The sequence below is a fragment of the Capra hircus genome, unplaced genomic scaffold (genome assembly GCF_001704415.2).
Source record: "Capra hircus breed San Clemente unplaced genomic scaffold, ASM170441v1, whole genome shotgun sequence".
Classification (NCBI taxonomy): domain Eukaryota; kingdom Metazoa; phylum Chordata; class Mammalia; order Artiodactyla; family Bovidae; genus Capra; species Capra hircus.
The window spans coordinates 101,134-173,222 of record NW_017189618.1 but is presented as its reverse complement, the minus strand read 5'-3'; positions in this window follow the sequence as shown (position 1 = coordinate 173,222).

The window sequence follows — 72,089 nt, the reverse complement described above, 5'->3', positions numbered from 1 at the left end:
GAGATATCATAGAGTTAGTCCAGAGAAAATCAATCAATTTAGATGACGGATAGTGATTAGAAAACGAACCAGGATATGAGGAAAGATAAATTTGCCAGTTTTCACTAAATTGTAAACATCAAGATATTCGAGTAGTTGTTAATTGAATAACAATCCGGTATGTTTCATATTCTGACAATTGTAAAATACGATGGTGACCTTTTTGTATAAGGAAGGCTAATTAATCTATATATGTAGTTGATTTTTTTGGAAAAGCTGTTAGGTAAGAAAACCCATTTTATTAATTTTTTTGAGCAATTACACCAGATGGGGAATAAGAGGTATGAAATATTATAAACGAAATGGGTTGAGTTGCATGTAAGTAAGCCGAAAAACCATCATTTCGTCATTGCTCAACAAATTGAAGTTTTTGTAAAGCCAATGGGGTTAAAGTTTGGGGGCAATCCAGAACTGTATCTCCTTCTAAAGTAGAAAACAAATGCCATAATTGATAAGTAGGAATCCCAAGTACCGGGCGTAGCCAATTGATATCTTCCAATAACTTTTGAAAATTATTTAAGGTTTTAAGGTGGTCTCTTCTGATTTGAAATTTTTGGGGCCTTATTTTATGTTGTTCCAATACAGTCCCTAAATATGAAATAGGAAAGTCTTTTAGATTTTTTTGGGGGGTTATTTGTAAATTGTATAGTCTTAAAGCCTCCTGTACTTTTAGAAAGAATTTATCACGTTTAGCAATACTAGGAGCTGCTAATAGGAGATCATCCATATAATGATATAGAATATAATTGGGGTATTTTTGACAGAGGGATTGTAAAGAGCAAGCTATGAATTTTTGATGTAAAGTAGGACTATTTGTCATTCCCTGTGGTAAGACTGTCCATTGATAATACTTAACAGGCTGATCATGATTAAGAACAGGAACTGTAAAATAAAGTTTATCTCTATCTTGCAATTGTAGGGGAATGGCAAAAACAAAACAAAACAGTCTTTGAGATCTAACACCATTAAGGACCAATTTTGAGGAATAAGAGCAGGACAGGGGAGTTCCAATTGTAGTGCTCCCATAGGTTTAATACATTTATTAACTTCTCGTAAATCGGTTAACATTCTCCATTTTTTAGATTTCTTTTTTATAACAAAAACTGGCGAATTCCAGGGGGAGGTAGAGGGCTCTATATGACCAAGTTGGAGTTGCTTTTGTACTAATTGTTTTAATGGTTCGAGCTCCATTTGTGGTAATGGCCACTGCTCAACCCATTTTGGCGTATTAATCAACCATTTTAATGGGAGTGCTTGAGGAATTTGAGCAGTGGCTACTAGTTTTCCAGTGGAATGGTTACAAAAGCCCCCTAAGGAGAGAGAAGATATCTTTCCCAAACATTAATACGTATGTTTACAACATAAAAGGTAACAGACTGATCTTCCATTATGGAACTGGCATTGCAAGGGATGGGTACTCTTCTAGACATCTGCAATGGAGCCCAGTCCTGTCAAAATTAGAGGGCTTTTTTTTTTTTTTTGTCAATCTTGGGGCCAATGTTGAGAAGAAATAACTGAAACATCTGCCCTTGTGTCTCTAGTTCCTCAAAGTTTTTTCTTGTATAATCAAGGAGAGAACAGGGCGAGAAACTTTGATAAGCACTTTCCAAAATATATGTCACCCAGTACTTCCAAATCTTTCTGTTCGTTCATTAGGAATTGTAAAAAAGGGATGATAAGGTAGGCAAAGTATTTGAGCAAAACGTTCCCCAGCTAACAATGAAACTGTGGTAGAAGTAGAAATCATAATTAAAATTTTCCCAACATAATCAGAGTCTATTACCCCAGGAATTATGGTTAGACCTCTTAAAGCCACACAGCTATGCCCTAATATTAAGCCAAAGGTGCCTTTAGGCAGTGGTCTTAATACATTTGTTTTTAATTTGTAAATGCCTCCTCCTGGTGACAAAAGAACATTCTTAGCTAGTGGCAAATCAGCAGCAGCACTCCCTGAAGTAGCAGACCGCAGTCTGAAGTCATCATTTGAGGTCCTTTAATGAGGCACTGACTGGTAACTTTCGCTGGGAGGAAACAGGGTGGGGGTACGCGGGATGGCAGGAGGACAGGGAGGAAAAGTCCCCGGTATTGTTCCTGGGTCCCAAGGACTTAGGCCCGCAGGATAGTTTCCCAGTATCAGGTTGCCCATTTTACCTGTTTTAGATTTGCACTCATTAGAACAATGAAGCCCAGCCCTGCATCGATGGCAAGGTCCAGGAGGAGTCTTATTCCTCCTAGCAATAGATCTGTCTTTAGGAATTGAACCTTGATCAGCTTTTAATTTCTGACATTTTCTTTTCATATGACCAGGTTTTCCACAATGAAAGCAGTTACCTCCCTTTTGTGGTCTCATAGCTTTGGCCAAGGCTGTAGCAAAGACATTAGCATGATGCTCTGTTCCTCCTACTCCCAAGTATGCTCTGATATATTCAGCTATAGATGCACCCTGTCCCTTTAATTGTCCCAGTCTATGCTTGCATTCAGGATTTGCATTTTCAAATGCTAATGTTTGTAATAATATCTCTGAAATTTCATCCCTCCCTATAGCCCGTTTCACAGCTACCCTCAATCTTGCTAGAAAATCAGTATATGGCTCATTGGGGCCTTGCATTGTTTCAACAAAGGAGGGCTGGGCATGGCCAGTAGGCACCACACAGCACCATGCTCATAAAAAGACCTGCCGGACTTGTTGTAAGCCCTGATCAGAGTACTGAACCTGTTCTCTTAAAGCCCGATAATGGCCCTCTCCCCATTAACCTGTCCTCGAGAGGACCAGAGGGATTCTGTCCTTCATTAATCTGAGCCTGCTTTCTAGCTTCTTCTTCCCACCAGCTATGAAGTTGCAACCATTGAGAACCCCCCAAGACACCTTGGGCAATAGATTCCCAATCTAACCGAATGATTAATTTGCCTTTTCCCAATGATTCCAGCATAGCCACAACAAAGGAGACTGAGGACCGTATTGTGCTACTGCAGCTTTAAGATTTTAAAAAATTTGTATTCCAAAGGAGTGTATTGAATATTTATCATGTTGTCATCTTGCTGTATCTGGATGGGAAATAATTGTGGAGGATTGATAACACCATTAGGGCGAGCAGGCGAGTCATCATCATAAAGCATAGACAAAGGAAAGAACTGACAATGTTCCCTGCCCACATCCGGCAGATTAACCACAATGGGGAAAAGACAAGCACAAGGAGGAGCAGAAGGTGCAGATTTCTTCTCCTTATGGGATTTCCACCATTCCCAGAATAGATGTGTTATTTCTTTAATCTCTTTGCCCTCCTCTGATGAAACCGAAGACTCTGAATGTGATTCTGAACTATCAGATGTTTCACCATTTCCAGAAGGAGGCTCACCTGTATCCTTACCTTCAGGCAATGCAGAAGCCCCACCAGTGTCTGACACATCCTCATAAATAATTTCTCCCCTCCTTGAAGCATTAGATTTAGTTTCACTATCAGTAGATAGCAAAGTCAAAGCCTGTGTTATAGCATTACACAAACTCCATAACTTCAAAGGCATCACATTATCCTTCTGATGTTGCTTTTACAATTCTTTTTTAATTATTTGCCATTCCTTCAAGTTTAACTGTAACTTAGTTTGATATTGTAACTAATGACAATATTGCTCCACCAAGCAAAAGAGCTCACTCAATCGATGAGTCGAGACCTTAACGCCTATGGAGTGGAGAAGTCTTTTGACCAATTTCATGTATTGTGTCCGTAATGATGATGAGGAATACTCCATGACTTTCTGAAAGTTCCCCTGCTAGGGTGAGGAATTCCCCATGATTTTCCTGAAAGTTCCCCTGCTAGGGATTTAAAATCCCCCAGGGTTGCTCACTCTTTTGGTTTCACTCAAGCCCGACTTGGGCGCCAGAAGTTGTGAGCAAAATGACACAAAGACAAAACATACGAGACACGCAAAAGACAGACAATACACCACTCTGGCTGGAGGAAAAAACTGCACAAACAAGCAAGCTTGTGGTTTACTTTTATATAGCCCCCCTGGGCAGAATTCCAGACTGTATGACTAAGCCTTCTCAGTATAGCGTATGTGCTTAAATGTTATCATACAGCAAAAGGGAGTGAAATTTCTGCTTACTGAAGAGTCTGTCCAGAGCCCTTTCTTCTTATCACAAGAAGGGAATGTTCCCTTGTTTGCAAGGGACCATTAAACTCAAGGCTGCGTCCAGATTCCTTGGCAGAACGCCTCGTTTGCAAGCACGTTCAGCCCTAGCAGAGAGACCTGTTTGCAGGCACATCTCCGCTACCCCACTGTGGCTGCATTAACCCTTCATATTTCACCACCACCCAAAAATTGGATTTTGACTTTTTCTCAACTGCACATGGAATATTCTCCAGGATCAATCACATCTTGGGTAATAAATTATGTCTTGGTAAATTGAAAAAAATCGAAATAATTTCCTCCAACATCTTTTCTGACAATGTGCTTAGATTAAATGTCTACAATGAGGTGCAGGGGGAACTATTAAAATACACGCATATGGAGGCTAAAGAACCTGCTTCTGAATAACCAACAAATATTAGAAGAAATATACTTAAAACAAATGAAAATGAAGGCATCAAAACCTATGAGATTTGGTAAAAAGCAGTGGTAAGCGGAAAGTTCAAAACAATAAAAGCTTATCTCAAGAAACAAGATAAAAATCAAATAAATGACCTAAACCAACTAGAAGAAGAAGTGAAGAACCCTGGGGTTAATACAAGGAAAGAAATCATAAAAATTAGGCCAGAAATAAATGAAAAAGAAACAAAGGACACAATAACAAAAATCAGCAAAACTAAAATCTGGTATTTTGAGAAGATAAATAAAATAGGCAAATCATTAGCCAGACTCATCAAGAACAAAAGGGAGAAATATTAGATCAACAAAATTAGAAATGAAAATAGATAAATCACAGCAGACAATATAGAAATACAAGGGATCATAAGAGACTACTATTAGCAATTATATGACAATCAAATTGACAACTTGGATGAATTGGATGAATTCTTAGAAAAATATAACCTTCCAAAACTGAACCAGGAAGAAATAGAAAATCTTAACAGACCCATCAAAAGCATGCAAATAGAAACTGTAATTAAAAATCTTCCAACAAACAAAAGCCCAGGACCAGATGGCTACAAAGTGAACTCTACCAAAAATTGAGAGAAGAGTTAGCATCTATCCTGTACTCAAATCCTTCCAGAAATTTTTAGAGGAGGGTAGGTAAGCTTCCAAACTCATTCTATGAGGCCACCATTAGCCTAGAACCAAAACCAGACAAACATGCCACAGAAAAAGAAAACTAGAGGCCAATCTTACTGATGAATATATACGAAGAATCCTCAGAAAAATTTCAGCAAATAGAATTTAACAATATATTAAAAAGATTAGACATCATGACCAACTGGGCTTTATCCCAGGGAAGCAAGGATTCTTCAGCATTTGCAAATCAATTAATGTAAAATGCCACATAAATAAACTAAAAAATAAAAACCATATGATTATCTCCATAGATGCTCAACATCCATTTATGATTTAAAAACCCTCCAGAAATCATAGAAGGGACACACCTCAACATAATAAAAGCCATATATGATAAACCCACAACAAACATCCTCAATGGCGAAAATTTGAAAGCATTTCCCTTAAAGTTAGGAACAAGACATGGGGGCCCACTGTCACCACTTCTGTGTAACATAGGTTTGGGAGTTTTAGCCACATCAATCAGAGAAGAAAAAGAAATTAAAGGGAATCCAGATTGAAAAAGCAGAATAAATGTCTCACTGTTTGCAGATGACATAATCCTCTACATAGAAAACCCTAAAAACACCAGCAGAATATTACTAGAGCTAATCAATGAATATAGCAAATTTGCAGGATATAAAATTAATATACATAAATCCCTTTCATCCCTATGCATTAACAAATGAGAAAGCAGGAAGAGAAATCAAGGAAACAGCCACTTTCACCATTGTGACAAAAAGAGTAAAACACTTAGGAAAAAATCTACCTAAAGAAACAAGAGCTATATATAGAAAACAATCAAACACTGATGAGAGAAATCAAAGATGACAAATAGATGATGAAATATACCATATTCATGAATCTGAAGAATCAATAGAGCAAAAATGAGTGTACTACCCAAAATAATCTATAGATTCAATGCAATCCCTATCAAGCTACTATGGGCCTTTTCACAGAACCAGAACAGGTAATTTCACAATATGTATGGGAACCAACCAACCAACAAACAAAAAAAACTTCATAGAACCAAAACAATCTAGCGAAAGAGGAATGGAACTGGGATAATCAGGCTGCCTGACTTCAAACTAAATTACAAAGCTACAGTCATCGAGTGTATGGTAGTGGCACAAAGACAGAAGACCAATGGAACAAAACAGAAAGCCCAGAGGTATATCTACTACCTTATGGACACCTTATCATTAACAAAGAATGCAGTAATATACAATGGAGGAAAGACAATATCTTTAACAAGAGGTACTGAGAAAACTGATCAACCAGTTGTAAAAGAATGAAACTAAAACACTTTCTAATACCATATACAAAAATAAACTCAAAGTGGACTAGAGATACAAATATAAGACAAGAAACTAAAAATATCCCTACAAGAAAACATAGGCAAAACACTCTCTGACATAAATCACAGCAGGATCCTCCATGACCCACCTCCTAGAGTACTGGCAAAAATAAATAAACAAACAAACAAACAAACAAACAAACATATGTGTCCTAAGTAAGTTTAAAAGCTTTTGCACAACCAAAGAAACCATAACCAAGGTGAAAAGACAGCCTTCAGAATAGGAGAAAATAATAGAAAATGAAGCACTGAAAAAGAATTAATTTCAAAATTAATTACAAGCAGCTCAACACCAGAAAAATGAATGATCCAGTCAGAAAATGGGTCAGAGTAAAGATACATTTCTCCAAAGAAGACACACAAATGTCTAACAAACACATGAGCAGATGCTAATCATCACTCATAATCAGAGAAATGCAAATCAAAACCACAATGAGGTACCATATCATGCTGGTCAGAATGGCTGCTATAAATGTCTGCTGCTGCTGCTGCTGCTGCTGCTGCTGCTAAGTCACTTCAGTCATGTCTGACTCTGCGTGACCCCATAGATGGCAACTCACCAGGCTCACCTACCCCTGGGATTTCCCAGGCAAGAACACTGGAGTGGATTGCCATTTCCTTCTCCAATGCATGAAAGTGAAAAGGGAAAGTGAAGTCACTCCGTCGTGCCCTACTCTAGCAATCCCATGGGCTGCAGCCCACCAGCCTTCTCCGTCCATGGGATTTTTCTGGAAAAGTACTGGAGTAGGGTGCCATTGCCTTCTCCGATAAAACTCTACAAACAGTAAAGAAATAAATGTAAAACAGAAAACAAAAAGCAGTTGAAATGACTCAAATGTCCATCAACTAGCCATCAAATTAATAAAACATGCAATGAAATATTTTTTGCCCATGAAATGGAGTTCTTATATATTCTATAATGTGCTATAGGTCTGAAAATGGTATGCTAATTAAAAGAAGCTGGGAGCAAAAGAATATATACTGCATTATTCCATTCATATGAAAGTGTATGTCCCAGATTAGGTAATTATCTAAAGACAGAAAATACAGGAGTGCATACCAGGGCTCAGATGAAGGGGAAAATGTAAAATGTCTGCCAATTGGACAGTGTTTCACATTGGAGTGATGAAAATATTCCAGAATTAGACACTGGTTATGGCTATGCAACCTATGAAGAAATTACAAATCAGTGAATTATACAGTTTATCTGGTTAATTCATGGAACATGAACTTGTCAATAAATAATTATTTTTAATTATGGAATTTAGCTTCTACATCCAGGAATATTTTCCTTCAAAAATAAAGGAGATGTAGATATTCTCATACCAAAACACATTAGGGAAATTATTTTCAGCAGATATCTGGTCTGTAAAAAAAATGTTGAAAGAAGTTATTTACATAGAAAAAGATGATGTTGAAGAGAAACTATGAGTTAAGAAAAAGTGTCATTTTGAAATTTAACAGAAAACGAAATTCTGGAAAGCAATTATTCTTCAATGAAAATAAATAAATTAAAAAGATAAACATAGGCAACTTGAAACGAAGGGCTTTTTTTTTTCCTTCTTATTTTTAATTAGTAAAAGCTAAATGCCTATTTGGGCTTCTCCATCACTACTTTTCACTGATTATGAATCTTCATAATTAAAGTGGACTTTATGTATACAAGATAAAACTTGGCTCAAAGGTGAAGAATCCACCTGAAATGCAGGAGCTGTAGAAGACACAAATTCTATTCCTGGGTATTGAAAATCCCATGCAGGAGAGCAAGGCAATCCACTTCAGTATTCTTGCCTCCTGGAGAATCACCGTGGACAGAAGAGAGTGGTGGGTTAGAGTCCATGGGGTGGCAAAGAGTTGGACATGACTGAGCAACTAAACAACAACAGACACACATTCCTAACAGAAACTCCAAAGATACTAGACATAGATGAGAAAAGTATCAGTGTAAACAAAGCAAAACAAAAAGCCTAGACAGTAAAGCTACATTATAAAAAACAAACAAACAAACACAAAAAACCCAAACAAAACTAGACACAAGATCTGAATTATAAATTATTTTAGGCAATAAAATAAAATGTGTCCCAAGAGTAGTGTAAATAGGGTGTTTCACACAAAAAAGAGGAGAAATATTTGATAATCACTCAAAAGAAAAACTTTCTAGTTATATTTATAGAAGAAATAAAAATGTCCAGAAAATAAGCATAGTATGAAATATATTGAACATTTTATATCTAATAAAGACTGTAAAACTGTAAGGGGATTTTTAAGAAAAACATCTGCAAAAGATAGTTTTATCACCCCCAATGAACCCCCAATGAATGCCTATGTTTATCTTTTTAATTTATTTTTAAGTTGTTTCCATAGTCTAAACTTAACTGACAGTTAAAAATGAATTTTACCTTAAAACATTTTTCAAATTCAACAGGATATTTTATGTTCCAATACAAGAAGATTTTGTACTTTTGGAGCTAAAAAAGTGTGCACCTTGCAGTGAATACTTTGTTTCACTGATTTAGACATAAATAAAAGCACATTGTGTGTGTTTACCTTGACAATCTTTGCAGTATCACTGTGTATTTACAACCGTTTGAATGTAGGCTGTGTGTTACTATGTTCTCTCACGGACTGCAGGCTGTTTATGAAGTGGTCTCAAGGCCTTCCAACCCATTACTGATGTTCCAAGGAATGGAGCAGTGGTAACCATGGCAGACTGTGTTGGTGACAACTGTTCAATCGGGTCTTCTCTTAAATGACTCCCCCATAGAAGAGAATGAATTTTTAAAGATAAGTACTTAGGTGATATTAAACATGTTTCAATGCCATTTTCCCAAATCATCCTACCCTCTCCCTCTCCCAGAGTCAGAAAGTCTGTTCTGTACATCTGCATCTCTTTTGCTGTCTTGCATACAGGGTTATTGTTACCATTTTTCTAAATTCCATATATATATGTGTTAGTATACTGTATTGGTGTTTTTCTTCCTGGTTACTTCACTCTGTATAATCAGCTCCAGTTTAATCCACCTCATTAGAACTGATTCAAATGTATTCTTTTTCATGGCTGAGTAATACTCCATTGTATATATGTACCACAGCTTTCTTATCCATTCATCAGCTGATGGACATCTTGGTTGCTTCCATGTCCTGACTATTATAAACAGTGCTGCGATGAACATTGGGGTACACGTTTCTCTTTCAATTCTAGTTTCCTTGGTGTGTATGCCTAGCAGTGGGATTGCTGGGTCATAAGGCAGTTCTATTTCCGGTTTTTAAAGGAATCTCCACACTGTTCTCCATAGTGGCTGTACTAGTTTACATTCCCACCAACAGTGTAAGAGGGTTCCTTTTCTCCACACCCTCTCCAGCATTTATTGCTTGTAAACATTTGGATGGCAGCCATTCTGACTGGTGTGAAATGGTACCTCATTGTGGTCTTGATTTACATTTCTCTGATAATGAGTGATGTTGAGCATCTTTTCATGTGTTTGTTAGACATTCGTATGCCTTCTTTAGAGAAATGTCTATTTAGTTCTTCGGCCCATTTTTTGATTGGGTCGTTTATTTTTCTGGAATTGAGCTGCAGGTGTTGCTTGTATATTTTTGAGATTAGTTGTTTGTCAGTTTCTTCATTTGCTATTATTTTCTCCAATACTAAAAGCTGTCTTTTCACCTTGCTTATAGTTTCCTTTGTTGTGTAGAAGCTTTTAAGTTTAATTAGGTCCCATTTGTTTATTTTTGCTTTCATTTCCAGTATTCTGGGAGGGGGGTCATAGAGGATCCTGCTGTGGTTTATGTCGGAGGGTGTTTTGCCTATGTCCTCCTCTAGGAGTATTATAGTTTCCAGTCTTATGTTTATATCTTGAATCCATTTTTAGTTTATTTTTGTGTATGGTGTTAGAAAGTGTTCTACTTTCATTCTTTTATAAGCGGTTGACCAGTTTTCCCAGCACCATTTGTTAAAGAGACTGTCTTTAATCCATTGTATATTCTTGCCTCCTTTGTCAAAGATAAGGTGTCCATAGGTGTGTGGATTTATCTCTGGGCTTTCTATTTTGTTCATTGATCTATATTTCTGTCTTTGTGCCAATACCTATTGCCTTGATGACTGGGGCTTTGTAGTAGAGCCTGAAGTCAGGCAGGTTGATTCCTCCAGTTCCATTCTTCTTTCTCAAGATTGCTTTGGCTATTCGAGGTTTTTTTTGTATTTCCATACAAGTTGTGAAATTATTTGTTCTAGCTCTGTGAAAAAATAACGCTGGTAGCTTGATAGGGATTGCATTGAATCTGTAGATTGCTTTGTGTAGTATGATCATTTTCACTATATTGATTATTCCAATTCATGAAAATGGTATATTTCTCCATCTATTAGTGTCTTCTTTGATTTCTTTCACCAGTGTTTTATAGTTTTATATATATAGGTCTTTAGTTTCTTTAGGAAGATATATTCCTAAGTATTTTATTCTTTTCATTGCAATGGTGAATGGAATTGTTTCCTTAATTTCTTTTTCTACTATCTCATTATTAGTGTATAGGAAGGAATGCAAGGGATTTCTGTGTGTTGATTTTATATCCTGCAAATTTACTATGTTCATTGATTAGTTCTAGTAATTTTCTGGTGGAGTCTTTAGGGTTTTCTATGTAGAGGATCATGTCATCTGCAAACAGTGAGAGTTTTACTTCTTCTTTTCCAGTTTGGATTACTTTTATTTCTTTTTCTGCTCTGACTGCTGTGCTCAAAACTTCCAGAACTATATTTATAGTAGTGGTGAAAGTGGACACACTTGTCTTGTTCCTGACTTTAAGGGAAATGCTTTAAGTTTTTCACCACTGAAGATAATATTTGCTGTGGGTTTGTCATATATAGCTTTTATTATGTTGAGTTATATTCCTTCTATTCCTGCTTTCTGGAGAGTTTTTATCATAAATGGAAGTTGAATTTTGTCAAAGGCTTTCTCTGCATCTATTGAGATAATCATATGTCTTTTATATTTTAATTTGTTAATGTGGTGAATTACATTGATTAATTTGCAGATACTGAACAATCTTGCATCACTGAGATAAAGCCCACTTGGTAATGGTGTATGATCTTTTTAATGTGTTGTTGGATTCTGATTGCTGGAATTTTGTTAAGGACTTTGCATCTATCTTCATCAGTGATATTGGCCTGTAGTTTTCTTTTTTGTGTGCATGAGTTGCCAGTCTAGGTTCGATGCAGGATACAGGATGCTAGGGGCTGGTGCACTGGGATAAGCCAGAGGGATGGTATGGGGAGGGAGGAGGGAAGGGGGTTCAGGAGTGGGAACTTATGTACACCTGTGGTGGATTCATGCTGATGTATGGCAAAACCAATACACTATTGTAAAGCAATAAATAAATAAAATTAGAAAAAATAAAAATAAATAAAAGTAAAGATAAGCACTGAAACTGTGGCCCTATAAATATATAAATCCATATTTATGTATATGTATATCCATATACACACATGTGAATGTGCATGTGTATATATATATGTGTGTTTCTAAATATAGAAAATGTTAGTATATATGCCTATATATGATTATATAAAATACTATAGTTATATTTTATATAAAATAAAATATTAAACCCTGGCATAAAAGACAACAAGCTTTTAAATCTTTAGTTCAGTTCAGTTCAGTTCAGTTCAGTTCAGTCGTTCAGTCGTGTCCGACTCTTTGCGACTCCATGAATCGCAGCATGCCAGGCCTCCCTGTTCATCACCATCTCCTGCAGTTCACTGACACTCATGTCCATCGAGTCCATGATGCCATCCAGATATTCCATCCTCGGTCGTCCCTTTCTCTTACTGCCCCTAATCTCTCCCGGCACCAGAGTCTTTTCCAATGAATCAGCTCTTCACATGAGGTGGCCAAAGTACTGGAGTTTCAGCTTCAGCATCATTCCTTCCAAAGAAATCCCAGGCTTGATCTCCTTCAGAATGGACTGGTTGGATCTCCTTGCAGTCCAAGGAACTCTCAAGAGTCTTCTTCAACACCACAGTTCAAAAGCATCAATTCTTCAGTGCTCAGCCTCCTTCACAGTCCAACTCTCACATCCATACATGACAACAGGAAAAACCATATCCTTGACTAGACGGACATTAGTCTGCAAAGAAATGTCTTTGCTTTTGAATATGCTATCTTGGATGGTCAACACTTTTCTTCCAAGGAGTAAGTGTCTTTTAATTTCATGGCTTCAGTCATCATCTGCGGTGATTTTGGAGCCCCCAAAAATAAAGTCTGACACTGTTTCCACTGTTATCCCATCCATTACGCATGAAGTGAGGGAACTGGATGCTATGATCTCCGTTTTCTGAATGTTGAGCTTTCAGCCAACTTTTTCACTCTCCTCTTTCACTTTCTTCAAGAGACTTTTTAGCTCCTCTTCACTTTCTTCCATAAGGGTGGTGTCACCTGCATATCTGAGGTTATTGCTATTTCTCCCAGCAATCTTGATTCTAGCTTGTGTTTCTTCCAGTCCAGTGTTTCTCATGATGTACTCTGCGTATAAGTTAAATAAGTAGGGTGACAATATGCAGCCTTGACGTACTCCTTTTCCTATTTGGAAACAGTCTGTCGTTCCATGTCTAGTTCTAACTGTTTCTTCCTGACCTGGATACAGATTTCTCAAGAGGCAGGCTAGTTGGTCTGGTATTCCCATCTCTTTCAGAATTTTCCACAGTTTATTGTGATCCACACAGTCAAAGGTTTTGGCATAGTCAATAAAGCAGAAATAGATGTTTTTCTGGAACTCTCTTGCTTTTTCCATGATCCAAAGGATGTTGGCAATTTGATCTCTGGTTCCTCTGCCTTTTCTAAAACCAGCTTGAACATCAGGGAGTTCATGGTTCACGTATTGCTGAAGCCTGGCTTGGAGAATTTTGAGCATTACTTTACTAACATGTGAGATGAGTGCAATTGTGCGGTAGTTTGAGTATTTTTTGGCATTGCCTTTCTTTGGGATTGGAATGAAAACTGACCTTTTCCAGTCCTGTGGCCACTACTGAGTTTTCCAAATTTGTTGGCATACTGACTGCAGCACTTTCACAGCATCATCTTTCAGGATTTGAAATAGCTCCACTGGAATTCCATCATCTCCACTAGCTTTGTTGGTAGTGATGCTTTTTAAGGCTCACTTGACTTCATATTCCAGGATGTCTAGCTCTAGATGAGTGATAACATCATCATGACTATCTGGGTCATGAAAAATTTTTTGTACATCTCTTCTGTGTATTTTTGCCACCTCTCCTTAATATCTTCTGCTTCTGTTAGGTCAATAACATTTCTGTGCTTTACTGAGCCAATCATTGCATGAAATGTTCCCTTGGTATCTCTAATTTTCTTGAAGAGATCTCTAGTCTTTCTCATTCTGTTATTTTCCTCGATTTCTTTGCACTGATCGCTGAAGAAGGCTTTCTTATCTTTTCTTGCTATTCTTTAGAACTCTGCGTTCAGATGCCTATATCTTTCCTTTTCTCCTTTGCTTTGTGCCTCTCTCCTTTTCACAGCTATTTGTAAGTCTTCCCCAGACACCCATTTTGCTTTGTTGCATTTCTTTTCCATGGGGATGGTCTTGATCCCTGTCTCCTGTACAATGTCACAAACCTCATTCCATAGTTCATCAGGCAAACTATCTATCAGATTTAGGCCCTTAAATCTATTTCTCACTTCCACTGTATAATTATAAGGGATTTCATTTAGGTCATACCTGAATGGTCTAGCGGTTTTCCCTACTTTCTTCAATTTAAGTCTGAATTTGGTAATAAGGAGTTCATGAACTGAGCCACAGTCAGCTCCTGGTCTTGTTTTTGTTGACTGTATACAGCTTCTCTATCTTTGGCTGCAAAGAATATAATCAATCTGATTTCAGTGTTGACCATCTGGTGATGTCCATGTGTAGAGTCTTCTCTTGTGTTGCTGGAAGAGGGTGTTTGCTATGACCAGTGCATTTTCTTGGATGCCCTGCTTCATTCCGCATTCCAAGGTCAAATTTGCCTGTTACTCCAGGTGTTTCTTGACTTCCTACTTTTGCATTCCAGCCTCCTATAATGACAAGGACATCTTTTTTGGGTGTTAGTTCTAAAAGGTCTTGTGGGTCTTCATAAAACCATTCAACTTCAGCTTCTTGAGCATTACCGGTTGGGGCATAGAGTTGGATAACTGTGATATTGAATGGTTTGCCTTGGAGACGAACAGAGATCATACTGTCGTTTTTGAGATTGCATCCAAGTACTGCATTTCGAACTCTTTTGTTGACCATGATGGCTACTCCATTTCTTCTGTGGGATTCCTTCCCACAGTAGTAGATATAATGGTTATCTGAGTTAAATTCACTCACTCCATTCCATTTTAGTTCACTGATTCCTAGAATGTCTACGTTCACCCTTGCCTTCTCTTGTTTGACCACTTCGAATTTGCCTTGATTCGTGGACCTGACATTCCAGGTTCCTATGCAATACTGCTGTTTACAGCATCGGATCTTGCTTCTATCATAAGTTACATGCACAACTGGGTATTGTTTTTGTTTTGGCTCCATCCCTCATTCTTTCTGGAGTTACTTCTCCATTGATCTTCAGTAGCATATTGGGAACCTACTGACCTGGGGAGTTCCACTTTTGGTATCTTATCATTTTTCCTTTTCATGCTGTTCATGGGGTTCTCAAAGCAAGAATACTGAAGTGGCTTGCCATTCCCTTCTCCAGTGGACCAGGTTCTGTCAGACCTCTTCACCATGACCCGTCTTAATCCAACAAAATTTGTAATTGCACGGAAAACTACTGACTTTATTTTAGAATACTGAAGTAGGGAGAAGGTAATAAAAACAGAACCAGCTTTTACTTGATTTTATTCTTGTAATAAAACTTTTCATGAAAAATGACCCCCAGTATTGCCTGCCCTGAATGTGCAGTGCAGAAAGGGTGTCAGCCACCCTCTCTCTCCCACCTGTGGGAAGCCACTTTTCCATTCTAAATTCAGTAACTAAAAAGGCCCCCAATTAATATTAAATTTATGACATCTGAAAGTGCCATTATTTTCCTTCCTTTGTTCCCACTTTCCTCCCTTTTCTTTCTTTCCTTTTCTTTCTTCTTATAAAATTGTTAAAATTTGCTTTCTGCTTATAGTCATTACAAAATTCTGGCTATATTCTCCATGTTCTACAATACATCCTGAACTCACCTTATTAATGCATGATGTTGGTATAAGATTCAACATCTATATTGTTCCCTGTTTTCTAGTAGTGAGACCCCTGAAGGTTTCTGAGGCCTCTAGCCGTGTTTTGAAGTCACTGGGTGCCTGGTAGTCTACCTGAAAAGTCAAGGGTTTACACAATGCCTGGGGCCTCCTCAGTTCATTCTGATTCAGGTTTTCATTCACCATGGGACGCTTGGAACACAGACTACAGAGCTTTGAGCTTCTGATTTTCTTCAGCTTTTTTGAGGTGGGAATATTTGAGAAGTTTCCTTGGTAGCTTTGCATGAATATGCTTATTCACCATCACAGTAACCCTAGCCACTGGGAGAAAACAAAAGAGGGGACACTGAATGTCATTGGTTTAGGAACAGGGTGAATATGGATGGGAACAATGGCTTTAGGAGAAGGGGTGTGGGCAGAGAAGGGGTATGTGCCAGGCCAGGACAGGGGAGAGGTCTTACGGGGTGGTATCACCAGGCAAGAGGAGCTCAGGTGGGTTCAGCTCACCTTGACATTTCTTTTGGACCTCATTGACAGGAGGTCTTAATCTTTTCCTCCTCAGTATCTGAAGTCAGCTGTTCTGTAACTGCTCTTGAGACTTTCAGCCTCCCAATCACCTAAGTCTTTTTTAAGACTCCCAGTGGTCTGCTCCAGAGCCTGTGAACACAGTGTGATATCATTGATACAGTGGGTGTGATCATAGATATGTTCGTTATGATGTCAAAGATAGTGTATGTGATGTCAGGGTGACTATGATATCAAAGATATAGTGGGTGTGATGTCATAAAACAGTGGGTGTGATATTATAACTATCCTGAATGTGATATCATAGTTTTATTGGACATGATGTCATATGTAGTAGATAAGATGTCCTATGTTGTGTGTGTGAGATCTCATATAGAGTGTGTGCAATGTCATATAGTGTGTGTATGTGATGTTATAAATACAAGGGTTTGTTGTCATAGATACAGTGGAAGTCATATCAAAGATAAAGTGGATGTGATGCCATATACAGTGGATTTGGGGTCATATATAGTTGATGAGATGTCTTTGATAGAGTGGGTCAGATCATACATATGATGGGTTAATGTCATAGATATAATGGATATGAAGTATTTATTCGGTGTGATGTCATAAGAGTGTTTGTGATGTCATATATGTTGGATATGGTATCATAAGTAATGTGGTTGTGATGTCACCAATACAGTGGATGTGATAGTACATATGATGTCTGTGAAGTCATGATACAGTGGATATGATATCTGATAGAGTGGTTGTGTTGTTAAAAATACCGTCAGTGTGATATCACATATAGTGGATATGATGTTATAAACATAATTGGTGTGATGTCATAGGTACAGTAGGTGTGCAAAGTCACAAATATACTCGGTGTGATGTCATAAAAAGTGTCCATGTGACATCATGAATACAGTGGGTGTGAAATCATAGTTTTACTGGGTATAATGTCATATGTACAGGATAAGATATTATATGTTGTGTATGTGATGTCATATGCAATGGTTGTGGTGTCAAATACAATGGGTGTGATGCCATATACACATCAGTGAGATGTCATAAATACAGTGGAAGTGATATCATAGGTACAGTGCATGTGCTGTCATATAAAGTGGTGTTATGTCATTGTTACAGTGGGAGTGAATTCACAGATATACTGGTTGTGTTTGCAGTTATAGTGGGTGTGATGTCATATACAGTGGGTGTGGTGTCATCGATTGAGGGGGTGTGATGTGAAATACATAGTGGATGTGTTGGCAGATAGTGGGTGTGATGTCAGAAACAGAGAGGGTGTGATCTCATATATAGTGGATGTGATATTTTATATAGTGGATGTGATGTCACAAATACAGTGGATGTGATGTCATAGATAGAGTGAGTGTGATCATAGTAATGGTGGAGGCGATGTCACAAATATACTGGGTTTGATGTCATGAAAACAGTGGGTATGGTGCCATAGATATAGAGGTTATGACATCATGGATATAGTGGGTGTGACGTCACATCTATTGAGGAAGCTATATTATATACGATGGATTTGATGTCATGTATGGTTGATGTTGTGCCATTGACATAATGGGTTTGATCTAATGCTGGGCGGGATTGGGGGCAGAAGGAAAAGGGGATGAGAGAATGAGATGGCTGGATGGTATCACTGACTCTATGGAAGTGAGTTTGAGTGAACTCCAGGAATTGGTGATGGACAGGGAGGCCTGGCGTGCTGCAATTCATGGGGTCACAAAGAGTTGGACACAACTGAGCAACTAAACTGAACTGACTGAACTGATGGTGCATGTGATGTCACAGATATAGTGGATAGGAAATATACTGGGGGTGATGTCATAAATAAGTTGGTGTGATGTCATATATAGTGCATGTGATGTCATCAATACATTGGGTATGATCATAGATATGGTGGGTGTTAATTCAGAGGTAGAGTGGATATGATGTCAGATAGAGGGTGGGTGGCAGATAATGGGTGTGATGCCATAAATATAGAGGGTGTGACCTCATATACAGTGAATGTGATTATCATATATAGTAGATGTGATGTCACAAATACAGTGGTTGTGATATCATAGATACAGTTATGTTGTCATAAACACAGTTGGTGTGATGTCATAGTCGATATGATGACATAAACATAGTGTGCATCATGTCATATAGCACATATGAATTCATAAATATATTTGATGTGATGTCATAGATACAGTGGCTGTGATGCCACATGTAATAGGAGGTGAGGTCATGTACAATGGATGTGATGTCATGTATACTGGGTGTGACATCATAAATACAATGGAAGTTATGTCATAAATACAGTGGTTTGATGTCATAAAGAGTAGATGTCATGTCATGTATATTGCATAGGATATTATACATACAGTGAGTGTGACATCATACATTCAGTGGGTGTATGTCGTTGATACAGTGTGATGATGCAGACACAGTGGCTGTGATGTCACATATATTATGGATATGATGTCATATACAATGGATGTGATGTCATACTTAGTGGATATTTCATCATAAATACAGTGGGCATGATGTCATAAATATAATGGGTGTGATGTCATAAAAAGAGTGGGTGTGATATCATAGATATACTGCATGATGTCATATATAGTGGATAAGATAATATATGTTGTGCGTGTGGTGTCATATAGAGTGTGTGATGTCATATGAAGTGGGTGCGATGTCATAAATACAGGGGTGTGATGCCATAGATGCAGAGTGTGTGACATCATATACAGTGGGTGTGATGTCATTGATACAGTGGGTGTGATGTCACAGATAAAGTGGATGTGTTGGCAGATATAGAGTGTGTGATGTCATAAATATGGAGAATGTGACATCATATGTAGTGGATGTGATGTCATAAATACAGTAGATGTGATCGTAGTTATAGTGAGTCCAATGTAACAAATATACTGGGTGTGATGAGTATGGAGAAAATGTAAGAATCAATGAACAAGGACCTAGAAGAATTAAGAAATAAACATACAGAGACAACACAATTATTCAAATGTACAATACTATAAAAGGAATCAATAGCAGAATATCTGAAGCAGAAGAACAATTCAGTGAGCTGAAAGACAGAATGGTGGAAATAAATGCTTAAGAGCAGAATAATGTAAAATCAATGCAAAGAACTGAGGATAACTTCTGAAACTTCTGGGAAAATATTAAAAGCACCAACATTTGAATTATAAGGGGGGTCCAATAAAAAGAAGAAGAAAGGATATGAGAAAATTTTGGAAGACATTATAGTTGAAATTTCCCCCAATATGCAATATGAAATAGTCAATCAAGTCCAAGAAGTGCAAAAAGTCCCATTCAGGATAAACTCAAGGAGAAACATGCCAAGATACATATTCAGTTCAGTTCAGTCACTCAATCGTGTCTGATTCTTTGTGACCCCATGAATTGCAGCACACCAGGCCTCCCTGTCCATCACCAACTCCCAGACTGCACACAGACTCATGTCCATCGAGTCAGTGATGCCATCCAGACATCTCATCCTCTGTCATGCTCTTCTCCTCCTGCCCCCAATCCCTCCTAGCATCAGAGTCTTTTCCAATGAGTCATCTCTTTGCATGAGGTGGGCAAAGTATATCAAACTAACAAACATGAAAGACAGAGAGGGGATATTAAAAGGAGCAAGGGAGGAGAAACAAGTAACACACAATGGAAATGCCATACACTTAGCTGATCTTTCAGCAGAAACTCTGCATGCCAGAAGGGAATAGCAGGATATATTTAAAGTATTAAAAGGTTAAAATCTACAACCAAGTAAGTATCCAGTACCTGGCAAGGATCTCTTTCAAAATTGATGGAGAAATAAAAACCTTTCAAACAAGCATAATGTCAGAGAAATCACCATCTCAAAACCAGCTTACAATAAATGTTAAAGGGACTTATATAGTCAAGAAATACAAGAGAAGAAAAAAGACCTACAAAATCAGGTCCAAACAATTTTAAAAATGACAATAGGATCATGTATACCAATAATTACTTTAAACGTAAATGGAAATTACTTTAAATGCAAATATGCCAATCAAAAGACACAGTCTGGCTGAAAGGATACAAAAAGAAGACCCGGTGGATGGTCCCAAGATGGCAGCGGAATAGGACTGGGAGACCACTTTCTCCCCCACAAATTCATCAAAAGATCATTTGAATGCTGAGCCACTTCCTCAACACAATTTCTGAATGCTAGCAAAAAACACCAGTAACACAGAAAGGCAACCCATTGTCTTTGAAAGGAGAAGAAAGGATTGAGTGAATTCCAAAGGAAAGCTAGCTGGCTGCCTACAGGCCCCTTCACCCTGCCTGAATCATAGAGGCAGGTGTGTGACAGCCAGATCCAGAAGGCAAGGGGCAATCTTAGCCCCAGAGACTGGCACCCTCCAACAAAGTGTGAGCAGGCTACCAGTTTCTAATGATGCCTTTATGGGATCCTGGACAGTTAACATCTGCCAGGAGGGTTGAAGCCTGAGATCAACTGCCCAGAGGAGACACAACTGAGATGGTGCTCTTCCACACCCTGGAAATTGAGCGGCCTGGACCAGGGAGATGATTAAGATGCACGACCCACCTAGGACAGGGCCCTCACCAAGCACCTGGTCACCTGAGCTGCTTTAACCAGGGGATGGCCCCAAAAGCATGCCCAACAGAGTCTGGGCCCTTTTGAAGTACCTGAGAAACAACCTGAGTAGCTTAGACCTGGGAAGTGCACAAAAGGCAGGGACCACTTTGGACAATACCCCTGCAGGGTAACCTGGAGACTGAAAACTGTACACCTGGATAGCACATGCCACTGTGAGCTGAGGCAAGCCCAGTGTGGTCCAAACACTGCCAGAAGCCCGACCTCCCTCCACCCCACACACGCACACACCAGCGATATTTGTTTATAGTATCCCTCCCTCCCCACAAGACAACTGAACAAATGAGCCTAAATAAGTGACCACTTTTGCCCCCTTGTGTTAGGGCATAAATTAGACACTGAAGAGACTTGCAGAGAAAAACAAAAGAAATAAAGAGGGAACTGCTCTGCAAGTGACAGAAGCAACAGTTTCAAATCAGGTAGTTAACATTAATTAAGCATTGGAAGGGACCTACAGACCTTAAGAAGAAGTATAAGCTGGAACAAGGAATTATCTGACATGAGTTGACCCCACACTGCCCACAACAGATCCAGAGTAACTACTAGAAATATTTTTACTGTCAACAGTTTAATATTTTTTAAGATAGTTAATACTCCTTTAATTTTCATTTTTATAACCAACTCTTCAGTTCAGTTCAGTTCAGTTCAGTCGCTCAGTTGTGTCCCCTTCTGTGCGACCCCATGAATTGCAGCACGCCAGGCCTCCCACCCATAACCAACTCTCGGAGTTCACTCAGAGTCGAGTCCATCGAGTGAGTGATGCCATCCAGCCATCTCATCCTCTGTCGTCCCCTTCTCCTCCTGCCCCCAATCCCTCCCAGCATCAAAGTCTTCTCCAATAAGTCAACTCTTCCCATGAGATCGCCAAAGTACTGGAGTTTCTTGCCAAAATAAGGCCATATTTTTAAAGCAAAAATTTTGTGACTGATTTTGCTCTGTTTTTTAATATTGTATTTTGGGCAGTTTAACCTTTACTCTAGACTTTTTCAAATTAATTATCTTATTTGGAAGCTAATTACTTTGCAATATTGTGGTGACTTTTGCTATATTGAAGTGATAATTTCCTTACAATACTGTGGTGGCATTTTCCATATATTGATGTGAATCATCCATAGGTGTACATGTGCCCCTCATCCTGAACCCCCTCCCACCTCCTTCCCCATCCATTCCCTCAGGGTCATGCCAGTATAATGACCCTGAGTGCCCTGACTCATGCATGAAACCTGGACTGATGACCTATTTCGTATGTGGTAATATACACGTTTCAATGCTATTCCTTCAAATCATCCACTCTAGCCTTCTCTCACAGAGTCCAAATGTCTGTTCTTTCTCTGTTTCTTTTGCTGCCTCACATATAGGGTCAACATTGCCATATTTTAAATTCCATATGTATGCATTAATATCCTCCATTGGTGTTATTTCTGACATATTTCACTCTATATAAGAGGCTCCAGTTTCATCCAACTCATTAGAATGGATTCAAGTGTATTCTTTTTAATAGCTGAATAATATTTCATTCTGTGTATGTATTATAGTGATCATATAGATTTGCCTGCCAATGAACATCTAAGTTGCTTCAGTACCGTGCTATTTTAAAAAGTGCAGCGATGAACATTGAAATACACGTGTCTCTTTCAATTATTATTTCCTCTGCATGCATGCCCAGATGTGCGTTTGCTGAGTCAAATGACAGTTCAATTTCTAGGAAGAAGCACAAGCTGAAATCAAGACTGCTGGGAGAAATATCAGTAACCTTGGATATACAGATGATGACACCACCCCTATGACAGAAAGTGAAGAGGAACTAAAAAGCCTCTTGATGAAAGTGAAAGAGGAGAGTGAAAAAGTTGGCTTCAAGCTCAACATTCAGAAAATGAATATCATGGCTTCTGGTCCCATCACCTCATGGGAAATAGATGGGGAAACAGTGGAAACAGTGTCAGACTTTATTTTTGGGGACACCAAAATCACTGCAGATGGTGACTGAAACCATGAAATTAAAGGACGCTTACTCCTTGGAAGGAAAGTTATGATCAACCTAGATAGCATATTCAAAAGCAGAGACATTACTTTGTCAACAAAGGTCCGTCTAGTCAAGGCTATGGTTTTTCCAGTGGTCATGTATGGATGTGAGAGATTCACTGCGATGAAAGCTGAGTGCCAAAGAATTGATGATTTTGAACTGTGGTGTTGGAGAAGACTCTTGAGAGTCCCATGGCCTGCAAGAAGATCCAACAAGTCCATTCTAAAGGAGATCAGTCCTGGGTGTACTTTGGAAGTAATGATGCTAAAGCTGAAACTCCAGCATTTTGGCCACCTCATGCAAAGAGCTGACTCATTGAAAAAGACTCTGATACTGGGAGGGATTGGGGGCAGGAGGAGAAGGGTATGACAAAGGATGAGACGGTTGGATGGCATCACTGACTTGATGGACGTGAGTTTGAATGAACTCCGGGAGTTAATGATAGACAGGGAGGCCTGGCGTGCTGTGATTCATGAGATCACAAACAGTCAGAGATGACTGACTGACTGAATTGAACGAATCTCCACACTGCAATCCATAGTGGCTAGACTTGTTTGAATTCCCACAAACAGTGTAAGAGCATTTCCTTTTCTCAGTAGCCTTTTCACCATTGATTGTTTTATAAACTCATTGATAGCAGCCATTCCAATCGACATGAGACGGTACCTTATTGTGGTTTTGATTTGCATTTCCCTGATAATGAGTGATGTTAAGCATCTTTTCATGTGGTTTTTAGCTATCTGTATGTCCTTCATGTAGAAATGTCTGTTTAGTTATTTGGCCTTTTTTTTTTTTTTTTTTTGAATTGGGTCAGTTATTTTTCTGTTATTTAGTTGCATAGGCTGCTTATATATTTTTGAGATTAATTCATTTGCTATTATTTTCTCCCATTCTGAAGGCTGTCTTTTCAGCTTTCTTATAGTTTATTTCATTGTGCAGAAGCTTCCAAGTTCAATTAGGTTAGTTTTGTTTATATTAACTTTTATTTCTTTACACTGGCAAGTGGGTCATAGAGGATTCTGTTGTGATTTATGTCAGAGTTTTTTCCCTATATTTTCTGCTAGGAGTTTTCTATTTTTTGGTTCACAAGTGGTTGTGCCGTATTCCCAGCACCACTTGTGAAATAGATTCTCTTTTTTCCATTATATATTCTTGCCTGCTTTGTCAAATATAATGTATCCATAGATGTGAGGATTTATCTTGGGGCTTTATATTATCTTCCATTTATCTATATTTCTGTCTTTGTGCCAGTACCATACTGGCTTGATGATTTTAGCTTTGTAGGTTAGTCTGAAGTCACGCAGTTTATTCCTCTAGTTCAATTTTTTTTTTTTCCTCAAGATTATGTTGGCTATTTGAGTTTTTTTTTTTTTTTGCACTTTGATACAAACTGTGAAATAATTAGTTATCATTCTGTAGAAAATACCGTTGGTAGCTTCATAATTATTTTAAATGTAAGCAGAATAAATGCTCCAACCAAAAGACACAAACTGCCTGAATGGATACAATAGTAAGACTCATATATTTGCTGTCTATAAGAAACCAAGTTCAGTTGTAAAGACACATATAGACTGAAGATGAGAGGAAGGAAAAATATATATTATGAAAATACAAAGTCAAATAAAGCTGGAACAGTGGTCCTCATATCAGACAAAACAGACCTAAAAGTAATACTTCAAGAGATAAGGAAAGGCACTGCATAATGATCAAGGGATTATTTCAAGAGGAAGACATAACAGTTGTATATATCTATATAAAAAAAAATGCTGGGAAAGATTGAGGGCAGGAAGAGAAGGGGATGACAGAGGATGAGATGCTTGGATGGCATCACCAACTCAATGCACATAAGTCTGGGTAAACCCCGGGAGTTGGTGAGGGACAGGGAGTCCTTGAGAGCTGTGGTTTATGTGTTCACAAAGAGTCAGACTGAGAGACTTGAACTGAACTGATGGACTGAACACCTTATTGCCAAATTCACATTTAAATTGAGGAAAGTAGGGAAAACCACTCGACCATTTGGGTAGGAACTAAATCGAATCCATTTTGATTATACAGTGAAAGTGACAAATAGATTCAAGGGAATAGATCTGATAGAGTGCCTGAGAAACCATGGGTGGAGATGTGATCATTCACCCAGGGCAAGATATCCTCGAATGCAAGCAAGAGGGCTTAAAAAAAATTATTATGAACAAAGCTAGTGGATGTGATGGAATTCCAGCTGAACTACTTCAAATCCTTAAAGAGGATATTGTGAAAATGCTGCACTCAACATGCCAGGAAATTTGGAAAACTGAGCAGTGGCCACAGGACTGGAAAAGATCAATTTTCTTTCCAATCCCAAAGCAAGGCAAAGCCAAAAAAATTTCAAATTAATGCAAAATTGTACTTATCTCACATGCTAGCAAAGTGATGCTCAAAATTTTCCAAGCCAGACTTCAACAGTATGTGAATTGTGGACTTACAGATATTTAAACTGGATTTAGAAAAGTCAGAGGAACCAGAGATCAAATTGCCAACATCCACCACATCATTAAGAAAGCAAGAGAGTTCCAGAAAACAAAACAAAACAAAACATAGATTTCTGCATTATTGACTATTCTTAATCCTTTGACTGTTTGGATCACAAGAAACTGTGGAAAATTCTGAAAGAGATGGGAATATCAGACCATCTGGCCTACCTTAAAAAAAAAAAAAGCTGTATGCAGATCAAGATGTGATAGTTAGAATTGGACATGGAAAAACAGAGTGGGTGCAAATTGGAAAAGGAGTGCAAGAAGGCTGTATTTCATCACCATGTTTATTGAATGTATAAGCAAAGGAGATTATGTGAAATGCTGGGCTGAATAAAGCACAACTTAGAATAAAGATATCTGGGAGAAATATCAGCAGCCTCAGATATGCAAGTGACACCATTCTTACGGCAGAAAGTGAAGAAGAATTAAAGAACCTCTTGGTGAAAGTGAAAGAGGAGGGTGAAAGTGAAAGAGGAGGGTGAAAGTGAAAGAGGAGAGTGAAAGTATTGGTTTAAAACTCAACATTCATAAAACTAAGATCACATTTTCTGGTCCCATCATTCTTGGCAAATAGATGGATGGGAAAACAATGGAAACAGTTATAGACTTTATTGTGGGTGGGGGTGGCAAGATCACTGCAGATGATGACTGCAGCCATGGTATTAAAAGACGCTTGCTCCTTGGAAGAAAAGCTTTGGCCAAAGTAGATGGCATACTAAAGAGCAGACACATTATACTACCAACAAAGGGACACCTAGTCAGAATACTTTTCCCAGTAGTCATGTATGGGTGTGAGAGGGGACTATAAAGAAAGCTGAGTGCCTAAGAATTGATGCGTTAGAACTGTGGTGTTGGAGAAAAGTCTTGAGCATCCCTTGGACTTAAAGGAGATCAAACCAGTCAATCCTCCAAAAATAAGTACTGAATATTCATTGAAATGACACACTGAAGCTGAACCTCTGATACTTTGGCCAGCTGATGGGAAGAACTAACTAATTTTAAAAGACCCTGATTCTGGGGAAGATTGAAGGCAAGAACGGAAGAGGGTGACAGAAAATGAGATGGTTTGATGGCATCACCAAGTGGAATCACATGAGTTTTAGGATGTTCTCGGAGGTGGTGTTGGGTAGGGAAGCCTAGCATGCTACAGTCCATGGGATCCTAAAGGGTTACACACAACTGAGAGACTGAACTGAATATTCCATCGTGTACCACAACTACTATATCCATTCCTCTGTCCATGGACATCTACATTGCTTCTGTCTGTACCTACTGTAAATAATGCTGCATTAAACAATGATACACATGTCTTTTTCAATTTTGGTTTGCTCAGGGTGTTGGTTTTGATTTCCATATGATGGTTTTATTCCTAGTGTCTTAAGGAATCTCCAAATCATCTTTCATAGTGGCTGTATCAAACTACATTGTTACCAACAGTTCAAGAGGGTTCCCTTTACTTCAAAGCTTCTCCAGCATTTATTGTTTGTAAACTTTTTGATAATGAGCATTCTAACTCATGTGGGATGATATCTCATTGTAGTTTTGGTATGCATGTCTACATTAATGAGTGATATTGAGCATCTTTTCATGTGTTTGTCAGCTATCTGTATGTCTTCTTTGGAGAAATGTCTCTATGTTTTTTTTGGTTGTTGTTGTTTTGTTTGTTTGTTTTTTTACTCACTTTTTTATTTTCCCACCTTTTGGTTGGGTTGTTTATTTCTCTGGTATTGAGTTGTATGAGCTGCTCATGTATTTTTTAAATGAATCCTTATTCAGTTGTTTCATTTGCTAATCAGGCCCCAATTGTTTACTTCCGTTTTTATTTCCATTACCCTAGGAGATGGATCTTAGAGGATCTTGAGGATCACAGAGGATCCAGCTTTGATTTATGTCATCGAGTATTTTACCTAGGTTTTTATAGTTTCTGATCTTACATTTAGGTCTGGAATCCATTTTGAGTTGATCTTTGTGTTTGGTGTTAGGAAGTGTTCTAATTTCATTCCTTTACATGTAGCTGTCTGGTTTTTCCCAGCACCACTTATTGAAGAGGCTGTCTTTTCCCTATTGTATATTCTTGCCTCCTTCATCAAAAGTAAGGTAGCCATAGGTGCATGGGTTTATTTCTGGGCTTACTATCTTCTTCCAGTGGTTTATGTTTCTGTTTTTGAGCCAGTACGATGATTTCTTTATGACTGGAGCTCTGTAGTATAATCTGAAGTCAGAAAGGTTGATTCATCCATATTTGACTGCTGGAAAAGACACGCCTTTCCCCCAATGGACATTTGTCGGCAAAGTAATGTCTCTGCTTTTTAATATGCTGTCTAACTTAGTCATAGATGTTCTTCCTAGAAGCAAGTGTCTAAATTTCATGGCTGCAGTCACCATCTGAAGTGATTTTGGAGACCAAGAAAATAAAGTCTGTGATTGTTTCCATTGTTTCCCCATATATTTGCCATGAAGCGATTGGACTGGATGCCATGTACTTAGTTTTTGTTTGTTTGTTTGTTTTAATGTTGAGGTTTATGTAGTTTTTTCCCTCTTTCACTTTCATCAAGAGGCTCTTTAGTTCCTCTTCATTTTCTTCCATAAGGGTGGTGTCATCTGCTTACCTCTGTTGTTATTTCTCCTGACAATCTTTATTCCAACGTGTCCTTTATTCAGCCTGGAATTTCATATGATATTCTCTGTGAATATGTAAAATAAGCAGGTGACTATACACACATGACCTAGCAATGTAATTCTTGGATATATATATATATATATATATATATATATATATATATATATATCTCCTGGTGTTTATTAAAAAGACACATGCACCCCAATGTTCCTTGAAGCACACAATTCACCAAGACATGGAAGCAACCTGAATGTCCATCAGATGATAGGTGAATGGATACCACATCTTAATCTATATGTCTGAGAAACCCAAGTAAATCTTTAAGCACTGAGACAGGGAATCAGAAGGTGGACCGACTTAAATCACAATCACAGAAAACTAACCAATCTAATCACATGGAAAACAGCCTTGTCTAACTCAGTGAAACTATCAGCTATGCCATGTAGGGCCACCCATGTCAAATGGTTCATGTTGGAGGGTTCTGAAAAATGTGGTCCACTGGAGAATGGAATGGCAAAGGATTTCAGTATTGTTGCCTTGAAAACCTCAAGTTCTGTATAACAAACTAATAGGACACTAAAGATGAACTCCCCAGGTCGGTAGGTGTCCAGTATGTTACTCGAGATCAGTGAAGATATAACACCAGAAAGAATAAAAAAATGAAACCAAAGCAAAAGCAACATCCAGCTGTGAATGTGACTAGTGATAGAAGAAAGGTGATGCTGTAAAGAGCAATACTGCATAGATATCTTAAATGTAAGGTCCATGAATCAAAACAAATTGGAAATGGTCAAATAGGAGATGACAATAGCGAACATTGACATTTTAAGAATTATCAAAATAAAATGCCCTGGAATGTGTGAATTAAACTCAGATGACCACTATATCCACTAATAAGGGCAAGAATCCCTTAGAAGAAATGGAGCAGCCATCAGAGATAACAAAATAAACCAAAATGCAATACTCGGATACAGTCTCAAAAATGACAGAATGATCTGTTCCATTCCAAGGCAAACCATTCAATATCATGGTAACCCAAGTCTATGCCCCGGCAAGTTATGCTGAAGAAGCTTAAGTTAAAACGGTTCTATTAAAACTTACAAGACTTTCTAGAACTAACAACCCCAAAAATATGTCATTTTTATTATAGAGGACAGGAATGCAATAGTATGATGTCAAGCAACACCTGAAATAAGAGCGAAATTGGGCCTTGGAGTACTGAATGAAACAGAGCAAAGGCTAATAGGTTGTTGTTGTTGTTGTTGTTGTTTTTTCCAAAAAAACTTGCTGGTCATAGCAAGCACCTTTTACAACACAAGAGAACTTTAGAAACGGACATCATAATAGGTGGCCAACACCAAAATCAGAGTGATTATATTCTTTGCAGCAAAAGGTGGAGAAGCTCCATAGAGTCAGCAAAAACAAGACCAGGAGCTGACTGCGGCTCAAATCATGAACTCCCAATTGCCAAATTTAGACTTAAATTGAAGAAAGCAGGGAAAACCATTAGACCACTCAGGTATGACCTAATTTGTACCCCTTATGATTATACATTGGAAATGAGAACTACATTTAAGGGACTAGATCTGATAGATAGAGGGTCTGATGAACTATGGTTGGAGGTTCCTGACATTGTATAGGAGACAGGGATTAAGACCAGCCTCATGGAAAAGAAATGCAAAAAATCAAAATGGCTGTCTGAAGAGGCCTTACAAACAGCTGTGAAAGGAAGAGAAGTGAAAAGCAAAGGAGAAAAGGAAAAATATAAGCATCTGAAATGCAGAGTTCCAAAGAATAGCAAGAAGAGATAAGAAAGGCTTCTTCAGTGATCAAAGCAAATAATTATAGGAAAACAACAAAATGAGAAAGACTAGAGATCTCTTCAAGAAAATTAGAGTTAGCAAGGAACATTTCATGCAAAGATGGGCTAGATAAAGGACATTAATGGTATGGACCTACTAGAAGCAGAAGATAGAAGAAAAAGTGGCAAGAATACATAGAAAACCTGTACAAAAAAGATCTTTGCGACCAAGATAATCACGATGGTGTGATCACTCACCTAGAGCCAGACATCCTGGAATGTGAAGTCAAGTGGGCCTTAGAAAGTATTGCTATGAACAAAGATAGTGGAGGTGATGGAATTCCAGTTGAGCTATTTTAAACCCTGAAAGATGTTGCTGATAAAGTGCTGTACTCAGTATGCCAGCAGAACTCAGCAGTGGCCACAGGACTGGAAAAGGTCAGTTTTCATTTGAATCCCAAAGAAAGGCAATGCCAAAGAATGTTCAAACTACCACAAAATTGTTCATCTCACACACTAGTAAAGTAATGCTCAAAATTCTCTGAACTTCCAGATATTCAAGCTGCTTTTAGAAAAGGCAGAAGAACCAGAGATTAAATTGCCAACATCTGCTGGATCATCAAAAAAGCAAGAAAGGTCCAGAAAAGCATCTATTTCTGTTGTATTGACTATGCCAATGCCTTTGACTGTGTGGATGACAATAAACTGTGGAAAATTCTGAAAGAGAAGAGAATACAAGACCACCTGATCTGCCTCTTGAGAAACCTATATGCAGGTCAGGAAGCAACAGTTAGAAGTGGACATGGAACAAGAGACTGCTTCCAAATAGGAAAAGGAGAATTTCAAGGCTGTATATTGTCACCCTGCTTATTTAACTTCTATGCAGAGTACATCATGAGAAACCGTGGGCTGGAAGAAACAACCTGGAATCAAGATTTCTGGGAGAAATATCAATAACCTCCGATATGCAGATGACACCACTATTATGGCAGAAGGTGAACAGGAAATAAAAAACCTCTTGATGAAAGTGAAAGAGGAGAGTGAAAAAGTTGGCTTAAAGCTCAGCATTCAGAAAACAAAGATCATGGCATCTGGTCCGATCACTTCATGGCAAATAAATGGGGAAAAAATGGAAAGAGTATCAGACATTTTTGGGGGGTGTGGGACGGGGTTCTCCAAAATCCGTGCATATGCGATTTTAGGCATCAAATTAAAAAAAAAAAAACACTTATTCCTTGGAAGGAAATTTATGACCAATCTAGATAGCGTATTCAAATGAAGAGACATTCCTTTGCCAACAAATGTTCATCTAGTCAATGCTATGGTTTTTCCAGTAGTCATGTATGGATGTGAGAGTTGCACTGTGAAGAAAGCTGATGGCTGAAGAATTGTTGCTTCTGAACTGTGGTGTTGGAAAAGACTCTCGAGAGTCCCTTGGACTGCAAGGAGATCTAACCAGTTCAATCTAAAGGAAATCAGTCCTGGATGTTCTTTGGAAGGAATGATGCTAAAGCTGAAACTCCAGTCTTTGGCCACCTGATGTGAAGAGCTGACTCATTGGAAAAGACTTTGATGCTGGGAGGGATTGGGGCAGAAGGAAAAGGGGACAACAGAAGATGAGATGGCTGGATAGCATCACAGACTCAATGGATGTGAGTGGATTAAGTCCGGGAGTTGGTAATGGACAGGGAGGCCTGGCGTGCTGCAATTCACTGGGACACAAAGTGTCAGACATGACTGAGTGACTGAACTGAACTGAACCCTACAGTCTTACTGTGGTCAGATTTATACTCAGGTTTGCTCACAGGCACTCAGGTGATGAATGTTTCTCCCAACAGTCTTAACTTGGGTGGCATTCCAGAAGGTGTCTGCACCCTGTGTGGCATCAGAGGCAAGAAAGGTTTTAATGGTGAGGAACATCAATATGGAACATCAATATAGGATGCCATTAGATTTACCCCTGGTGCATCTCTATCCCATCTCAGTGGTAGAACTAGGAGGGATGGGTACAGGGCCTGCATTGGTAAGGGACAGATTGACTGACCATGGAAGGAAAGTTTTGGTGTAAAGTCTGTCTACACACCCATCTAGAGAAGGGGATGACACCTCCAGTAGAAAGATGGTGGTAGTCAATTGCTTTCTTTCTTACAGATGGGAGCTAACAATTCCAGACTCATTCCTTTGAAGCATATCCTGAAAAACTGGGATCAATTTGATTCCCAGAGCTTAAAGAAGACACACCTGATCTTCTATGTGATCCCTATGTGATATTGCATGGCCACAGTATTCATTGGAGGATGGCTAACCGTGGCCGGTTGGAGTGTCTCTTAATTATAATACTGTTTTACAATTAGATCAGCTCTGTGGAAAACAAGGGTACAATATGTGTTGCCTTTTTTTCTCTCTGCAATATATGCAAGACATATGTCCCAAGGGTATATATTTGGGTTTGAAACATTCAGCTCCTTCATGTCCTACTACTTTGTCTCCATACACGGGGCTCCAAACTGAGGAAACTGAAAGTCAGAGAAGCCTCACCCCCACACTCTTTGAAGGGTTGCCTTGGTCTCAGTAAAAAACAAAACTGTGATTCAAACTGCCCAAAGTACCCCCATCTCAGTATTACCTCAGACTACTCTGATTTCAATAGAAGCTCAGACAACTGAAGTAAGAGAAGCTCAGATAGCAAAAACTAAGGGTGAAAAACAGGATGAGATGGAGGACAGGAAACAAAGATTAAAGAAAATCATGTTTTTTCAATATATTCCTGGGATCATATGCACAGAGCAGCCAGAGAGGCTGAGGAACAGCCACACAAGCTGTTGCCTCTTTAGGAAGCACCCACTGGGAGAAATAATCAGTCTATGAGAGTTAATAAGTGCTTTTTTTATGAAGAAATGCAAATAATCAAGGAGTATCTGGAAGACTATTTAGAGGACTCAGAAACATATATTAGAGATTTTAAAAGTGTTATTCTGCTTTACTACCTTACTTTAAAAGAAGTGATGTATATCTTGGGACAAACACTAACTCTCAACTCAAAAACTTGAGCTTTGGGGAAAGCTGTTACTTTTGGTCATGAATGGCATGGTAATGAATCAGTAGTGAAAAGGGAGGATGAGATAGTCACCCTACCCCTGGGAATCAGGCAGTCCCAATTATCGAACCAGACTGGGACCATAACATGGTTAAAGGATGATGGGATCTGAGTCGTTTTGTCAGATGTATCAGATGTATTCTTAAAGGGCACAGGCAAGGGCTTGTAGACTTTAAACTATGAGAAATTGGCCAGCATAGAACAGGAGGAGAAGGAACCACCTGGTAAATTTCTAGATAAACTGAGAGAAGCCCTTTTCAGATACACTGAGATTGATTCTGAAAGTGAATAGGGAAGAGTTATCTTAAAAGATGGATTTCTCAATCAGTCGGTTCTAGATATCCACCGTAAGCTATCAAAAGAAGTATGGGCCAAATTAGTTTTTAGATAATCTGCTGAAACTGTCTCAGTCTATTATGGCAGGGAATATGAGGGGAAAAAAAGAAAGGCAGAAACAGACAAAGGAACAGGGAGAAGTGTTTGTCATGGCTGTCAGAACTGGTCCTAAACAGCCAGAGAAAAATTTTCCAGAGGGATCCAGGTAAAAAGGGATGGGCTTGCTATTACTGTGAAAAGGACAGCACCCCAAGCAGGATTGCCTCCAAACATCTAAGCCACCAGACATATGCAGCTACATATACAGTCTGCAAAGTACAACATAGGAGGAGAGACTGCCCCCAGAGGTGTAGGTTTCAGGGGTAAGACTCAAGACAATCAGGACTGAAGGTGCCCAGAGGTCCACACACAAGCTCCCATCCTAATCACACCTGAGAAACTCCGGATATTAGTAACTGTGTGGGGCCAATCTGTTCATTTCCTTTTAGACACTGGGGCAACTTACTCTGTAGAAGGCAATGACACCCCATTCCGGTATTGTTGCCTGGAAAAATCCCATGAATGGAGGAGCCTTGAGGGCTGCAGCCCATGGGGTCACTGAGAGTCGGACATGACTTAGCGACTTCACTTTCACTTTTCACTTTCCTGTGTTGGAGAAGGAAATGGCAACCCACTCCAGTATTCTTGCCTGGAGAATCCCAGGGATAGGGGAGCCTGGTGGGCTGCTGGCAAAGGGGTTGCACAGAGTCAGACATGACTGAAGCGATGCAGCAGCAGAAGCAGCAGCAGCAGCAGCAGCAGCAACTTACTCTGTGCTTACTGAAGCATCTGACCCAATTTCTTCCTGATCTGCTTCTGTAGTGGGATTATCTGCATAAACCAAAAGGTTTTACTTCAGTTGTTTTATATGCTGTAACTGAGACTCTATGCTATTTTTACACGAGTTTCTGATCATGACATTGTCTCCTTGTCCCTTCTTGGGGAGGGATATACTGAGCAAGCTCCATGCCTCTGTTTTCATGAATATGGAGCCCTCCTTTTCTCTCCATTTAATTGAAAAAACTGGAAATACTAGAGTGCAGGCTGTTTGAAAATCTGTGGATCGAGCACAATATGCTATTCCTGTAGTTGTCAAGCTCAAAGACCCTCCCTTATTTCCACATGAGAAGCAGTATCCACAGAAACTTGAGGTTAAGGAAGAGTTAAAACTCATCCTTGAGAATTTAAAGGAGCAGGGGCTATTAATTCCCTGTTACAGTCCATGCAACACTCCTATTTTGGGTATAAAGTAATCAAATTGTGAATGGAGACTAGTTCAAGATTTACAAATAATAAACGGGGCTGTAGCTCCTTTACACCCTGTGGTACCTAATCATTATATGCTATTGTCTGAAATTCCTGAAAGAGCCACGTATTTCTCAGTAATTTATTTAAAAGATGCCTTTTACTTAGTGCCTTTGGCAGAAGAAAATCAATTTATCTTTGCCTTTGTAGACCCTATACAGCCAGCTTCTCGGGTAACCTGGAAAGTGTTGCCCCAGGGATTTTATGACAGCCCTCACCTATTTGGGCAAAGTTTGTCACGGATTGTACAAAACTTTAATAGCTCCAAAACAGTGGTACTACAAGTGGTACTAAATGATATTTTGCTCTGTGCTGAGACAGAGGAAGCTTGCTCATAAGCCTCAAAAGATTTCTTAAACTTTCTGGCAGGCTGCAGTTACAAGCCCTCAAGAGAAAAGGCTCAGCTTTGTCAACATTCTGTTAGCTATCTGGATCTAATCATATCAGAAGGGACTAGGGCCCTGAAAGAACTAAAGCTATATTAAATCATCACCTACCTATTACTTAAATACAATTGAGATTTTATGGAATCACTGGTTACTGGTGCCTTTGGATTCTGTGTTATGGGGAACTTGCCTGGCCTTTATATAAAATTAAAGACTCAGCAGGCCAAAACTGACAAACTGGTTTGGTCTCTAGATACTCAAAAGGCTTTTAAGGCTCTTCAGACTACTCTCCTGCTTGAGCTTTCCCAGAGGGTCAGAATTTAATTTGTGTGTCACTGAAAGAAAAGGTAGGGCTTGGGAGTTTTGACACAACCTCAAGGGTCTCACCAGCAGCCTATTGGTTGTTTGAAGTAGAGAATTAGATGTAATTTCACATGGGTGGCCATACTGTTTAAGAGCAATTAGGGCAATGGCTTTATTAACACCTGAGGCCTTAAAAACAAAGAGTGGATGAAATCTTACTGTACTGTTTTATGATGTGAGTGGAATCATACAATCTAAGGTTAATACTTGGACAACAGTGTTGGCCTCTTGAATATCAGTCATTGCTATTAGAAGGACCAGTAACTGAGCTTAAAATTTGTGGAAATTTAAATTTTCTCACTTTCCTTCGTGAGAAGGAAAATGAAACTCCTGATCATGATTATTATCAATTTATAAATTTAAATTATGCAACTCTGGAAGATTGAATGAATACCCCATTAGGCAATCCTGACATGGAAATATTTACAGATGGCAGGTTTTTTTGTTTGCAACGAGAAGCATAAAGCAGGTTACTCTGTGGTGACATCTGAATAGATTTTTGAAGCAAAATCTCTGCCCTAGGGAGCCAGTGGTCAGTTAGTGCAGCTTGTGACTCTGACCTGAGCTCTAGAGTTAAGTAAAGGCCACCAAGTAAACATCTACACTAATTCTAATATTCTTATTTGACTTTCCATGCTCACGTTGCAATATGTAAATAAAATTAGTTTAAAATGGTAAGTGGAGAACATACTAAGCTTTTCAGAGAGACCAAGAAGGGTTCAACTGGTATATATTGTCCTAAAGAAGTAGCTGTTATGCATAAAAAAAAGGCACAGTAGGGTTGGGATGTGGAACAGGAAAAATCAAGATATACTGAGGAAGAATTAGTAAAATATGAAAAAAAGATGATAAAGAATGGTTACAACCCCAGGATGTATGATTAATAATTTCTGAAAATGCTTAATGGAAAATTCTTAAGCATTTACACCAGAGTTTTCATTTAGGTGCAGAGAGTACTTACCAGATGGCTTCAAGTTTTTTTTCAAGGTAAAAATGTATGAAAACTATAAAGAACATTGTCAAAAGATGTGATATTTATCAAATAAATAAATAAAATTACCCAAAGACTGAAAGCTAGCAAAATATGGATTATAACAAAGGGGAAAATATTCTGGAAAGGACCAGTAAATTAACTCTACTCATATAAAAAATTTAATATATATTCTTGCTTATATGCTTAGGCAGATACTTTTGCTGGATGGATTGAGGGTTTTTCCTGTTGTAGTCAACAGGCTGAGGAAGTTGTAAGAATTCTAATCCATGAAATAATCCCCAGGTTTGGGCTACCACAGAGCCTTCAGAGTGACAATGGCTCCACCTTTAAAGCTGCTGTAACTCAGTTGCTGTCTAAAGTTCTAGGAATACAATATCACATACACAGTTCCTGGAAACCCCAATCCTCAGGAATGGTTGAAAAAGCTAATGACATTATCAAAAGTTATCTGTACAAATTAACTGAAAAGATGCAAGACAATTAGATTAAAGTTCTACCCATAGCTTTAATGAGGGCTCAGACTGCCCTCAAAAAGGAGGGACTGCCCCCTTTGAATGTACTTATGAAAAGCCATTATTATGCACAGACATTGGTATAGACCCTAAAGTCTTAGAATTAACTAATTATGTAACTCAGCTCTTCAACAGGAATTAATAAAACTCTGAGAAATTACTCCTGACACAGCCTCTGAGTAAAGCAAGTCTCTATTTGAACCAGAACCAAGGTCCTGATGAAAAACATTGGGATCTGGGGGCCAGTTCCTTAGACCCCTTTGAGAAGGTCCTTACAGGTTATTCTTTCTTCTCCGAGGGCTGTCGAAGTGCCAGGAAATGATTCGTGGGTGCATCACTCTCGAGTTAAGAGATGGTGCCCTGACCAGAATTAAGTAACATCATTTTATGTCATTACTTTCTATGCTCTGACTTTGGACTTTTAAGATGGGCCTGATAGTGTTAATCAGCCTATGTCTTCTGACTCCAAAAATCCTGAGTCTGCCATTTGATCCTCAAGACAATGCCTTCCTGCCCTGGGCTCCTTCCTATGCTGGATTCCACATTTGGTCTAACTGCTGGATGTGCAGAGCTCTCCTGACTTCATCAATGGAGACTTCCCATGTTGGACGTCTCCACTTCAAGGAAAAAACTTCCTCCAAGTCTGTGAATACCTTCAACAACAATGATATACAATGGTTCTTCCTAGTCTGATGACAGTTAACAACCCTATGATGAATTGGCACAACACTTTTTACTTAACTGTGGACATAATGTGACTTTTAATTTTTGGCTTTTTACCTGGTATTTATCAAATATGAGATAAGGTTATATGTCTAATTCCTGAAAAAGGAAGTCTAATATCTACTGCCCCTATCGGCTGGGAACAAATACAGCCATCCCCAGAAGCTAGCAAAGAGTCTAATAATAATGATTGAAAACAATTGGAATTTTTGCCTCAAAAAATATTCAAGGTAATCATTCCCATGGTTTTAAACCCCAGTTCAGGTGCTCCCTTTGCCTGGCCAAGAGTTGATTGGGATTGGATATCTCAGTCATGCTGTCTTGCTCCAAATGGGACCTTTGGATGAGGCATGGCTTCCCCCTGGCTAGTTAGGGAGATGCACACTAGGTCTAGCTTTTACTCATGGCTTTCTATTTTCAGAGTTTCCAGAAAAGCCTGTTAACTTACTACCTCTTAAAACTCGGTGGACAAAGTTTGTATTTCACTGGTATGATTATTTGGCTGCAGTGTTTGATCTCTTTCTGGGAACTACAGATTTTATGCTACAAGTGGATGTTTTGATTAATTTAACTCAGTGGGCTTGACAAGATTCTGAAAAAGCGATTTCAGCTCTTAATGATGAACAAATGCAAATTAGAAAGGTGGTTTTATAAAACAGTTTAGCCTTAGATATTCTGACAGATGCACAAGGAGGAACTTGTGCCATTATTAATATCCAGTGCTGTTACATATATACCTGATAAGAGAGCTAATGTTACTCACTTTACTAAACACATGAACACGATGATTCTGGTTATGGATACTCCTAAAGCCTCAACTGCCTCACTTTGGGGGACGTTAACCAGTTCCCTATGGTGGAAAACTATCTTAATTACAATAATTCTGACTGTTCTGTTTTGCTGTTTACTCCCTGCGTCTGTAACTGTGTAGCTGGATTTATTTCTAGTCTCATGAATGATTTTTAGATACAAATGGTTGCTCAAACTCCCATAAGAGCTACAGTTTCCTCCATCTACTACTTGAGGTTTCTGGATCAGAGACTCTCAATATGAGGCTTAGGAGGGTCTGTTGCCCCACCAATTTAGGGACAATGTCCCTTACCAGCTTGGAAGCTGTTATGAAACAACAATGTCCCTTTCCCTAGGCAACATAATTCTCCTAAAAGAAAAGGTGGTGGGGAGATCAGAGTGTAATAGGTAGGAAGGACTGCTGCTGCTAAGTCACTTCAGTCATGTCTGACTCTGTGCGACCCCACAGATGGCAATCCACCAGGCTCCCCTGTACCTGGGATTCTCCAGGCAAGATCACTGGAATGGGTTGCCATTTCCTTCTCCAATGCATGAAAGTGAAAGTGAAGTTGCTCAGTCGTGTCCAACTCTTAGCGACCCCATGGACTGTGGCCCACCAGGCTCCTCCATCCGTGGGATTTTCCAGGGGGGAGTACTGGAGTGGGGTGCCATTGCCTTAGGAAAGACAGGGGTATCCAAATGGAGGAAATAGGCTGCAAGTGTAAGGCTTTTTATCTCTCTTAAGTTGTAGGATGAAACACACTAATGTTATATTATTTCCCCTTCTCTATACAAATACAAAAAAAAAAAAAAAAGAGAGAGAGAGAGATTTCTCTTAAAATTTTATGTTGCCATAATGTCACCTGGTTCCACTTGAACTTAACTTTTCTCAAACCTTGAGCTAACCAATGCATTTTTCTTATATAAATGTTTGTCTTACACTTTGTTAATGTACCGTGCATTTACTGGAGATTCTGTCTTCAAGTCAGTTCACCTAAAGGCTCAGAACTGACTTGACAAACAGTATATTATACTCATACATTGTTTTCCTACTCTATGTTAATGAAACAATATATTTGTATGGAAATCTTCCTTTCTTCAAAATTTATGTCTATCATTTTATGGCCCAGGATGACTCACCTGGTACCACTCTCTGAGTTTTGAGACATTTCCTCTCTTTAATTAGCAGACTGCAGCTTCACTGGTGGCTTAGAAGATAAAGCATCTGCTTGCAATGCAGGAGACCCGGGTTCAGTCTCTGGGTTGGGAAGATCCCCTGGAGAAGGAAATGGCAACCCATGTCAGTATTCTTGCCTGGAGAATCCCATGGACAGAGGATCCTGGCATGATACAATCCACGGGGTTGCAAAGAGTTGGACATGACTGAGTGACTTCACACACACACACACACACACACACACACACACACAGTAGCTATATAATACCCGGCTAAAGACGAGCCAGGGTGAACTCTGTCTGTCCCTTTTACATGTCTAAATCAGAAGCTTTCTCTATGTCTTTTATACTTTAGAAAAGTTCTAAATCATCAACCGTCCTCTCTGGCCCCAGACTGAATTCTCCTCCAGAAGCCAAGAATTTCGGTGTTTATCATGGTTCAGCAACAATCTCTCACTGTGATCACAAATCACCCAAAATATAAAAGCACAGGAGCAGATGATTCCGCAGTGAATTCTATCAAACATTTAGAGATAAGCTAATGATTATCCTTCCAAAAATCTTTCAAAATACGGCAGAAGAAGGAACACTTTTAAACTCATTCTATGAGGATACCATCACCCTGATATCAAAACCAGACAAAGACAGCACAGAAATAAAAAAAAAACTACAGGCCAATATAACTGATGAACAATAGATGCAAACATCCTCAACAAAATTTTAGCAAACATAATTAAATGACACATCAAAAAGTTCATACATTATGATTAAGTTGGGTTTATTCCATAGACACAAGGATTCTTCAATATACACTAATCAATCAATGTGATACACCATATTAGCCGATTTAAACATAAAATGATATAACAACATCAATAGATGCAGAAAAAAATCTTCGACAGAATTCAGAACCCATTTATGATTAAAATTGTTAAAAACAAAAACAGGCGCAGAAGTAGCCTGCCTCCACATAGTAAAGGCCATATATGAGAAGGCCACGGCAAACATTATTCTCAGTGGTAAAACACAGAAAGTGTCCCCCCTAAGATAGGGAAGAAGACCAGGGTGAAATCTTTCACCACTATTATTCAACACGCTTTTGGAAATCCTTGCTATAGCAATCAGAGAATAAAAAAAAAATCAGTGATAGATTAGAAAAGAAGAAGTAAAGCACTCACTTTTGCGCATGATATGATGCTCTTCATAGAAAGCCCTAAAGATATTATCAGAGAATTAGTAAATCTAATCAGTGCATTTGGCAAAGTTGCAGGATACAAAATCAATATACAGAAATCACTTGCATTGATTACTTGCACTGAAATACTAACAATGATAAATCAGAAAGAGAAATTAAGGAATTGATCCCATTTGCCACTACAACAAAAAGAATAAAATATCTAAGAAAAACTTAAGGAGACAAAGAACTATATACAGAAAATTATAAGATACTGATAAAATAATTCAAAGATAATATAGACAGATGGAAAGATATTCCTTGTTCCTGAGTAGGAATAATAAATATTGTGAAAATAACTATACTATCAAATGCAATCTGCAGATTCACTGTGATTCCTATGAAATTACCAGTGACATTTTTGACAGCCCTGGAAGAAAAAAAGTCATAATTCATATGGAAACTCAAAAGACCCCGAGTAGCCAAAACAGTGCTGAGAAAGAAGAATATAACTGGAAGAATCAACCCTACTGACTTCAGATTATACTACAAAACTGCAGTCTTAAAGAAATTATGGTATTGGCACAAAACCAGAAATCTAGACCAATGGAACAGAAAAGAAAGCCCAGAAATAAACCCATGCACCTATGGGTCCTTTATTTTTGACAAAGGAGGCAAGAATATGAAATGGGGCAAAGATAGTCCCTTCAACAAGTGGTGCCAGGAAAACTGGTCAGCTACATGGGGTCGCAAAGAGTCAGACAAGACTGAGCAACTTAACTGACTGACTGACATGTAAAAGAATGAAATTAAAACACTTTCTAACACCATCCACAAAGATCAACTCAAAATGGGTTAAAGACTTGAATGTAAGACTAGAACCTTTAACACTTTTATAGGAAACCATAGGCGGAACATTTGATGACATAAATCAATGGAAGATCCCCTATGACACATCTCCTAGAGTAATGGAAATAAAAACAAAAGTAAACAAATGTGACCTGGTTAACCTTAAAACCTGTTACACAGTAAGGGAAACTATAAGCAAGGTGAAAAAAACACCCCTCAGAATGGGGGAAATTAATAGCAAATGAAACAAATGACAAAGGATTAACTTCCAAAATACATGAGCAGCTCATACAACTCAGTACCAGAAAAAGAAACAATCCAATCAAAGAGTGGCAAAGTTAAAAAAAAAGGAAACAAGACATAAACAGTCATTTCTTAAATGAAGATATACAGAGTGCTAAACCAACACTTGAAAAGATGCTCAATATCCCTTATTATTACAGATATGCAAATCAAAACTACAATGAGATGTCAGGTCACACCAGTCAGAAAGCTCATCATCAAAAAGTCTACAAACAATATATGTTGGATAGGGTGTGAAGTGAATGGAACCTTTCACTATAGGAGACTGGAATGAAAAAGCAGGAAGTCAAGAAAAATCTGGAGTAACAGGAAAATTTGGCTTAGCAGTACAGAATGAAGCAGGGAAAAGGCTAAGAGATCCCTGAAAGGAGAACGCACTGGCCATAGCAGACACCCTCTTCCAACAACACAAGAGAATAAATATTCTACACATGGACATCACAAGATGGCAAAACAGAAATCAGATTGATTATACTCTTTGAAGCGAAAGATGGAAAAGCTCTATACAGTCAGCAAAAAGAAGACAGGGAGCTGACTGTGGCTCAGAACACGAAATCCTTATTGCCAAATTCAGACTGAAATTTAAGAAAATGGAGAAAGAAAATGGAGAAATTCAGGTAAGACCTAAATCTAATCCATTATGACCATAAGTGGAATTGAGAAGCAGTTTTAAGGGATTAGATCTGAGAGACAGAGTGCCTGATGAACTATGGAAGGAGGTATGTGACATTGCATAGGAGACAGGAATCAAGACTATCCTCAAGAAAAAGAAATTAAAAAAAAAAAAGGCAAAATGGTTGTCTGAGGAGGCCTTAACATATAGCTGTGAAAAGCAGGGAAGCAAAAAGCAAAGGAGAAAAGGGGAGATATACGCACTTGAATGAAGACTTCCAAAGAATAGCAAGGAGAGATAAGAAAGACTTCCTCAGCGATTAATGCAAATAAATAGAGGGGGAAAATAGAAAGGAAAGGTCTGGCGATCTCTTCAAGAAAATTAAAGATGCCAAGGGCAAATTTCCTTCAAAGATGTGCTCAATAAAGGACAGAAAAGGTAGAAAACTAACAGAAGTAGAAGAGATTAAGAAGAGGTGGCAAGAATACACAGAACTGTACATAAAATCTCATGACGGAGATAATCATGATGGTGTGATCACTCACCTAGAGCGAGACATCCTGGAATGTGAAGTCAAGTGGGCCTTAGGAAGCATCACTACGTACAAAGCTTGTGGAGATGATGGAATTTAAGTTGAGCCATTTCCAATCCTGAAATTTGATGCTGTGAAAACGCTGGGCCAGCAAATTTGGAATACTCAGCGGGACTACAAAGGTCAGTTTTCATTCCATTCCCAAAGAAACTCAATGCCAAAGAATGCTCAAACTACCGCACAATACCACTCATCTCAAATCCTAGTGAAGAAACGCTCAGAATTCACCAAGCTAGGTGTTGGAGATTATGAGTGAAATGACACAAAACAAGACACACACACGAGACAGACACTCTGGCCAGAGGAAAAAGAACTGTGCAAGCGAGCAGGCTTGCGGTTTACTTTTATATAGCCCCCCTGCGCAGAGTTCCAGACAGTATGACCATTCCTTTCAGTACAGCACATGTGCATAAATGTTGTCATACAGCAAAAGGGTGTGAAATTCCAGCCTACTGCAGAGTCTGTCCAGAGCCCTTATCACAAGAAGGAATGTTTCCTAGTTGCAAGGGACCATCAATTTCAAGGCTGTGTCTGTCTCCTTGGCAGAACATCTTGTCTTCAAGCAGCACATCTCCACTTTCCCTATTATGGCTACATTAACCCTTCATCTCCCCCTTTTTTATTTTTTTATTTTTTTGTTTGTTTATCAGTTTGTTTGTTTGTTTGTTTACTTTATTTTACTTTACAATACTGTATTGGTTTTGCCATACATTGACATGAATCCACCACGGCTGTATACAAGCTCCCAATCAAGCCCTCAAGACATTTGTTCTGTAGAGCAAGGCATAAAGCTGTAGGTGGCCAACCTCCAGCCTCGCCAGCCCCTCTTGCGGCTGTGCCTGTCTTAGGTCGCCCTCCTCTGAGGGTCTTACCCATCATTGGCTATCCAGTCACCTCTTGGGGGCTAAGTGGAATCTCTCTAGATGATGGGCATCTAGAACTCTTTTTGTTTATATGTCTCGGTTAATCTCTTGAAGGACTCATGTTAAAGGGTACAGGTGTTATACAAAACTGAGAAGAATTCCAATCACATTTCAACACACTTCGTGTAGATAAAACAGATAATTGATCTCCAAGCCAGGAAACAGTGTGTTGAAGATTGAGCACATTGGTAGCAAGTTGTGCATCAAAATCTCGCTGTTGTTGCCATAACAAATGAGAGTCTTTATGCCAGTCCTGAACAAAATCAGCTGTTTGAATTCCCTGGTGTAACGCGAGGCTTGCCACCGCTGCTGTTGCAGTTACTGACGCAATTGCTAGAATCGAAGCAATGACCACACCGACATTGATATAGCAAAGTCTGTACAGCGGTTACTAGATGTGAAACGGCATAAGAATCTGACCACGGCCTAGTCAGATTTATAGGCAACCATACTTCTGTCGGAAGTTTAACAATTACTAATGAAAAATTGGAGTTACAGGCTCATCTTTCAAATTCTTTCCACCAAGACTGATTTACACATTGAGTCAGATTACAATAATCACATGACACAGACCCCACAGTATCATTCCAGGTCCAATTCACATATAAGAATGCAAAAGGATATATTACATAGGCCATTGCGGAATAAGATTTATTAACGTGTAAATTAACATGAAATGGACCCGAAGAGTCGCCACCATCCAAAGTATAGTTTCCTGAGCAGACAGTGAGATTACCAGAAACTGCCCATAGTTTCCAAATATCCCCTTGAATGTGTGGATATCCCTGCAATTGTAATTGAGGAGGGACAAGTGCAAGTTGCTGACATTTAACTGTTTCATTATCATTGCCCTTCAAAGTGCTATTTGCACGATGCCACCGAAGATATTTGTTTGACCGTTTTTCTAAGAACTGCCCATCATCTGGACTCCAATCTACAATGATAGACTCAGAATAATTCATGACTTTAAAGGGTCGATGACCTTGGCAACCTTCCCATTCCAAAGATTCTAGAGAAGAAGCAAAAATGTTAACATTTTTGAACAAAGGGATTAGCCATTGTTGATTTTGATCAATCTCGCTGGGGTCCAAAACCTGTAATTATTAACAGAAATGGAAGCATACCCTCATCCCAAATATATTAATGATGCTGGGATCCAACCTTTCTCTTTATCTTTATAACAAATAGGCATATTCAAGATCTTCTTGTCTTCTTCTTTCCCTTGAAAATGCAACTCTGCTGCTGATAGATTTCCCTTGCTCCAAACACTAAAAAAAATTAGGATAAGTAAGGTTTTATTCAAAATGTCTTTAGGTTTCTTAAATCACTCCTGTTCCCCCTTTTTTATTTTTTTGAAGATATTCACACCAGGTACAATTAGCTCTCTCAATGATAGCTTGCCCTTGACTATTATAAGGAATACCAAAATTACGAGTTATATGATACTGGGTTAAATAGTGAGCTAATTTTGCGGATTGGTAGGCAGGTGCATTATCAGTTTTCAATTCAATTGGTAATCCCATAACTGCAAAAGAAGATAACAAATGAGTAATAACAGCGTCAGACTTTTCAGAATGTAATGCAGTGGCCCATTGAAAATGTGTGTATGTATCTATAGTATGATACACACATATTTGTTGTCCAAAAGAAGAAATGTAAATTACATCCACATGCCATATTTAATTTGCTTGTTGTCCTCTTACGTTGACACCTGATGAGGTAAATGGCAAAGCAAAGGGTGCACATATGGAACAGGAACGAACAATATTTTGAGCTTGTTTTCGAGTAATAGCATGAGGTTTTTGTAATCCTTTGGAGTTGGTATGCTGTAAGAGATGTTCTTGTTTTGCTGCTTCTATAGGATAAAGCAAGGCATCAATTGTAGCATTTCCGAATGCTAAGGGTCCAGGAAGGGCAGAATGTGTACGGATGTGAGTAAAGAAAATTAATTCTGAACACTGCAAGAGCAACTGTTGCACTTGGTAAAACAATTTATCAATAGCTGTTTTAAGGGTCAATGGAAGGGAGACATGGGGAAGCTGTAGGCAAGAGAGAACAGTATATCGAGAATCTGAAACAATGTTAATAGGATTTTGGGGAAAATCTTGTAAAACTAAATAGATAGCCCATAACTCAGCGGGCTGTACAGAAGAAAATGAGTGGGGGAGAACCTTAGAACTTTCCGGGGTCCAATATCCAGCAGTACTTTTATTTGCATCTGTAAAAATAGTGGGTCCCTTAACTAGAACATCTGAAATTGGGGACTGAGATATCATAGAGTTAGTCCGGAGAAAATCAATCAATTTGGATGACGGATAGTGATTAGAAAAAAAAAAAAAAAAACAGGAAATGAGGCCAGTTTTCATTAAATTGTAAACATCGAGATATTTGGGCAGTTGTTAATTGAGTAACAATCTGGTATGGTTCATATCCTGACAATTGTAAAATACGATGGCGACCTTTCTGTATAAGGAAGGGTAATTTATCCACATATGTAGTCAGTTTTTTGGAAAAGCTGTTAGGTAAGAAAACCCATTCTATTAATCCTTTTTCTTGAGCAATTACACCAGATGGGGAGTAACGGGTATGAGATATTATAAACGAAATAGGTTGAGACACATGTAAGTAAGTAAAAAAACCATCATTTTTTTGTTGCTCAACAATTGAAGTTTTTGTAAAGCCAATGGGATTAAAGTTCGGGGGCTATCCAGAGCTGTATCTCCCTCTAAAGTAGAAAACAAATGTCATAATTGATAAGTAGAAATCCCAGGTACTGGGCGTAGCCAATTGATATCTCCCAATAACTTTTGAAAATCATTTAAAATTTTGAGGTGTTCTCTTCTGATTTGCATCTTTTGTGGCCATATTCCATGTTGTTCCAATATCGTTCCTAAATACAAAATAGGAAAGTCTTTTTGAATTTTTACTGGGGCTATTTGCAAATTGTATAATTTTAAGCCTCCTGTACTTTTAGAAAGAATTCATTACATTTGACAATACTAGGAGCTGCCAATAGGAGATCATTCATATTATGATATAGAATGTAATTGGGGTATTCTTGACAGAGGGATTGTAAAGAGGGAGCTATGAATTCTTGACATAAAGTAGGACTATTTGTCATTCCCTGTGGTAAGACTGTCAATTGATAACACTTAACAGGCTGAGCATGATTAAGAACAGGAACTGTAAAAGCAAATTTATCTCTATCTTGCAATTGTAGGGGAATGGTAAAAAAAAAAAAAAAAAAAAAAAAAAAAAAAAACACAGTTCTTAAGATCTAGCACCATTAAGGACCAATTCGGAGGAATAAGAGCTGGAGAGGGGAGTCCCAAATGCAATGCTCCCATAGGTTCAATACATTTATTGACTTCTCATAAATCAGTTAACATTCTCCACTTTCCAGATTTCTTTTTTATAACAAAAACAGAAGAATTCCAGGGGGAGGTAGAGGGCTCTATATGACCAAGTTGGAGTTGTTCTTGTACGAATTGTTCTAACACCTTGAGCTTAATTTGTGTTAATGGCCACTGCTCAACACATTTTGGAGTATTAGCTAACCATTTTAATGGGAGTGCTGGAGGAATTTGAGCAGTGGCTATTAGTTTTCTGGTGGAATGGTTACAAAAGCCCCCAAAGGAGAGAGAAGATCTCTTTCCCAAATATTAATAGGTATGTTTACAACATAAAAGATAACAAACACTGATATTCCATTATGGAATTGGCATTGCAAGGGATGGGTACTCTTCCAGACATCAGCAATAGAGCCTAGGCCCGTCAGCAACAGAGGGCTTTTTTCTTTTTTCCAATCTTGAGACCATTGTTGAGATGAAATAACTAAAACATCGGCCCCTGTGTCTACTTGTCCTTCAAAGTTTTTCCTTGTATAATCAAGGAGAAAACAGGGTGAGAATCCTTGATAAGCATTTCCCAAAATATATGTCGCCCAGTACTTCTAGATTCTCCTGTTCGTTCACTAGGAAGAGCCTAAAAGGGATGATAAGGTAGGAGAAGTATTTGAGCAATAGGTTTCCCAGGTAATAATGAAAGAGTGGTAGAAGAAGAAACCATAATCAAAATTTCCCCAACATAGTCAGAGTCTATCACCCCAGGAATTATGGTTAGACCTCTCAAAGCCGCACTGCTATGGCCTAATATTAAGCCAAGGATGCGTTTAGGCAGTGGTTCGAATACATTTGTTTTTAATTTATAAATACCTCCTCCTGGTGACAAAAGAACATTCTCAGCTAATGGCAAATCAGCTGCAGCACTCCCTGAAGTAGCAGACCACAAGTCTGAAATCATCATTTGAGGTCCTTTTAATGAGGCATTGACTGGTAACTGTTGCTGGGAAGGAACAGGGTTGGGGTATGTGGGATGGCAGGAGGACAGGGAGGAAAAGTCCCCGGTATTGTTCCTGGGCCCCAAGGACTTAGGCCTGCAAGACAGTTTCCCGGTATCAGGTTGCCCATTTTGACTGTTTTAGATTTGCACTCATTAGCCCAAAGAAGCCCCTTCCCACAGCGACAGCAAGGTCCAGGAGGAGTCTTATTCCTCCCTGGAAAAGATCGGTCTTTAGGAATTGTGCCTTGATCAGCTTTTAATTTCTGACACTCTTTTTTCATATGACCGGATTTTCCAGAGTAGAAGTAGTTACCTCCCTTTTGTGGTCTCATAGCTTTGGCCAAGGCGGTAGCAAAGACATTAGCCTGATGCTCTGTTCCTCCTACTCCCAAGCAGGCTCTGATATATTCAGCTATAGATGCACCCTGTCCCTTTAATGGTCCCAGTATGTGATTGCATTCAGGATTTGCATTTTCAAATGCTAATGTTTGTAATAATATCTTTGAAATTTCATCCCTTCCTACAGATCGTTCCACAGCTACCCTCAGTCTTGCTAGAAAATCAGTATATGGCTCATTGGGGCCTTGCATTTTCTTAACAAAGGAGGGCTGGGCTTGGCCAGTAGGCAACACATGACACCATGCTCATAAAAAGACCTGCCAGTCTTGTTGTAAGTCCTGATCAGAGTACTGAACCTGTTCTCTTAAAGCCCGATAATGGCCCTCTCCCATTAACTTATCCTTGAGGGGACCAGGGGGTTCTGTCCTTCATTAATATGAGCCTGGTTTCTAGCTTCTTCTTCCCACCAGCTACGAAGTTGCAGCCATTGAGAACCCTCCAAGACAGCTTGGGCAATAGATTCCCAATCTAACCGAATGATTAATTTGCCTTTTCCCAATGATTCCAGCATAGCCACAACAGGGAGATTGAGGACTGTATTGCGCTACTGCAGCTTTAAGATCTTTAAAAAATTTATATTCCAAAGGAGTGTATTGAATATTTATCACATTGTCCTCTTGCTGTTTCTGGATGGGAGATAATTGTGGAGGATCGATAAAACCACTAGGGGGAGCAGGCGAGTCATCATCATGAAGCATGGACAAAGGAAAGGAGAACCGTCGATGTTCCCTGCCTGCATCGGGCGGATTAACCACAGTGGGGAAAAGAGAGGCATAAGGAGGAGCAGAAAGCGCAGATTTCTTCTCCTCCTTACGGGATTTCTACCATTCCTGGAATAGATGGGTCATTTCTTTAGTCTCTTTACCCTCCTCTGACGAAACTGAAGAAGCCTCTGAATCTGATTCTGAACTATCAGATGTTTCACCATTTCCAGAAGGAGGCTTACTTGTATCCCTACCTTCAGGCAATGCAGAAACCCCACCAATGTTTGGCACATCCTCATAAATTGCCTCTTCCTTCATTGAAGCATTAGATTTAGTCTGATTATCAGTAGATAGCAAAGTCAAAGCCTGTGTTATAGCATTACACAAACTCCATAACTTCAAAGGGATCACATTACCCTTCTGATGTTGCTTTCTCAATTCTTTTTGAATTATTTTCCATTCCTTCAAATTTAACTGTAACTTAGTTTGATATTGAAACCAAAGACAATATTTCTCTACCAAGCGAAAGAATTCATTCAATCGATGAGTTGAGGACTTAATGCCTATGGAGTGGAGAAGTCCTTTGACTAACTCCATGTACTGTGTCCGTAATGATGATGATGAATTCCCCATGATTTTCTGAATGTTCCCCTGCTAGGGTGAGGAATTCTCCATGATTTTCTGAAATTTCCCCTGCTAGGGTGAATAATTCCCCATGATTTTCCTGAAAGTACCTCTGCTATGGATTTAAAATCCCCTCGGGGTTACTCACCCTTTCAGTTTCACTCTAGCCCCACGTTGGGTGCCACATGTTGGAGATTACGAGTGAAATGACACAAAACAAGACACACACACACACACGAGACAGACACTCTGGACAGAGGAAAAAGAACTGTGCAAGCAAGCAGGCTTGCGGTTTACTTTTATATAGCCCCCCTGGGCAGAGTTCCAGACCGTATGACCAAGCCCTTTCAGTATAGTGCATGTGCATAAATGTTATCATTCAGCAAAAGGGAGTGAAATTCCGGCCTACTGCAGAGTCTGTCCAGAGCCCTTATCACAAGAAGGGAATGTTCCCTCGTTTACAAGGGACCATTAATCCCAAGGCTCTGTCCATCTCCTTGGCAGAACATCTTGTCTACAAGCAGCACATCTCCACTTTCCCTATTATGGCTGCATTTACCCTTCACTAGGCTTCAGCAATATGTGAACCATGAACTTCCAGATATTCAAGCTGGTTTTAGCAAAGGCTGAGGAACAAAAGTTCAAATTACCAACATCCACTGGATCATAGAAAAAGCAAGAGAATTCCAGAAAAAAAAAAAATATGTTTCTCTTTTATTGACTATGCCAAAGCCTTTGACTGTGTGGATCACAATAAACCCTGGGAAATTCTGAAAGAGATGGGAATACCAGACCAACTGACCTGCTTCTTGAAAAACCTGTATGCAGGTCAGGAAGCAACAGTCAGAACTAGACATGGAACAACAGACTGGTTCCAAATAGGAAAAGGAGTATATAAATGCTGTATAATATCTCCCTGGTTAGTTAACTTATATGAAGTGTACATCATCAGAAATGTTGAGCTGAAGGAAACACACTGGAATAACGATTGCCAGGTAAAATGCCAATAACCTCAGATATGCAGATGACACCACCCTTATGGCAGAAAGTGAAGAGGAACTAAAAAGCCTCTTGATGAAATTGAAAGAGGAGAGTGAAAAAGTTGGCTTAAAGCTAAACATTCAGGAAAGTAAGACCATGGCAGCCAGTCCCATCACTTCATGGCATATACATGGGGAAACAGTGGAAACAGTGGCTGACTTTATTTTGGGGGTCTCCAAAATCACTGTGGTGTTGGAGAAGACTCTTGAGAGTCCCTTGGACTGCAAGGAGATCCAATCAGTCCATTCTGAAGGAGATTATCTCCGGGATTTCTTTGGAAGGAATGATGCTAAAGCTGAAACTCCAGTACTTTGGCCACCTCATGCGAAGTGTTCACTCATTGGAAAAGATTCTGATGCTGGGAGGGATTGGGGGCAGGAGCAGAAGGGGATGACCGAGGATGAGATGGCTGGATGGCATCACTGACTCAATGGATGTGAGTCTGCGTGACCTCCGGGAGTTGGCAATGGACAGGGAGGCCTGGCATGCTGCAATTCATAGGGTCGCAAGGAATCAGACACGATTGAGCGACTGTACTGAACTGAACTGAAAATCACTGTAGATGGTGATTGCAGGCATGAAATTAAATGATAATTACCCTTGGGAGGAAAGTGAAGACCATCCTAGACAGCATATTTAAAAACAGAGACATTATTCTGCCTACAAAGGTATGTCTAGTCATGACTGTGGTTTTTTCAGTGTCATGTATGGATGTGAGAGTTGGACTATAAAGAAAGCTGAGCAAAGAAAAATCCATGCTTTGAACTGTGGTGTTGGAGAAGACTCTTGAGAGTCCCTTGGACTGTAAGGAGATCCAACAAGTCCATCCTAAAGAACATCAGTCCTGGGTGTTCATTTGAAGGACCGATGTTGAAACTGAAATGCCAATACTTTGGCCACTTGATGTGATGAGCGGATTCAGTGGAAAGAACCCTGATCCTAAGAAAGATTGAGGGCAGGAGGAGAAGTGGACAGAGGATGAGATGGTTGGTTGGCATCACCGACTCAATGGACATGGGTTTAGGTGAATTCTGGGAGTTGGTGATGGACAGAGAGCCCTGTCATCCTGTGGTTCATGGGGTTGCAAAGAGTCAGACATGGCTGAGCGACTTAATTTAACTGACTTCAACTGTTGGTCTCAATATACATTGATACAGTCACTATGGAAGATATTATGAAAATTCTGTACAAAAATCTAGGAATAAAACCAACATGTGACCCAGCAACAACACTCCTAGTCATATACCCTGAGTAAACCAAGATTAAAAAAACCCATGTATATCATTCTTCATTCCAACACTGTTTACAATAGCAAGAACATGGAGTCAACCTAGGTGTTCATTGATCTATGAGTGGATAAAGAAATTGCGGTACATATACACAACGGGATATCCAGTTCAATCAACTCTTTGCAATCCCATGGACAGGCTTCCCTGTCCTTGTCCATCACCAAATTCGTCAGGTTGCTAAAACTAATCTCCATTTAGTTGATGATGTCAACCAAACATATTATCCTCTGACATCCTCTTCTCCTGCCTTCAACATTTCCCAGCATCATTAGGGTCTTTACCAATGAGTCAGTTTTTCCCATCAGGTGGCCAAAGTGTTGGAGCTTCGACTTCAGCATCAGTCCTTTCAACATACATCCAGGACTGATTTCCTTTAGTATTGAATGGTTTGCTCTCTGCATCATTCAAGGGACTCTTCTCCAACACCACTGTTCAAAAACATCAATTATTTTGTCCTCAACATTCTTTATACTCCAACTCTCACATTGATACTTGACTGCTGGAAAAACAATACGTTTGACTACATGAATATTTGTCGGCCAAGTAACTTATCTGTTCTTTAACATGCTATGTAGTTTAGTCACAAGTTTTCTTCATAGAAGCAAGTATCATTTAATTTCATGGCTTTAGTCACCATCTGCATCAATTGTTGCTTAGCAAAGGAAATGGGTAACAGGAACGCTTATATTAAAAGTCTGAAATTCACAGATTTCCAGAAATATCTGTCAAATACAAAGTCCACAGAGACAGATTTAGAAAGAATGATGTAATACACCTTTTTTGAGAGCAAGTCCGGGGAAATAACCACTGCTGAATGCCTCTGCATATCCGCATAAGGGAGCAATAATTGGTAAGGCTACAACGAATGTAACTCTGTACATCAGCTTTGTCAAACAAACAAGAAATATGAACTACAATAAAACCAACAAGAACAGAGACACAAGCTTTCAGGGGGATTCCTCTCTCACACTGATGACTCACAAGACAGCCAGGCTCAAATGACATCTTCACTTACAAAATCGCTAGGGTTTGCCCATAGTAATGAAAACAAGAAAAAAATACACAGTCAGGAGGGAAATTTCCACTGGTTAATGCAATTCAATGAAGGAAGAAGATGCCCAGGAAAAATGCCTTATTTGCTCTATTATCAATGACAAGAAAAGTTAAACTGCAATGCAATATCACAAATGAGAAATCAAAGTGGCCACTAGTAATATCTTCTGCTTCTGTTAGGTCCATACCATTTCTGTCCTCTATTGTGCTTCTCTTTGCATGAAATGTCCCCTTTGTATCTGTCATTTTCCTGAAGACACCTCTAGTCATTCCCATTCAATTTTTAATTATATTTCTTTGCATTGATCACTAAGGAAGGGTTTCTCTCTCCTTATTATTCTTTAGAACTCTGTATTCAAATGTGTATATCATAACTTTGCTTCTTCGACTTTCACTTCACTTCTTTTTACAGCTATTTATAAGGTCTCCTCAGACATCTATTTTGCCATTTTTCATTTCCTTTTTTTTTGGGAGGTTGGGGTGGGGGGGAGGTCTTCATCCCTGCTTCCTGTAGGATATCATGAAACTCTGTCCATAGTTCTTCAGGCACTCTGTCTATCAAATATAATCCCTTGAATCTATTTCTCACTTCACCTGTATAATCATAAGGGATTTAATTTAGATCATACCGAATAGACTATTGATTTTCCCTACTTTCTTAAAATCAAGTCTTAATTTGACAATAATGAGTTCATGATCTGACCCACAGTTAACTCCAAGTCTTGTTTTTACTCAATTGTATAGAACAGTATGAAAAGGCAAAAATAAAGGAAACTGAAAGATGAAATCTCCATGTTGGTAGGCACCCAATATGCTACTGGAAATCAGCAGAGAAATAACTCCAAAATGAATGAAGGGATTGAGTCAAAGAAATGCAACATCCAGTTGTGAACTGGACCAGTGATAAAGCAAGATTAAATGCAGTAAAAAGCAATATTGCATAGGAACCTGGAATCTTACATCCATGAATCAAGGCAAATTGGAAGTGGTCAAACAGGAGATGGCAAGATTGAACATCAACATTCTATGAATCAGCAAACTAAGATGGACTGGAATGGGTGAATTTGATACAGATGACCACTATATCTACTACTGTGGGCAGGAATCCCTTAGAAGAAATGGAGTAGCCATCATAGTCAACAAAAGAATCTAAAATGCAATTATTGGATGCAATCTCAAAAACGACAGAATGTTCTCTGTTCATTTCCAAGGTAAACCATTAAATATCACAGTAATCTAAGTCTATGTCCCAACCAGAAATGCTGAAGAAGCTGAGGTTGAATGGTTCTTTGAAAACCTACAAGATCTTCTAGAAATAATGCACTAAAAAAGATATGCTTTTCATTCCACAGGGGACTGGAATGCAAAAGTAGGAAGTCCAGAAACACCTGGAGTAACAGAAAAATTTGGTCTTGCAGTACAGAATGAATCAGGGCAAAGGCTAATAGAGTTTTGCAAGAGAATACACTGGTTATAGCAAAAACCCTCTTCCAACAACACAAGAGACTATACACATGGACATCACGAGATGTCCAAACCAAAATCAGATTGATTATGTTCTTTACAGCCAGAGCTCGAGATGTTCTATACAGTCAGCAAAAACAAGACTGGGAGCTAACTGTGGCTCAGATCATGAACTCCTGATTGCCAATTCAGACAAAAATCGAAATAAGTGGGGAAAACCACTAGATCATTCAGCTATGAACTAAATCAAATACATTATGACTATACAGTGGAACTGAGAAATATATTTAAGGGACTATATATGATAGAGTGCCTGATGAACGATGGATGGAGGTTCATGATATTGTACAGGATACAGGGATCTAGACCATCCCCAAGAAAAAGAAATGCAAAAAAGCAAAATGGCTGTCTAAGGAGGCCTTAAAAATATCTGTGAAAAGAATAGAAGTGAAAAGCAAAGGAGAAAAGGAAAGATATACTCATTTGAATGCAGAGTTCCAAAGAATAGCAAGGAAAGATAAGAAAGCCTTCCTCAGCAATCAATGGAAGAAATAGAGGAAAAAAATAAAATGGGAAAGACTAGAGATGTCATCAAGGAAATTAAAGATACCAACGGAATATTTTATGCAAAGATGGGCTCAATAAAGGAGAGAAATTGTATAGCATATTGAAAAGCAGGGACAGTACTTAGGCAACAAAGATCTGTCTAGTCAAGGGTACGGTTTTTCCAGTGGTCATGTGTGGATGCAAGAGTTGGACTGTGAAGAAAGCTGAGAGCTAAAGAATTGATACTTTTGAACTGTCATGTTGGAGAAGACTCTGGAGAGTGCCTTGAACTGCAAGGAGATCCAACCAGTGCATTCTGAAGGAGGTCAGCCCTGGGTATTCTTTGGAAGGAATGATGCTGAAGCTGAAACTCCAGTACTTTGGCCACCTCATGCGAAGAGCTGACTCATTGGAAAAGACTCTGATGCTGGGAGGGATTGGGGGCAGGAGGAAAAGGAGATGATAGACGATGAATTGACAGGATGACATCACCGACCTGATGGGCTTGAGTTGGAGTGAACTCCAGGAGTTAGTGCTGGGCAGGAAGGCCTGGTGTGCTGGGATTCATGGGGTCACAAAGAGTTGGACATGACTGAGTGACGGAACTAAACTGAACTGAACAGAAGCAGAAGATATTAAGAAGAGGTGGAAGGAATACACAGAAGAAATGTACAATTTTTTTTTTTTCACGATCTAGATAATCATAATGGTGTGATCACTCAGACTCAACCAGAGCCAGACATCCTGGAATGTGAAGTCAAGTGGGCCTTAGCAAGCAACGCTATGAACAAGCTAGTAGAGGTGGTGGAATTCCAGTTGAGCTATTTCAAATCCTGGAAGATGACACTGTGAAAGTGCTGCACTCAATATGTAAGCACATTTGGAAAACTCAGCAGTGGCCATGGGACTAGAAAGGTCAATTATCATTGTAGTCACAAAGAAAGGCAATGCCAAAGAATGCTCAAACTACCACACAATTGCACTCATCTCACACATTATAAAAGTAATGCTCAAAATTCTCCAAACTAGGTTTCAACAGTATGTGAACCATGAACTTCCACGTGTTCAAGCTGGTTTTAGAAAAGGCAGAGGAATCGGAGTTCAAATTTCCAACATCCCCTGACTCATCTAAAAAGCAAGACAGTTCCAGAAAATCATCTATTTCTGTTTTATTGACTATGCCAAAGCTCTTTACTGTGTGGATCAAAATAAACTGTGGAAAATTCTGAAAGAGATGGGAATACCAGACCACCTGACCTGCTTCTTGAGAAATCTGTATGCAGGTCAGGAAGCAACAGACAGAACTGGGCATGCAACAACAGACTTGTTCCAAATAGGAAAAGGAGTATGTCAAGGCTATATATTGTGACCCTACTTATTTAATGTATATGCAGAGTACATCATCAGAAACACTAGATTGGAGGAAAGACAAGCTGGAATCAAGATTGCTGGGAGAAATATCAATAAACTCAGATATGCAGATGACACCACCCTTATGGCAGAAAGTGAAGAAGAACTAAAGAGCCTCTTGATGAAAGTGAAAGAGGAGAGTGAAAAAGTTGGCTTAAAGCTCAACATTCAGAAAATGAATATGATGGCATCTGGTCCCATCACTTAGTGGGAAATAGATCGGGAAACAGTGGAAACATTGTCTGACTTTATTTTGGGGGGCTCCAAAATCACTGCAGATGATGACTGCAGCCATGAAATTAGGAGACGCTTACTCCTTGGAAGAAAAATTACTACCAACCTAGATAGCATATTCAAAAGCAGAGAGATTACTTTGCCAACAATGGTCCATGTAGTCAAGGCTATGGTTTTTCCAGTGGTCATGTATGAATGTGAGTGTTGGAGTGTGAAGAAGCTCAGCGCCGAAGAATTGATGTTTTAAACTGTGGTGTTTCAGAAGACTCTTAACAGCCCCTTGTACTACAAGGAGATCCATCCAGTCCATTCTGAAAGACATCAGCCCTGGGATTACTTTGTAAGGAATGATGCTAACGCTGAAAGTCCAGTACTTTGGCCACCTCATGCGAAGAATTGACTCATTGGAAAAGACTCTGATGCTGGGAGTGATTAGGGGCAGAAGGAGAAGGGAACGAGAGAGGATGAGATGGCTGGATGGCATCACTGACTCCATGGACATGAATCTGAGTGAACTGCTGGAGTTGGTGATGGACAGGGAGGAGTAGCATGCTGCGATTCATCGGCTCGCAGAGTCGGGCATGACTGAGTGACTGAACTGACCTGAAGGTACGGAAATCATATTAAAATTCTCGAGAGATTAAGCTGACCCAGAAGTGGCATACATTTTAGAAACTGCAGAGACATTAAATAACTTGGAATAACTGTGTTTTGTATGTTATAAAATTAAGTAAAGACATAGAAATCATAAAATAGACCCTATTTCATCTTATAGATTGAAAACTATACTGTCAGATGACAAACAGTGAATAGAATAAATGAAAGATTGGAAGGGCAGCAGGAGAATATTGTGCACTTGAAAAGAGTCTAGAATGAATCACAGACAACACATATGTATGCAAAGTATGACACAGCATAATCTATTGATTTTTGTCCCCCTACAAATGAAGCATTGGTTAAACAGTTGAAAATAAATCCATGTAATTTAACAATAAAAACTAAAAGTGAAACAAAGTAGGGCCATCTCGAGAAATCCTGGAATCTAATATCTATTCCTGACTTGAGAAGAACCCCTGGAGAACACATAGGCTAATTCAGTTCTGTATTCTTGTGCTTCCCTAGTGGCTCAGCTAGCAAAAAATTGTTCTGGCATGTTGGAAACCTGGGTTTAGAAGATCCCTGGAGGGAGAAATGGTAACCTGTGACACTATTCTTGCCTGGAGAATCACCAAGGCCAGAGGAGTCTTTTTGGGTTATACTCAATGGAGTTGCAAGGAGGTGGGCACAACTGAGCACATTCTGTATATATTTCTTGGCAAAATAGAAGTAGAAAATTTCCTCAACCTGCTGAAGGTAATACACTGTTTAACTAACATCACACCTTACGGTAGAACACTGAGTGTTTTTTATTTTTTTTTTTTCTTTCTGTTCTCTTCTCCCTTTAATGTATATAAATCATCTTTACCTATCTCTATTCAACTTTGCATATCTATCGTTTTCTTTCTTTCCTTTCCTATCAACAAATTTGTTTTATTTTCATTGATTTATTCCCCAATTGGCACCTTGCTCTAGTTTTGTTTTGCATTTTGTGCTTCAGTTAGTTTTCTTCTGGTAGATTTAATTTTTGGTTTTCTTTGTCCACCAGGTCAATCCATTGTGCTTTATATTTGATGTGCTGTTTTGATTTTGCTTATGGGTGTATATTTATATGTGTATATCCTGTCACACTTTTTATTGTTGTTATAAATCTCTGCTTCTACGTTGAGCTTTTGCAGTTCTGTGGAGTATTCTTTTCCTTTTTTTCCTTCTTTTTCCATTTTTTAAAAATTATTTTTTATAGAGTTTTAATTTTTCCTGTTTTTAAAACCAATTATATTTTTTCTACATTTGCTCGATTGTTTGCCTTTCCACTGATCTTTTCCTCTGGCAGTTAATCTTTCAGTACAGTTCACTTGCTCAGGCATGTGCAGGGCCCCCTGTCCTTCACCAACTCCTAGAGTTTACCCAAACTCGTATCCATTGAGTCAGTGATGCCATCTAACTATCTCATTATCTGTCATTCCCTCCTCGTGCCTTCAATCTTTCACAACATCAGGGTCTTTTCAAAGGAGTCAGCTCTTTGTATCAGGTGGCCAAAATACTGGAGTTTCAGCTTTAACCTCATTCCTGCCAATGAACACCCAGGACCAATTTTCCTTAGGATGGATTGGATGGATCTCCTTGCTGTCCAAGGGACTCTCAAGAGTCTTCTCCAACACCATAGTTCACAAAAATCAATTCTTCAGCACTCATCCCCCTTTACAATCCAACTCTCACATCCATACATGATCACTGGAAAAACCATAGCCTTGAGTAGACGGACATTTGTTGACAAAGTAATGTCTCTGCTTTTTAATATCCTATGTAATTTGGTCATAACTTTCCTTCCAAGGGGTAAGCGTCTTTTCATTTTATGGTTGCAGTCACCATCTGCAGTGATTTTGAAGCCCAGAGAAATAAAGTCAGCCGTTGTTTCCACCGTTTCCCCATTGATTGTTAATGAAGTGATGGGACCGGATGCCATGATTTTAGTTTTCTGAATTTTGAGTTATAAGCCAACTTTTTCATACTCCACTTTCACTTTTATCAAGAGGCTCTTTTGTTCTTCACTTTCTGCCATAAAGGTGTAATCTGCATATCTGAGGCTATTGATATTTCTTCTGGCAATCTTATTCCAGGTTGTGCTTCATTCAACATGGTGAGAGCAGTAAATCTTTAATGTATATAAATCTTCTTTGTCTACCTCTATTCAAATCGGCATGACTATCCTTGATTTCTTTTCTTCCTTTCCTTTCCTCTCAGCATTATGTTAGTTTTATTTTCATTGTCTTAATCCTCACTTGGCACTTTGCTTTAGTTTTGTTCTCCAGTCTGTACTTTAGTTAGCTGTGTTTCTTTAGTTAGCTGTGTTCTTAACTGGTAGATACCATTTTTTGTTTCCTTTGCTCACTGGGTATATTTATTGTAATTCATTTTTTTTGAACTGTTTTGATTTTGCTTATGGGTATAAATATGTATGTTCTCATTACGGAATATATGTGTGTATTCTGTTATTCTAAATATTATTTGCGTGACAGTGAAACTGCCATTTATCTGGGGTTTGTCTTTGGTTTCTCTTTCTTGGAGACATATATATATATGTAAAATGTATATATAAAATGTATATATATATACATTTTTAATCTAACAATGCCATTAAAAAGCACCAGTGGCTATTCGAGGTTTTTTGTATTTCCATACAAATCTTGAAATTATTTGTTCTAGTTCTGTGAAAAATATGGCTGGTAGCTTGATAGGGATTGCATTGAATTTGTAAATTGCTTTGGGTAGTATACTCATATTCACTATATTGATTCTTCCAATTCATGAAAATGGTATATTTCTCCATCTATTAGTGTCCTCTTTGATTTCTTCCATCAGTGTTTTATAGTTTTCTATATATAGGTCTTTAGTTTCTTTAGGTAGATATATTCCTAAGTATTTTATTCTTTTCGTTGCAATGGTGAATGGAATTGTTTCCTTAATTTCTTTTTCTACTTTCTCATTATTAGTGTATACGAATGCAAGGGATTTCTGTGTGTTGATTTTATATCCTGCAACTTTACTATATTCATTGATTAGCTCTAGTAATTTTCTGCTGGAGTGTTTAGGGTTTTCCATGTAGAGAATCATGTCATCTGCAAACAGTGAGAGTTTTCCAATTTGGATTCCTTTTATTTCTTTTTCTGCTCTGATTGCTGTGGCCAAAACTTCCAGAACTATGTTGAATAGTAGCGGTGAAAGTGGACATCCTTGTCTTGTTCCTGACTTTAGGGGAAATGCTTTCAATTTGTCACCATTGAGGATAATGTTTGCTGTGGGTTTGTCATATATAGCTTTTATTATGTTGAGGTATGTTCCTTCTATTCCTGCTTTCTGGAGAGTTTTTATCATAAATGGATGTTGAATTTTGTCAAAGGCGTTCTCTGCATCTATTGAGATAATCATATGGTTTTTATTTTTCAGTTTGTAATGTGGTGAATTACATTGATTGATTTGCGGATATTGAAGAATTCTTGCATCCCTGGGATAAAGCCCACTTGGTCATGGTGGATGATCTTTTTAATGTGTTGTTGGATTCTGATTGCTAGAATTTTGTTGAGGATTTTTGCATCTATGTTCATCAGTGATATTGGCCTGTAGTTTTCTTTTTTTGTGACATCTTTGTCAGGTTTTGGTATTAGGGTGATGGTGGCCTCATAGAATGAGTTTGGAAGTTTACCTTCCTCTGCAATTTTCTGGAAGAGTTTGAGTAGGATAGGTGTTAGCTCTTCTCGAAATTTTTGGTAGAATTCAGCTATGAAGCCGTCTGGACCTGGGCTTTTGTTTGCTGGAAGATTTCTGGTTACAGTTTCAATTTCCGTGCTTGTGATGGGTCTGTTAAGATTTTCTATTTCTTCCTGGTTCAGTTTTGGAAAATTGTACTTTTCTAAGAATTTGTCCATTTCTTCCACGTTGTCCATTTTATTGGCATACAACTGCTGATAGTACTCTCTTATGATCCTTTGTATTTCTGTGTTGTCTGTTGTGATCTCTCCATTTTCATTTCTAATTTTATTGATTTGATTTTTCTCTCTTTGCTGGCTAATGGTTCGTCAATTTTATTTATCCTTTCAAAGAACCAGCTTTTGGCTTTGTTGATTTTTGCTATGGTCTCTTTTGTTTCTTTTGCATTTAATTCTGCCCTAATTTTTAAGATTTCTTTCCTTCTACTAACTCTGGGGTTCTCCAATTCTTCCTTTTCTAGTTGCTTTAGTTGTAGAGTTAGGTTATTTATTTGACTTTTTTCTTGTTTCTTGAGGTACGCCTGGATTGCTATGAACTTTCCTCTTAGCACTGCTTTTATAGTGTCCCACAGGTTTTGGGTTGTTGTGTTTTCATTTTCATTCGTTTCTATGCATATTTTGATTTCTTTTTTGATTTCTTCTGTGATTTGTTGGTTATTCAGAACTGTGTTGTTCAACCTCCATATGCTGGAATTTTGAATAGTTTTTCTCCTGTAATTGAGATCTAATCTTAATGCATTATGGTCAGAAAAGATGCTTGGAATGATTTCGATTTTTTTGAATTTATCAAGTTTAGATTTATGGCCCAGGATGTGATCTATCCTGGAGAAGGTTCCATGAGCACTTGAGAAAAAGGTGAAATTAATTGTTTTGGGGTGAAATATCCTGAAGATATCAATTAGGTCTAACTGATCTAATGTATCATTTAAACTTTGCATTTCTTTGTTAATTTTCTGTTTAGTTGATCTGTCCATAGGTGTGAGTGGGGTATTAAAGTCTCCCACTATTATTGTGTTATTGTTGATTTCCCCTTTCATACTTGTTAGCATTTGTCTTACATATTGTGGTGCTCCTATATTGGGTGCATATATATTTATAATTGTTATATCTTCTTCTTGGATTGTTCCTTTGATCATTATGTAGTGGCCTTTGTCTCTTTTCACAGCCTTTGTTTTAAAGTCTATTTTGTCGGATATGAGTATTGCCACTCCTGCTTTCTTTTGGTCTCTATTTGCGTGGTATATCTTTTTCCAGCCCTTCACTTTCAGTCTGCATGTGTCCCTTGTTTTGAGGTGGGTCTCTTGTAAGCAGCATATAGAGGGGTCTTGTTTTTGTATCCATTCAGCCAGTCTTTGCCTTTTGGTTGGGGCGTTCAACCCATTTACGTTTAAGGTAATTATTGATAAGTATGATCCCGTTACCATTTACTTTATTGTTTTGGGTTCGGGTTTATACACCCTTTTCGTGTTTCCTGTCTAGAGAATATCCTTTAGAATTTGTTGGAAACCTCGAATAGCCAAAGCAATCTTGAGAAAGAAGAATGGAACTGGAGGAATCAACTGGCCTGACTTCGGGCTCTACTACAAGGCCACAGTCATCAAAACAGTATGGTACTGGCACAAAGACAGACATATAGATCAGTGGAACAAAATAGAAAGCCCAGAGATGAATCCACACACATATGGACACCTTATCTTTGACAAAGGAGGCAAGAATATACAATGGAGTAAAGACAATCTCTTTAACAAGCGGTCCTGGGAAAACTGGTCAACCACTTGTAAAAGAATGAAACTAGATCACTTTCTAACACTGCACACAAAAATAAACTCAAAATGGATTAAAGATCTAAATGTAAGACCAGAAACTATAAAACTCCTAGAGGATAACATAGGCAAAACACTCTCAGACATAAATCATAGCAGGATCCTCTATGATCCACCTCCCAGAATTCTGGAAATAAAAGCAAAAATAAACAAATGGGATCTAATTAAAATTAAAAGCTTCTGCACAACAAAGGAAAATATAAGCAAGGTGAAAACACAGCCTTCTGAATGGGAGAAAATAATAGCAAATGAAGCAACTGACAAATAACTAATCTCAAAAATATACAAGCAACTTATGCAGCTCAATTCCAGAAAAATAAACGACCCAATCAAAAAATGGGCCAAAGAACTAAATAGACATTTCTCCAAAGAAGACATACCGATGGCTAAAAAACACATGAAAAGATGCTCAACATCACTCATTATTAGAGAAATGCAAATCAAAGCTACAATGAGGTACCACTTCACACCAATCAGAATGGCTGCAATCCAAAAATCTGCAAGCAATAAATGCTGGAGAGGGTGTGGAGAAAAGGGAATCCTCCTACACTGTTGGTGGGAATGCAAACTAGTACAGCCACTATGGAGAACAGTGTGGAGATTCCTTAAAAAATTGCAAATAGAACTACCGTATGACCCAGCAATCCCACTTCTGGGCATACACACTGAGGAAACCAGAATTGAAAGAGACACATGTACCCCAATGTTCATTGCAGCACTGTTTATAATAGCCAGGACAAGGAAACAACCTAGATGTCCATTAGCAGATGAATGGATAAGAAAGCTGTGGTACATATACACAGTGGAGTATTACTCAGCCATTAAAAAGAATTCATTTGAATCAGTTCTGATGAGATGGACGAAACTGGAGCCGATTATGCAGAGTGAAGTAAGCCAGAAAGGAAAACACCAATACAGTATACAACACATATATATGGACTTTAGAAAGATGACAATGACGACCCTGTATGCAAGACAGGAAAAAAGACACAGATGTGTATAAAGGACTTTTGGACTCAGAGGGAGAGGGTGGGATGATTTTGGAGAATGGCATTCTAACATGTATACTATCATGTAAGAATGGAATCGCCAGTCTATGTCTGACGCAGGATACAGCATGCTTGAGGCTGGTGCATGGGGATGACCCACAGAGATGTAATGGGGAGGGAGGTGGGAGGGGGGTTTATGTTTGGGAACGTCTGTAAGAATTAAAGATTTTAACATTAAAAAAAATCAAACAAACAAACAAAAAAAAGCACCAGTGGTATCTCTGTTCCTGGCCACAGATCCAGCCCTGAGTTTTGGAACTGATGCCAAGACCCTGCACAACCAGAGAACTCCTACCCCTAAGGAGTATCAAATAATGAGGACTCACACAGAGGAAACCACTTGGCTACAAGACTCTGCATCACCCAACCACGAGTTGCATGCAGTGTAGAACACCTCATGCAAAAGCAAAGAAAACAAAAATACAAACCCAATCATCAGTAGGCAGGATTTCCACCTTACTCAGCCCTGCACATCAGAAAAACAAAACAAAACAAAGCAAACAAACAAAAAAACACCTCACCAAAAATATCACCTAATGCAAAGTTTACATAAGCAATTGGACCAACCTTAGGAGGGCAGAAATTAAAAGGAAGAATTCGACTTTGAAGGGTGGGAAAAGGAGACCTCAAACACAATAAGTTTAAAGAAAATAATCAAATGTCAGAGAAAAAGATTTTGATACAGCCATAACTCCTGCTTTGGAGGCAGTCCAAGTGCCTGTACACTTGACAGGTCCCCATAAGCCAAACAGCTGCCCTACTTTGATGCTCAACCCTCACTCTGGCAGAGCTGCCACAGGTAAAAAGACTTTGGTGTCTATATATACAGGGCCACTTCAGTAGTGTCTGACATTTTTTCTACCATGTAGACTGTGCCCTGCCAGGATTCTCTGATAGGGAGAGGGCTTCTCCAGGCAAGAATACTGGATCGTATAGTCCTATAATTGTTGTTATACCTTTCTAGGACTCTAGATTTACTTCTGCCCTAGTTTCCAAACATGTGAATACCTGGTGCTACCAGAACCCTTGTGACCAAAGCAGCTGCACCACCTCCCCAACTGGCTTTCATGGGGGCAAACCTAAGTCCTCAAAGATAGCCTTAGGAGGAAACCTTCGTGGACAAACCACATTCAGAGATCAAAATAAATCCACAGTTGAAACCCAGGGGCGGTGTGGCTAAGAAAGAAGACCCAAACCTTGCTACCAGCTCTACAAGTTACAGTTTAAATCCACATGATCAACTATGCAGACTCTATGTCTGTGGAATATATGAAACTCTATAAAAGCTATAAAAACAAAAATACAAACCCAATCATCAGCAGACAGGATTTCTACCTCACTCAGCCCTGCACATCAGGAGAAAACAAAACTCACCACAAATCTCACCCAATTCAAAGCCTACACAAACAACCGAACCAACCTCAGAAGGGCAGAAACTAAAAGGAAGAACTGGACCTTTCAGGTCGAGTTTGGTTTTGACCCAAAAGAAACCAGTTGAGAAATCCCACAAAAGAAAATACACTAGTTCTGATAGCTGTGGACATTGGAGATAAGAACACATTTGAGTAGGACAAGATTACAATGTGAGTTTCCCCCACAGCATGTCCAGAGATCAGCACAATGATGAAAAATATCCGAAGGAGGTGAGGCAGACTGTGATTCCAAGCAAGGGAAAGGACTGTGACAGCAGTGACTCAAGATAAACATGTATTACTATATTTTGACTTGTTCTGTAGATTGCCTTGGATTTCTGTTTTTTTCTTTCCCTTCCCCCCTCCCCAATGTTTAAATTGTCGATTTTATTTGCATTACAAAATCTCATGAAGCTTTTCAGATTGTTTTTCATTTTTCAGTGACATTTTTATTCCTGTTATAAACCTCTGCCTCAACGTTGGTCTTTTGCATTCTGTGGAGTGTGTGTGTGTTTCTGTGTGTGTGTCTGTTATGTGCGTTTTACTTTCTTCTTCCATTTTTCCTCTTTTTTTATAATTTTACTTTTTTAGCCCTATTTTTTTTTTCTACATTTATCCCTTTCTTTACCTTTCTACTCTTTTTTCCCCTTGTGGTTAATCTTTAATGTATATAAATCTTTTTCATCTACCTCTTTTACTTTTGCATATCTATTCTTTCTTTTCTTTCTGTGCAACATTTTGATAGTTTTATTTTCATAGCTTTATTCCCCAATGGCATTTTGCTCTAGTTTTGCTTTCCAGTTTGTTCTTCAGTTAGTTTTCTTCTTGTATATATATTTTTCAGATGCTATTTTTGACAGATTGACCTATTGTATCCTATTTTTCTTCAGTTGTTTAAATTTTGCGTACAGGTGAACATGTATAAGTGTATATTCAATTACACTCTTTACTGTTGCTATACACGTCAGCCTCTTTGTTACACTTTCGCAGTTCTGTGGAGTTTCCCATTCCTTTTTTTCTTTCTTTCTTTTTGATCTCCATTATTTTCTGTCTTCTTTATAATTTGAATTAATATTTTTTCAACCTATTGTATTTTTCTACGTTTATCCCTTTGTTTGCCTTTCCTACTCTGCTTTTCTTCTTGCAGTTTATCTTTGGTGTATATAAGTCTTCTTCATTTACCTCTACGTATTATTTCTTTTCTTTTCTTCCTTTAGGTTCCTTTTGACATATTTGTAATTTTGTTTTCCTTCCTTTGTTTCCCACTTAGTACATTACTTTAGCTTTTTTTGTAGTTCGTGCTGTAGTTAGTTTTGCAGTTAACTGATAAGCACAATTTTTGATTTACATTCTTTCCTGGCTCAGGCTACTGTACTTTATTTTTGTTGGACTCTTTTCACTTTGCTCATGGGTGCATATGTATATATTCCATTTTTGTCGTTATTATTAGCCTGATTTTGACACTGCCATTTGTCTGGAATTTATCTTTGGTTTCTCATGTTTATATATTTCCTGTCATCTCAATTAATACCATAACAAATCAGTCATGAAATATTCGTTCCTAACCAGAGATCATGCTCTGAGCCTTTGGAGTGAGAACACTGGCTCCAAGATCCTAGACTACCAGAGAACTAACCCTAGGGAGTATCAAATAGTGAGAACTCACGGAAAGGAAACCTTTGAATACAACACTTGGCATCACCCAGCCCCCAGAAGCACCCTCTGTTGGATACATCATCCAGAAAACAAACAAATAAAAAATGAAAACACAATCATCAGCAGACAGTATTACCACCTTACTCAGCCTTGGCCAACAGAGGAAAAACAAACAAACAAAAACTCACCACAAATTTCACCCTATAGGAAACCACCCATACACAAATCACTGCTGCAACCATAGGAGGGCAGAAACCAAAAGGAAGAAAAAAATCAACCTTGAAGCCTGAGAAAAGGAGTCATCAAACACAGTAAGTAAACTAATAATAACAATAATAATAATAATAATGCAGATAAATGCTACACGAATGAAGGAACAGACTATAAACACAGAAGTCCAAAGAAATGAAGAAGAAATAGGGAAACCACCTAAAAATAATTTAGAATAACTATAGTAAGCATGATCAAAAATCTTGAAAGCAAAATGGAGAAAATATAAGAATCAATGTACAAACCCTAGACGAATGAAAGAATAAAAATACAGAGACAACACAATTACTGAAATTTAAAATACTTTAAAATGAATCAAAAACAGAATAGTGGAAGCAGAACAAATTTGTGAGATGGAAGATAAAGTGGTGACACTAACTGCTGAAGAGCAGAATGAAGTTAAAGAATGAAAAGAACACAGGATGGTCTCAGAGACCTCAGGGACAAAACCAAACACACGAACAATCGAATTATAGGGGACTCAGAAGAAGAAGAGAAGAAGAATTATATGATAATTTTTTTGAAGAGATTATAGTTGAAATTCTCCCTTAAAAGGAAAAGGAAATACTCAATCAAGTCCAAGAGTCCCTTACAGATTAACTTCTGGAGAAACACGGCAAGACACATACTAATCAAATTAACAAAGACTAAACACCAATAAAGAATGTTTTAAAACACCAAGGGAGAAGCAACAAGTAACTTACAAGGGAAACCCCATATGCTTAACAGCTCTTCTTTTAGCAGAAACTCTTCAGGCCCGAGGGGATTGGCAGAATATAGTTACAGTACTGAAAGGGAAAAATCAACCACTAAAATTACTGTACCCAGAGAGGATCTCATTCAAAATTGATGGGGAAATCAAAAGCTGTTCAGTCAAGCAATAATTAAGACAATTCAATAGCACCGAAAGAAGCTTTACAACAAATATTAAAGGGAATTATATAGTCAAGAAATACAAGAGAAGAAAAAAAGCCTACAAAATCAACCTCAAACAGTAAGAAAGTTATAATTGGAACATATATATATATATATATATATATATATAAATTACATTACATGTAAATTGATTAAGTGCTCTGACCAAAAGACACAGACTGGCTCAATGGATTCAAAAAACAAGATCCATATAAATATTGTCTATAAGAAACCCACTTTAGACATAAAGACACATATAGACTGAAAGTGAGAGGATGGAAAAGTATATTCCATTCAAATGGGAAGCAAAAGAAAGCTAGAGTGGTAATCCTTGTATCAGGCAAAATAGACCTGAAGCTAAAGAAGATTATAAGAGATAGGAAGGACATTACATAATGATCAAGGAATCAATCCAAGACTAAGACATAACAATTGTAAATAATTATGCACCTAACATAGGAGCACCTCAGTACATAAGACAAACACTAACAGACACAAAAGGAGAAACTGATACTAACAAAATCATAGTAGGATACTTTAAAACCCCACACAGACGAATGGACAGATCATTAAAACTGAAAATTTAATAAACATGTTAGGGAACATTCAACTTTAAGGGATCCAATATGTTATTCTTTTGTATGCCATTTCTCAAGGTTTTTCTATACCTTCTCAGTTCCTGGAAAACAGGAACAAGCAGAGCTGCACACAGTTCTCAGAACTGAGATCATAAGAAGGGGCACCTGCTTGGATTCGTTTCAGTGACTCCCTTCAGGGACTTTACTTAAATGTAATCTATTCAGTTATGTCCTTCTTACTTAGGATATTGAATGCTTCTGGATCTTTGAAGATTGTTATTTTTTTGGCTTTGTTTTTTCTGTAATTTATTATTAGTAGTATTTTTTTACTTCCTAAAGCTACCTTGTATGAAGATACATAAACATGCATTTCTGCAAATAAAGCACCCTTGTTTCATTCGAGACTTGGGTCCCCTGTGTCCCTTTTCTCATTGACTCCAGTTCCTAGGTCCCGGTCTACAAAGACCATGACAGATGGCGCCCCAAACATGTACCTGGTGGAAGCCCTTGGCAAGTGGACTTAGTGACTGTTAGGACCTACAAAGGTAGCTAAGTGTGGGGTTATGGAACGAACGGCTGGAAAGCCCCACCACTTTTCTATTTTATGTCATAATTTATTGAAGGTTCAAGGACTGTTGACTTCGTGTCAACTGATAAGGGCTTGTCTCCAAACAGTGGTTGAACCTGATACCTGGTTCCCTGATGAAGAGAGTTTTGATTTGAAAATTTGGAACCAGGTTTAAATAATAATAATAATAATAATAATAATAATAATAATAATAATAATATATTAAAAGAGCCACAAGATTGGAAAAATATATTCCAATAGATCTCTGTCCCCCATTAAATCAATGATCTTTTCATTTCTAGGCAATTCTAGCCCCCCTGATATTCGTCAACAAGCAGAATGCTCATTATACAAACCTAAATGATAAGACTTTTACAAAAAGCCCAGTTAGAGCAGCATAAAATGTTTCAAAACTTTCCCACCATCCCTGCTGTGGCTATCCTAAGCTCTCCTTCTCTTTTGTAATGGGCACAAAACCAAAGGTCCCTTGATTCGAGGACAAGATAAATCTGATGATGATTCTCCTGCCGCTCTGTTTGACACTAAACTCAACCATACTTTTTTTGATGACAGTGATAAGGCCCTAACACACACTCATATTGATGAATATGGATGATCCAGTCATTCTCCTTCACGACAAAATCTTTCTGATTTACTGGCTTTGCAATCTCAAGTCTCTGAGGCCAATGATCTTTTTGCCTTTCCTATGTTAAAAAATGTTAATGCTCAAAGACAACTAATACTTCAGTATGGAGACATTGATTTTTCTCATATACAATAAATAAAAAAGACTAAATATGTATGGCCCTCATTCACCTTTCACTAAAGAACTTCTAAACACTATGATATCTTCTATTAAAATGTTTATTCCTTATGATTGGCAACTTGTGATAAAATCTCTTCTTAAACCAAGAGAATATCTTCAATAGATAATATGGTTTCATGATATGGCCCTAGATCATGGCAATATTAATGCTCAAGCTGGCACTCCTCCAAACCAAATTACTTTTAAAATGTTAATTGATATGGGACAATTTAATTCAATGGAAGCTCAGATACAATTCCTTCCTTTGTTACATGATCAACTGAAAGAAATTGTCCTTGAAGCATGGGACAAATTACCCCTCAAAGAAAACTCAAAGATAGCTACACAAAGATACTACAAGGGCCTAATGAAACCTGTGCTGATTTTTCAGCTAGACGGAGAGTTACTATCTGCCATAATATTGTCAGAGTGGAAGCAAAAGTACAATTAGAAAAACTGCTTACGTATAAAAATGAGAACCAGGAATGTCAGAGAGCCATAGCACCGATACATGAGACCAGAAATGGTATTATTTAAAGGTTTGTCGGAGCTTAGGATCAAAAACTCAGAAAATGCAAATGCTATCTGAAGCAATGGCTGCTAGCTTTACAAAGAAAAATGAAAGATATTTTGTTTGTAGGGATAAAAACTATTTTAAAAATATTGCCCAATTACTTCTTTTACCTTACATGTATATTAACTCATCTAATAATAGATGGATTTTGTGGTACTAATCAAAAACAATCCTTATGGACATCAATAGTATCTAAATGTGCACAATGAAATATAAATATCAAAATTAATGACAAAAGATGTTTTGGTATTCTTGATACTGGATCTGATATTACTATTTTTTCCAAACATTTATGGCCCAAATCTTGGCCAATACAGAGAATTTCTTGCCAAATTGCAGGAGTTCCTCAAAACAAAGTATAAGAGGTTTAACAAAACGTCCAAATATATCCTTGTGAGTGACCAGAAAGCCAGCCTGGCACATTGCAAATTTATGTGATAGATGCACCCTTTAATTTAATAGGAAGATATTTATTTTTGCAATGGCAAACTCAAGTATATATTCCACATTTTTCCTAGGCGTCACTAACAATACAATTATTAAAATAACTTGGAAAAATGATGAGCCTATTTGGACAAAGCAGTGGCCCCTTCCAAAAGAGAACTTAGAGGCCACAAAAGAACTTATAAATACACAATTGAAATTAAAACATATTGAGGAATCTTATTCACCTTGAAATTCTCCTGATTTTTGTAATAAAAAAGAAAAGAAAAAGAAATCTAGCAAATGGCATCTTTTAACACATCTTCCAAAAGTTAATACATCTATGAAACCTATGGGTACATTACAACCAGAAATTCCATCA